The sequence below is a fragment of the Chlorocebus sabaeus genome, chromosome 12, assembly GCF_047675955.1.
Source record: "Chlorocebus sabaeus isolate Y175 chromosome 12, mChlSab1.0.hap1, whole genome shotgun sequence".
Classification (NCBI taxonomy): domain Eukaryota; kingdom Metazoa; phylum Chordata; class Mammalia; order Primates; family Cercopithecidae; genus Chlorocebus; species Chlorocebus sabaeus.
In genome coordinates, this window is record NC_132915.1 from 24,223,501 (window position 1) to 24,295,589 (window position 72,089).

Sequence of the window (72,089 nt, forward strand, 5' to 3'; positions counted from 1 at the left end):
CTAACAATTGTAATCCTGGATCTTTACCCAAGAAAATGAAGACATCTGTTTACACAAAAACTTACACACAAATGTTCATAGCAGGTTTGTTCGTTATAGCCCAAAATTGAAAGTAACACAATTATCCATCAATAGTATATCCATAAATTGGACTACTATCAACAAAAAGAGCAAACTACTGTTATATACAACAACATGGATGAATCTCAAAAACATTATGGTGAGCAAAAGAAGCTGACAGAGAAGAGTACAAACTGTATGAATTCATTTATATGAAACTCTAGACAAAGCCAAATCTAATTAACTAGAACAGAAAGTAGGTCTTGGGTTATCTAGGGCTGGTGGCGGGGTAGAAATTGCTCGCAAAGGGGAATGAAGAAACTTTTTGGAGTGATGAAGATGTCCAAGATCATGTTTGTGGTTGCAGTTTAATAGCTGTATACATTTATCAAAACTCAGGTAAGTACTATCTTCCTGAACCACTTTGTGGGGGAGCAGGGGGGAGAGATTTTGCCTACCTTAGTCATCAGTAAAAACTATATATTGTATGCTTTCTCTGTGTAGTTGAAGTTTTTAACTTGTGGCTCTGCATGAGTGCTAAAGAATCTATGAGCCCTCTGAAATTACATGCTAAATTTTGTGTGTATCCATATATAAATATTTATTTTTGCCAGACCTCCAGACCTCCCAAAAGGTTAAAAAATAAATTCTCTGTATTTAAAAAATCCTGGCTACTTTATATTTTATGTTTAACCACATATTATTAGAAAGTCTCTCCCCCTGTTAAAAGTGTCACAGAGTAGAATGACCTATTTTTCCTTGTCACTTAACCTAAAAAATGTCTACCATCAACACTCGATATGTTTTTGTGCATAAATAAGAATACCGAACAAGATAAAGTCATAATTTTTTGCTTCAGAATAGTTGTGTAATATTCTGTCACATATTTTTCCTCTCAATACCTCGTTTTTTTCATTTGTATATTTCCAAATCATCTTCAAATACCGGTGAATCTATTTTTTCTTTTTGTTTTGTAACACAACATAAAACATTAACATAAACACATATACATCTTGGCTTCTATATTGACTAACATAGCAACTGTTACTCTTGCATCTTGTAAGAAACCATCTTGATCTCCATAGTCACAAAATGTTTTCATTTTGTGTTTTCATCTGCTGTTACCTTATCACTAATAACCGTGTAGTGGGTGCTGCCAACATATGTACCTGTAAAGCGATTAGACACTTTTCCAAGTAGGAGTTATAGCAAAATTTATATTTCAAATAATAAAAAAGAAAAAAGTTTTCCATTTCTATTTTGATTTTTCTTTTCCTTCTATTTCCCCGATGTACTACTTAGTGCCTTATTATCAGAAAAACAAAACAAAACAAAACATTTGGAGCATATGTTTATGTGTTAAGAAAAGTAAGATAGGATTCAACATTTTAACTTTTTAAGAAAAATCATGAAATGCACTTGCATGTATTGATCTTGGATACAACAATGTGAGATGGTCTGATTACACATGAGGAGAACCATTTTCATTTTGTGTGAGGAAAAGTGGACACATACTTTTCCTATCCAGAGATATTTTAGTTTTGTTTATAAGAAAATACGATATTTGTATTTTGTTCTAAATTATATAAAACAGTATGCAGGGGTTTTTTGGAAGAAAAAATATAGATTAAGACAGGATTGATACAAAAAGTAATAGTCTGGCAAAGATGGTCTCTGTTGGAGGGTCAGGTGTTCATCAACTCTGTGCCATTTAATGAAGAAATTGCAGCACCTCTTGAAAGAAAAAGATGACCAAGAAACTTACAAAAATAAACTGAAAGGATGAGTGAAGAATTAAGGAATTAGTAATAACTTATTTTCTTTTAATTTCTTGGGAGATTTCAATCCAAGACATATGTTTTTCAAATGCATACATTGAGTCACACTGGCTGTAGCATAACAAAATTGAAGGTCAAATTCTGGAAATTCTAGTGACTGTTGAGTTAACAGACGAGGGGCATCCCCCAGTGCAAAAAACAAGAGCATTTAGCTGTCAGCACAATCTGTATGAAATATCACTCAACATTCTCATTTTATTTGATCTGATTCCATACTTATAGCAAAACATTTTATTAGCATCTCAGAAATGCTGTTGTTGTGATGGTGCTACCATGGATGAATTACAGCTACCAGGGTAAATATACCTCTTATATTAGTGCATTAGTTGAGTAGTTTATAATCTGGGGGCTCTTGTGAATTGATCTACCTAAGTACGCCTCTTCCAGGCTTTGAGACATTCATCAGTCTAAGGCACCTGGTCATATACAACTACACAGTGTTTGGGCTACATTTTGTTTCCCATTATCTAGTTTTGTGCTCTTTACTCAATCCTCTAGATAATAAACAGTATATGAGCTAAGAAAATATTTGGCTGAGGTTTAGAATTTACATATACAGTGATGCATCACTTAACAATGGGATTATGTTCTGAGAAATGCATCATTAAGCAATTTTGCCATTGTGCCAATATCATAGAGTGTATTTACAAAACCTAGATGGTCTAGCCTACTACAAACATAGGCTATATGGTATAGTCTATTGCTCCTAGGCTATAAACCTATACAGCATGTTACTGTTCTGAATACTGCAGGTAACTGTAACACAATGGTAAATATTTGTGTATCTAAACATATCTAAACATGGAACATGGATAGTAAAAATACTGTATAAAAGATAAAAATGGTACACCTATATAAAGCACTGAAAATTAAATGAAGCTTGAAGGAATGGAAGTTGCTCTAGGTTAATCAGTGAGTAACGTGAAGGTCTAGGTCATAGGTCATTACTGTGCACTACTGTAGACTCTGTAAGCACTGTACACTTAGGCTACACTAAATTTATAAATTTTCCTTTCTTCAATAATAAATTAACCTTAGCTTACTATAACTTTTTTATGCTATAAACTTTTAAATTTTTTAACTCTTTGACTCTTTTGTAATAACTCTGCTTAAAACACACATTGTATAACTGTACAAAAATATTTTTTCTTTATATCCTTATTTTATAAGCTTTTTTTCTAATTTTTAAATTTATTTTTTTAAACTTTTTAAACTGTTTTTATTAAAAACTAAGACACAAACATACACATTACCTTGGCGTACACAGGGTCAGAATCATCAATATCACCGTCTTTTACCTCCACATCTTGACCCACTGGAAAGTCTTCAGGGGCAATAACACGCATGGAACCATCATCTCCTAGGATAACAATGCTTTCTTCTGGAATATGTCCTGAAGGACCTGCTAGAAGTTGTTTTACAGTTAACTTTTTTTAAAATATATAAGTAGAAAGAGTATACTCTAAAATAATGAAAAGTATAGTACAGTGAATACATAAACCAGTAACATAATTGTTTATTGTCATTATAAAATATTGTGTGTTGTACATAATTGTGTGTGCATAATTCTATGTACATAATTGTATATGCTCCACTTTTATACAACTGGCAGTGCAGATACTTGTTTACATCAGCATCACCACAAACACATGAGTAACACACTGCACTACAACATTCAGATGGTCATGACTGCCATGATGGCTATGACAGCCATGATGTCATTAAACAATAGGAATTTTTCAGCTCCATTATAATCTTATGTGACCACTGCCACATACTGTCCTTTGACTGAAATGTTGTGTAGTACATGACTGCATATGACAATGTTCTCTAACTATGGTTTAATTCATTCTACTTATATAATATTTTATAAATACATGTATTTCCAAAAAACTGGAAATTGTATGAGCTATTCTTGTTTAAATTTAAAAATTAATATTTATGTCTTTAGGATTTACATTATTTTCCCAGCCATACAGAAAAATATATAGAGACATTTAATTATTATTTATTTCTTTGGTGACCTAACTAGGAGGACCAGGACCCAATTTTTAAGATACAATTCATCTACTGCAGAAATGTTTCCTGGAATACGACCCTTGCTGCAGTGCTTCAACAAACCACAGGTTTTCTTTTCTTTTCTTTTCTTTTCTTTTTTTTTTTTATGGCTGAGTTATAGACTCTCGGAAAAGGAATTTATAGTGGAAATGCTGACACAACTTGAGTTCCTGTATGGTGGTGTGAACTCACAGCTATAATAATTAAGCAATTAGGCATGACAGAAAGTGTGAGTTGCCTGAGATAATCACACCCCTGGGGCATTGCAAGTCATGATCCAAAGATAAGTGTTTTTAACCTCCCAAGGGTGTGATTACCAGATGATAACCACACCCCCTGGAGAAGACTTATGACTCATAAAAAGTCTTTAGTATAAGCAAAACGTGATTATGCTGCTGTATGCAGATGAAGCTGGCTGTGGAGACTAGTATGTGTATGCCACAAATTAATTAAGAATTGTAAGATGCATACCACTAATGGTATTGGGCACTGATCCCAGAGATCAATTTGTTTTCTTATCATTGTTGAAATATAAAGATGGGAGAAGGAATCTCCTCTTCTCAACTTCAGAAAGAAGTGAATGATTGTTTAAAGAAATCATAAAGGTTATATTATCAAGTCATTTTATTGACTAGATTTTATCAAGTAATTCTATGACAGTCTCTCATTATCTGAACTACTCATGTTCGAGCAATTTGATCACTTTAGAATAATTACATCTTTAAGAGCATTTAGTACTAGAGTCCCATTCATTCATTCATTCGTCCATTTTATTCCATTACCTAATGAGCACACATGAAACAATTATGCTGGTGGTATAAAGAAGCTTAAGTCCCAAATTCTGGTTATGGAACACAGGCACATAAATAATTATAATGCAGTGAGACAAGTGCCAGCATGGTGGTGACTAAAGTGTGGTATAGAAAGCAAGGAAGAAAGTAAGTAATTCTAGCTGGGAAAGAATAAGAAAGCTTCATAGAGGAGAAAATATTTGATCTGGATAATAATTATAGTAGTTCCTACTTGCTGAGCATTTATTTTAGGTTAGACATTGTGCTGAGCATCTTACTTTCATAATCTTATTTTAATCTTCATAAGATCTGTGTTGAGGTGGGTGGTATTTTTCTTGTGTCACAGATGCAAAAGTAAGATGGAGTGATTATGTGCCAAGCTCAAGGTGAGATAACTAGTTGGAGACATGTTAGAACTAGAAAAAGAGAGTTGTTTTCAGAACAAGTACTTTTAACCACTAGGTTCTATTTTGAAATAAAAGTGAGTTGCATCCTTGTTTATCTTAGTGTCTTATGAGAAGTGAAGTATTAAAGGAAGATAAATTTGGCAATATAAAACGGAGAGACTCAAAAGGCACAGCAGATTCCTTGACCATCCTTTGCAACTGGAGTCTTTGATGCATGGGTAGATACAGCAATAGAAGGGAGCCTAGAATAGTCAAGTTTGAATTACTTTTGGTCAAGTCACAGAGATTCAGTACTTTGCTTAACAGTTTGCAAGTTTGTTTTAAATGAATCTGCCTCTCTGATTTCAAGGTTAGTCACACGGGTCAGCAAGCAGTAAAGATTTCTTCTTTCATTTTTATTTACCAGTTCAGAAACATTTCCTATGAATCTACATGATTATGCCAGCTATTGTAAAAGTTGTGTATATAAAAGATATGTAAAAATAATTGCTAATTATAGTTTTGGAAATCCCAAGTTCAATATCTTCAATGATAAAGACAGTGGAAAAACAAAGCTAATTTTGATTTGAAAACTAAACATAAGTTGCGTCACACATTAGGGAAGTAATGCTTTAGAACCTAATTTTAATGAAAATCCTGTGAAAAGCAGGATTGTAGCTATGCTGAGAACTTTGGGACATGGCTAGAAAAAAATATTCATATCAATAAGCAAGGCCTAGTCCTTTCAAAGTGCTGGAGTCTCTGAGAGATACATAACAGTATAACACATGGTATCTGCTTCTGATGAGTCTGTGCTCTGGTTGGGAGACAAAACATAAACAGTGTTTTCACAATCAATAAGTGAAATGACAGAGCTACATATTATTAACAATTACCTGGGTTTAGATGTCAAACTACTGGTCTTTGGAATAGTAAAAATGTAACAGTAAATACAGTAGAAATCATTTATTTGACGTCTAAAATGGGATTTTACTTTGATAACTTGGATAGTGCAGACCTCTGAGTCAGTGAAGCTTGATTTTTAATTCTGTTTCAGGTTACCTATATGACCTTCTACCTGTTAGTTGATTCTTGTGTTTTATTGTTCATCTTATATAAAATATAGTCAATAATTCCCAATTCACAGGAAGGGGAACATCACACACCAGGGTCTCTTGTGGGGTGGGGAGAGAGGGGAGGGATAGCATTAGGAGATATACCAAATGTAAATGACAAGTTAATGGGTGCAGCACACCAACATGGCACATGTATACATATGTAACAAACCTACACGTTGTGCACATGTACCCTAGAACTTAAAGTATAATAAAAAACAATAAAAATTTAAAAATAAAAAGTAAAAATTGAGCCTGTAATCCCAGCACTTTGGGAGCCAAGGCGGATGGATCACAAGGTCAGGAGATCAAGACCATCCTGGCTAACATGGTGAAACCGTCTCTATTAAAAATACCAAAAAAATAAATTAGCCAGGCGTGGTGGCGGGCACCCATAGTCCCAGCTACTTGGAAGGCTGAGGCAGGAGAATGGCGTGAGCCCGGAGGCGGAGTTTGCAGTGAGCCCAGATCGACTGTACCACTGCAATCCAGCCTGGGTGACAGGGCAAGACTTCATCTCAAAAAAAAAAAGAAAACTGAAAAGCTAGCTTTCTCAAAATATAGCTTCACTTAATTTGGGGACAATGGAAATATTTTACGTATTATAAAATTAAAGAAAACAAAAATCCTTAAGAATAAAAATTTTAAAATGAACCTAAAAAAAAGAAAAATAGTTCCCAATTCACAGTGGCTAAGAACATTTTAAATGATATGTGTAGAGTTTAGCTTAGTGGCCAGGATATGGGAAGCATTTATTAAATGACAGCAATTATAATGATGATCACAGTAGCAATCATGTGATGGTAACTCTGCTAGACACTAATGTAAATATGAGTGAGAAATAATCCCTCTGAATTTGGCAATGACTTCCCCACTATTTACAGTTCCTGGGTGTTTCACCATCCCTTGTTCTATACCCATTTCTATAAACAGTATCTTCATTAATTTTTTGATTAAATACTTCAGAGTATGATATAGTTTGACTGTGTCCCCACTCAAATCTCACCTTGAGTTGTAAAAATCCCCACATGTCATAGTCTCCACATAGGGTCATGTGGAGATAATTGGATCATGAGGGCAGTTTCCCCTATACTGTGCTTTGGTAGTGAATAAGTCTCACGAGACCTGATGGTTTTATAAATGGGAGTTCCCTTGCACAAGCTCTCTTTTGACTGCTGCCATGTAAGACGTGACTTTGCTCCTCCTTTGCCTTGTGCCATGATTGTGAGGCCTCCCCAGCCATGTGGAACTGTGAGTCAATTAAACCTCTTTCCTTTATAAATTACCCAGTCTCAGATGTAGCTTTATTAGCAACATGAGAACAGACTAATACAGAGTATAATAGCTCTTTCCGACAGGACCCTGATGTTGTATTTTTTAAAGTGATTCAATACACACGCTCCTTTAAGACATTAATATATCTTAATATAAAGATAGTGTTCTAAATTGCTTACAGTTGGTAAAACTGCTACTTTAGGATGATGTATGATGCTTATCCTGGGGAGTTTATTACCTGGCACACAAATTTGGACCTCAGGAGATTCCCTATTCCCTGGTTATGAGGCTCCACAGGTGGTCCAAAGTGAGCTGAATGGATATGGTTCTCCTGTGGGAGTTTCAAAGAATGACTCTCACTATGGTGAGCACAACCTGCAGGACCTGTTTTGCTTCTTGTTCATTCTTCATTACCTTCTCCATTTTTAGAAATAAATATAGAATTAAAATTTTGAATGAGATACCTTTAGTTTAGACCTTAAGAACCCTAACATTGGCCCTGTGACAAATTTTTAAAAACATAAGTTCTTGCTTCCTGAAGTGAATTTTATATGATTGTTTTTCTGGTTTTAACATGCTTGCTACACTTGGTCCTACAGTGGTCTCCTAAATTTTGCTAAAAAGAAGATATGACAAGACCAAATCATAGGACCAAAATCTGAGATCACATTAAGAATGAGACTTTAGAAACACCAGAAAGTTTATTTATTTGGGCTTTTGGAATTCTTGAAGTCACTAGGATTCACTTCAACAGGGGAATTTTTGGAAAACAAGTAATGTGAAGAATGTCCAAGCCATGTGCAGGTTACTGAGCCAGTCGGAAAGATAGCTTATTCATTGGTAAAATGAAAATACTACTCAACTTACAGGGTTGTTGGGAAATCAAAAGAAAACAAGGAAAGAACATATCAACATGCTCAGCACCGAACAGCTGTACAACAATTTAGAGCTATTATTGCAATCACAATATTAATGATGTAGCCTTCTTTCATTAACTTTTGGTGTGGGGTCGGTTTAAATGTATTTTAATTAAACGCTGCTGTCTCAATAATTGAGTTCGTGAGGTAAGGAAGGATAGCCAGTGAACCCTTGGAATATATTGCTCACAATTTTAAGCACTTTACTCTTCTCTTATTAATTCATACACTGATAACAAATTTTCTAGGTAAGTTATATAATTCCCATTTTATATATAAGAAAACTGAGACACAAAGAAGTTAAATGACTTACCTGTGTTCATACGACTAATAAGAATAGAGGTAGGATTTGAATTCAAGCTGTCTGATTCAAGAGAGAGTTCTTAGTCATGAGGCTTTCTTCTTCCCAAGACCTACGAAGTTTGTTTGGAAAGCAGGAGCTGATATGCTGTCTGAGAACAGTGGAGATTCAAGTTAAAAATTACTAAATTTAAAAACACAGCTACTTAAAATCTTTTGTAGAATAGACAGGAGAAAACAATAATTATTACTTGATAAGTATATATGGGTAAATGGACATATTATGTCATACTTCTTAACTGCATATTTATCCAAAGCTTGCAATAAAATATTTTTATTTCAGATGTGGCCTTAAAAAGATCATGAGAAATAGTGTATATTCAAAAAAAATCCAAATTACTTCAAGTTGTTTAATTAAAGATGAGACTTTCCTTATCTACTTTAGGTCAAGGAAGTGTGGGATTGGAAGCTGGAAAAAACCCAAATGACTATATGGGAGGTTATTGAATATGACTTTTCATATCCTTTCAATCTGTTGTCATTTTTCATTTGCCTAGAATCAGATAAAATTTAATCATAATGTTATACAATTTCTCAAGCTCAGAAATAAATTAATAATTTTAAAAGGAGAATTAAGGAAGTCTGAAAATAATATGGGATTGGATTAAATGTTTTGTAGTATTTTCTCTCTTTCAATTGCTATTAGGAAAACATGTCTTGATTTTTTTGTCAGTGGATAAAAGTAGAGAATGCCTAAGCATTTAATATAAGTTGAAGAAATAAAAGAACAATTGTCTTATAAAAAAGGAATACTGTTAAGATATTTAAACAGTGAAACTGGATTGAAAATAAATTACTGATTTCCAGAGGCTGGGGGAAAAAGAGAATGGAAGGTGGCTGTCAATGGGAATAGGGTATTTTTTTTTCAGTTATTAAAATATTCTGGAATTAGATAGTTATGATGGTTGCAGAACATTGTGAATATACTCTACTAAAAACACTGAATTGTACATTTTTAAAGTAATAAACATTATGCAAAGGTATGTGAATTGCATCTCAATTTAAAAATCTAATGCAAAAATATCCAATGATTGCAGAATCTTTGCATATAAAGGGAAAGACTGCAGTACAGGTCACAGGAACAGAATTTTAGAGTTGAAATCATTAAGGATATTTAACAAATAAATGAATAAATAAGTAAAGGTCACAAAGCCCAATAAGTTGGAAGAACATAATTAATCTCCACCTACTGATGATTCAAAGGTAATGTACTCAAAGTGGCCACATTTTCCAACATAATAATTCAAAGGGGGCAAGTAGGCTAACAAAGTACAGTGATTGCCTGGTACTTTATGTATAACATGACATGGGAATTACAATTTTAAGATCTCGTTGTCGAAATTGGAATATCCAGATTTCAAGTAATTAGGGAAACAGCAGGATGTAATGTTTATACCACGATTATTCTGGAATATTAAAAATTACAGATTAATGTTTCTCATTAGAATTCTTCATTGGATGAAAGAAATTCTAACTAAGTGAAGCAAAAAACAAGAGAGAGAATAAAATATTAGAGCATGCAACACTAAAGAGAAGCTGGAAAATTAGGCATAAATAAAGCATATCCAAGAAACCCTTTGAAGGATATGGACTGGGAACTCATGGAAGGCTTTCCTCAAAGACCACCATGGAAATACCTCAGATTCAACCACTTCCCTTTCTTATGTAAGTCTGCTTAAGATTTATGTTCCTGGAAGAAAGAACACTTGACCGTCATTTATTCTTAGAGAAGGCAGAAAAATATATAGCTTGACAGTTTTAACTTGATTGCATTCAGTGGAGGAGTCATTTCCCAAGGAACTCTTGCCAAATGATGGGGAACAGGAAGGAGAGCATTCAAAACAACATATGTCAACAAAAGCCACCATTTTTAAGGACTTTAGTTTCCTCATTTGTTAAATCAGGTAATAATGTTACTCACCTCACAGGCTCGATACTTACTCCAATGTCGGGTACATAATAAGAAATATATATTTATTAGTTATTATTACTAATATATATGAATAACATATAAAAATATATAATATTAATGCCTATTACAAAATATTTAAACATTAAGAAGATTGTGGAATAGCTATTTCTTACAAATAGATGACAATAAGTCAAAGCAATATGATTATATTCACTTAAAAATTCAGTAATTTTTGTTGCTCTGCCTATGGAGTAGCCATTCTTTTAGAGATCCTTTACTTTTTTAATAAACTTGCATTCACTTAAAAATAATTAAACAATTTTGCTGTATTTCCAATTGTGCTCCTCAGTTTATGCAAATTAGTCAGCTTTTCTCATAGTTCTACAAAAAATATTTAAATTATTCTTCTTTTATGGAGAAGGGCCTTAAATAAATTCAAAATATTCACCTTACTTATACATATTTTTAGCACTGATGTTGATTTAGGCAGAAGGTAAACTACATAGCATCAGCATTTAAACAATCATTTCTACACCAAAGAATGCCACACATAAATGTATCATACATTATAAGATTTAGCTGGTTCTTACAATATTAGTCTAGTAACAATAGGAATCCATAATTTCACTATAGTCATTAATCATTCCTGCTCTTTTAACAATAAACTCAACAGAATGGACTGTCATACAGGGGTCAATTTTCAAATAAACATGATCAAATAACCTCCAAAAAATAAGAGAAACACAGTAGACAACCTGTATTCTTCAGTAAGTTTTCTTTGCTGACTTATCTTTGGTGAGCAAATTCAGTGGAATCCTTACTTCTGCTCTTGAAAAAGTAACCTCCTTCAGTAACCTCCAAATTCTTAGCTGCAGCTGAAGGTTTTATTTCCTGGCAGAGATAAAATCAATGATGTATCACTAGATTTAGAGCTCTAACAAAAATATGTCCATGTTTCCACTTTCTGACTCCTCCCCACCACATCCACAGACAGGGACAACACCTCCAGCTATCCTCTCCAATTCAGAAAGCGAATTGGGGGAGTGGCAAGGGGTGATTTTCATTCAACTACCTGCATCAATTAGAAACTTATAACAAGCATTGGGCCTTAAATAATTGTAGGAGGAGCTGAGAGAAATAAATGTCCAAAAAGGTCAAAGAAAAGTTTCCTAACCAGGCCCAGCACTGGAGAACAAATGGAACAAAATAAACCCACAGAGAGAAGTGAATTTTCCCAAATAGTGTATACGAAAATAAAGTTTCAATTGTTGAAAACAAATAAGTTATCCAAAAGTAATGTTTTATTTTAAAATAGAAGCTAGTAGCTCAAAAAAAAAAAAAAAACCTAATGATAATTTAAAAATTATTGTTTGAAAGAAAACAGAAGACAGTGATTAAAATTCAAATAACAATATTCCTTCTTACTTTGACCACTGAAGAGTAAATCTGGGGACTCTGATTTTTTCCAAGTTTCCCTAGTTCATAGGTACCTATGGAGTGACATAATGGCAATAGGAATTTGGCTCTTCATACTATCTTCCCAAATTGTTTCTGCAGCCCACCATGAAGTTTGAAGTCTTCTGTGGGCTCTCATGTGTATGCACAAAGTCAGCTTCCACCAGGCATTGCTGCTATTTTGCCTGTGACACAGTGCCCTAAAGATAACTTTAGGATATCTGATTACCATTGTTCATCTTCCTCGAGGCTTCTGAGGGGACCATCACATTCAATAGCCTCCCCTAGTTGCAGCGTGGAAGAATATCTGAAAGAAGCCACAGAAGGTGCGCAAGATGTTTAATGGCCTAATGCGCAGCGAGAAAAATAAAAACCTCTTCAGGTTCATTTATTTTGTATTCTATGGGAGTGGCCCCCAAGCAGAGATGATTATATCCTCAAAGTTCCTCATGAAAATTCTTTGTTTTGTTTTGCTTTTTTTTCTCCTATTTGTAGCTCTCTATATTGTTCAGATACCAGAATAAAGGGATGCATTTGGACACAAACCCATATTGTCCTCTTCATTCTATTCTCTTCTTTCTCCTGTGATTCTGTTGTCAACAATGTTTAATTCTCCAAAGCAGAATAATTTAATAGAAATATACTGAGTTGGATGTGCAATTTAAAATTTTAATTTTTCCTTGAGCATATGAAGAGAAACACATGAAATTATAATACATTTTATTTAACCCGTTGTATCTAAATAATTATTTTAAGATGATATCAATATAGAAATTATTAATAAGATATTTTACATTTCTTTGGTATTAAGTCTTTGAAATACAGTTGTCTATTTTACACTGATAGCAAATTGCCATTCAGACTGGTCACATTTCAAGTGCTTAATAGTCATGTACAGCTACTGGTACTATACTGGACAATGCAGCTCTAAAAAGCTAAAAACCCCATTTGACCTAAGTAGTTGCTGAAATAATCTTTTTCCATCAAGACTATAACTTATATAAATTGAAAATAGCTGAACAATTTCTTGGAAAATAACAGTAAATTACTACCACTTAATGTAACTTTCATTCTTCAGATAAATGGATATTTCACTTTTTTGCCCTTGTGTAATTACTTTTGATATCTATAATTAATGTAAACATATTAAAGACAAGGCTTCCAGAACCATCGAACAGAGAAAGCTTTACCTAGGAGTAACCTGATCCTTCTGCAATTTTCTTTAAAGGATAGAATCCTTTAACAGATTTTTATACCCCAAATTTCTCATCAAGTGTTTCAAAAATGGTAATATTTACCAGTGCCAAAACATTATTTTATGATAAGTGGCTCCATGAACCCATCTCAAAATGTGGATACCTACGCTTTATTTTTAGTCATTCATATCTTCCTCTTTATGAGCTAAATAACGTGTCTAAATTCTGAATCATGTGAAAACTAACTTTCTTTTGGGGAGAATCTGAAGATGAGAAAGATACGATAAAATGAAGTAAGGTTATGAAGGCTCACTTATATGTGATTAAAAATCACACTTTGGGGGCTGCTTTACCTGGAGTCAATAGTTCATGCTGAAAGTTAGTGATTTGTTGGCTCCAAAAGTAATGACCATCTTCTTTTGCACAAGTTGCAAACAGTAGAATGAAGAGAAGGTATCAATTAAAAAACAGAACTCCAGACTCTACTTTAAATGATTATTAAAGTGACACGTATTGGGGCTTTATTTCCTCTCATACTTTTTAAAGAAACATGAAATTTCTTCCTTTAGCGACTTAGCACTTATTTGGAAAATTACGTAGAACCATTAGTGTGGTAAGCTACAGAGATGCCTTCCCTGGCCATATGATCTAAACGTTTAAATACAATCTTGAGAAACAAATATCCAGAAAAATCTAATTCATTTCCTTCTCATGTGTGAGTTTTACTTGCATCATGCAAAAATAGATGACTTATACTGCCACCTCCTTTTGCAAAGGAGCCAGGTATTTGCATCTTTGTGGGGTGATTTAACGGTCACTAAGCAGCAGGAAATAGTGCTCACCCCAGCAGAAGATGGGATTGCTAAAACTAGGTAACATTGTCAGAGCACAGCTGGGTGGTCAGGACACTGGACGGTAATTACTAGCCAGTGAAAAAGAATGAGCTCTAAATGAGGAGATGAAAAGACCAAGGCCTTGGGGACTGGGTTTTTAGGTATAATTAACATAAATCGAGAAAGAGATTTCGTTTGGCCAAAATACAAGAGGAGATCTATTTCTAAGCTTCTGCTGTGTGAACCTTAAAATGTCTGCAAAAGCACTTGGATGCACCTTCTCCTATTTCTTTCACAGTTGTGGTGTGCTATTATTTCTATTGTTAATAATAACTACAGTAGTATTTTCCATAGTACCTTCCTCCTGAAGTCTATAGGATATCAGGCAAAAGCTTCCAAATTCTGTGAATAACGTTTATCTAGTAAGCATTGCAAAATGTCAAATTAGTGAAAACAGAATGAGATGTTAGCTTGTGACAGGAAACAAGGAAGAGATGATTTAGAATAAAATAGAATGGAAAAATCAAAAGAAATTATCTGTTAACAGCTAGTGAACACAGCAGACAAATCCATGCTCCTTGGCCAAACTTTTCTAGAAAAATCTTGACACATTATGGAGCAGTCATATTTGAAAGCCATTACCCAGGACCTTTTAAAATTACAAGTAAAAGATATAACTGACTTTATTTTTTCTTATTTCACGCTCTGTACTTAGGCCAAGTGTTGAAGGCATCAAAACCATAAGGTAAACTAGGAGACAACTGAGTACTACAAATTTCACATGAAGAGGAAACAGACACCTGAAAGAAGGTAGAACAGAAAGAAAGAAGAGTTATTTGACGTTGTTCCCATTTGTGTCAGGAATGCCCTGGCCATCTGAGATTGATAATTGAGGTGCTACCTGCCTTTGTCTTTGTATTAATATTTAGTTGTATCAGTCTGTGCTGGATAGTGATAGACAGCATTTATTGAATGGCTGCTCATTAGCAGGCAATGTTCTAAGCATTTTACATGGGCAATTAATTCAATATCACAATCTTATGAGATCAATAGCATTATTACCACCATAATTTTCAGATGAGAAAACCAAGGCACAGAGAAGTTAAGTGATTTATCCAACAGCACATGGTTAGCAAGTGGTACAGTTGGAATTTGAGTATAAGCAGCCTGCCTCTAGAGCCCATCCTTTTTACCACACACTATATTGATGAAAGTTGTAAATGCACTTGTCAACTGAGGAAGAAATAGATGGCTTATAGGAGCTTAGCAGAAATGCTGTGTTAGAGGGAGCAAAACAAAATATCTCTGCTAGTCTCTGTCTCAAAGAGGTAAAACCCTATGTACTTATTGGAACCAGGTGACATCCCATTTCTATTCCTGTGTATGCTCCTTTTTGCCAATGCCTACTTACTCTTTCCCATTTACCTTAGGTCCTGCTTCACATCACTTTATGTCTACATTTGTACAAACTCTAGGTATCACTCTGAACTATACTGAGTTACATTAAGTTCTTACAGTAACTGAACATATCATACTTTAAAAAAAATTAAAGCAATGATTTCCATGACTAATTAAAAGTTAAGAATGCAAAGTCTTACAGAAATATCTATATTGGGAAGATTTCATGCTCTGATATCAAATGAGAATGAGAACTCAGACAAGGCTTGCCCAAGTATTGGGCAGTTTGACCCAGTCTGCATAGCCTCCATCTATTTATTTTCACAACTCTAAATCATCTTACTGTTGGGCTGAAATAATTATCAACTAAGTGACAGTAGAATCTAATAGAAGTTTGAAACTCTCACAATCAATACTAGTTGGCATAAAGTCCCACTGGGGAACAATGAAAAATGTACTTGCTAGATTTCTAACAATAGGTCAGGTTACTGCTATGGCATTTCTGACTAATGCAGGTGCTTCTGAATTGTACATTGAAATATATGCTGTTCTTTCTGTAGGGCAGTTGTTTTTGTTTCTCTGTTTTCTCAACATAATTTGGAAAGGAGAATAGGAATTAAAATTTACGGCTTGCAGACCTTGTTTTGATTTCCTTCTTTTAGATAAGCTTCTTTATTAACAATACTGAAAATGAATGGGTTCCCTTCTTATCGAATTATAGTCTTATGTCTGGTCCAGCTATATAGAAATATAATACAAGAAATCAAGGAAAGAAAGAGTTGGGGTAATTAAATACATTTCTAAATTTAGTCAAAGCTACCTAGAAGTTATGGTTAAACATTAATATTAAGAATGTTTGTAAGAATGTTTGTTAGGATGTCTGTACTATGTATATATTAAATACAAAGTTTTGAGAGTTAACTCTTGGCTCTTTGAGTAACGTTCACAGGTCAAAAGAAAACGGAGCAGTGAGGCAATAAATGGCTTAAGGCCATTTGGACAATGGCTTTAGGCCATGTGGAGTCACTGACAGGTTTTAAACAGGAGAGTTCGAGCCATAAGTTAATTTCGAAAAATTAACTTTTGTGGAAGATGGATTGGAAAAAATTGAAGCTGAAAATGCAGGAACAAGAGAGTAAGCAATAGTATTATAATATTTTAGTTATTCTCAGTAAAGGGTGATTTTGCCCCTCAGGAGTCAATTATCAACATCTAGAGATATTTTTTATTTTCACAACTGAGAAAGATGGCGGTGCTGCTGACATCGATTGAGTAGAGGTCAGGAAGACTATAAACATACTACAATGCACAGGACAGCCTGCTACCACAGGGAATTATCCAGCCCAAATGTCAATATTGCTGAGGTCAAGAAATCCTATCTTAGTCAACACACAAAAATATAAGGGACTGACTCAAACATATAAAAAGTAGAAACAGAAACATTTTAGGATATATAGTTTATCAAAACTCAGTGACTAATTAAATGTGGTCAGTAACAGACATTAAAGGGTCTTATGTCTATTAAATAGGGTTTTGTAAAATCGTACTTATGCGCAAAAGAACAAGGAAGGGACTACAGACAGCAGAGACAGTTTCAATAGAAAGTGAGAGGGTGGGAACAGGACGTTGAGCTTGAGGTGTCTGTGAGACATCTGCTTCCCATTAAATTATACAAGTCTGAAATAGAAGTCTATTTTGAAGATACAGATTAGGAAGATATCAACAGATGGCGGTTGGAACTGTAAGAATAGATAAGATGCCAATGAGAAAGGGTGTGGGAGTGGAAAGATAAATAATATTGGGGGAGGGTGAATGGACAGGCGTGGTTAGAGACTCAGAGACACATTTGAAAATGTGGAAGGAGAACTTGTTCAGTTAGTACAAGTGTGTTAGCCGAGCTGTGAATAACCTCAGCTTTGAGAATTCACTGCTCTCCTAAGTCTTTGTACTCTTAGAAATTATTAATTACACAGGAATCCACTTTATGCAAAAAGGGAAGCAGAGAGGTATTGAACTGCTGTTAGACGAACATTTTAAAATAAATATTCAAGAGAAACGAATGTGTACATCCTTTAATAAATGGAAATACTTACTACAAAACTTCTAGTTAGTGGCAAAGTGGTTTGATTAATTGTAACTTGTAAAACTATGATAAAATTTCAAGATTGAATGTTAGGTTTTAGTAACAAAAGAAAAGCTAGCCCTTGTTTTTAAGAATGCTAATTTGCTCTCTCGAAAGAAAATCTCCATAAAATTATTGCATAAAAGATATAAAGTCTGGTAGAGTATTTCAATACTATTCTGTAACTCTGACCCAAAATTATTTCCCAGTTACTTTAACAAAACAGGAAGTAATTAAGGCTATGACAACATATTTTGAAGGAGTATATTTTGAAATAATATATTTCACGGTAAAAGATTGATCTCAACCATTAAGAAATAAATACAAGTTGCATTTTTCTTCTATTGTACATATTATTCTCTACTTCTTGGTAAAATTTATCTTACCTAAATTTATTCTCTAATTATTCTTACAGTGATACTTAACCACAAATAGGTTAAGCATTGTTATATATAACTTAGAAAAAAAAATAATTAGCCTCAAAATTTGTTATTTTGGATATCACATTCTATCACATAATTTGCTTGCCTGCTCTTGCTTCCAAATGCCCAAATTTGAGTTTAAACAAGTAAGTCAGATATTTAGTGGTAAAAGCAGAAAATAACCAATGTCAAAGTATATTTATAAACATATCAAGTAGGAAATGAGTATGGCCTGTGAGTATTGTTTCAAAGTTTTAAATAATCATGAGTATTTTGACCCAGCTAGGTTTTTATGAAAACCACGCCTTGACCTTTATGAAATGGATGGGGTTGGAGAAGCTGTTAGGATAACAATTTAATAGACAGAAGGTGCCCTCGAAGGTCAGAAGAGTCTTGTTCTATTATTACTTCACATTTTCCTCAAATTGTGTTTTCCAGATACTCTAATACTGCTGTATTAGGAATATGTTAAGGCATAGATAGTAACTGGTTTCATGGGCTTAGATTTTCATTACTGGTTCTTGCCACTTACTGGAGAAACTAGAAATAGCCACTTTTCATGTTTCTGTTTCACTTCCCTCCAGTGGCTAGGTAGCTCACATTACCTACCTTATTGGTAAGCTTGGAGGAGTAATGGGAATAATTGTAAATCAATTTTAGAAATTTGACAGGCATGCTATACACTATCATTATTAAAGAAAAGTCATTCTTGTGAATTACTACAGAGATAAGAAAAATCTTTATGGTCAGTGTACTCAAGTTTACATAATAAATCACGTGATGTAAAGAGAAAGTTGTAATTTCAAGAGAAGCAGTGTTAACATATAGTCTACTAGTTTAAATATACTTAACAGGATACATTATTATTGCTATTGGACAATATTCCTAAGCATTCTATGAAATCAGAATCTACTAATTCTATATTCTTTTTCCCAAAATAGAATTAACTTTTTTTTTCACTTTAAAGGAAAAAATAACCCACAAAAGCAGCTTTTCGTAAATCAAAGTTTTAATAAAATTGAGATGTATCATTTGAGAATATATCATGTTAGCTAAGCAATGTATTCATTGAACAGCACTGAAAATAGTAATGAAATAGCATCTTATATCAAATAGAAAACTAGTTAGCTTTAAAGTTAAATGAAGACAAGCTCCTCTGGAAAGGTAAAAAGACAGTGTTTCCTAATAGAAAGAAAAATAATACAGTATCTCAATATAAAGTTAAAAATACCATTCCTTAGAATACACCATAATTCAAAAGAATCTAGATTTTTCCTCCTTGGTTGAATAGGTCAGTTACTGAAATCTGCATTCCTTACTTCCAATATCACGTTGCTTTTAGGAACTAAAACTGTGTAACCTTGATGCTGAATAATTAGGTGGAACTTTGTTTATTACGTCCATGTCTCACATACTGAGTCTAAGGTGTACACATTTATTTCCAAATATGTATTCCACAATGTTTTTCTCCCCCAGAAAAGGTAGGGATGAAGACACCACCAATTTAAAAAAAAAATCTGTGTGTATGACTATTTCAAAATTTCTTTAGTAAGGCTACACTAAAGCATATTGAAATAAAGCAAGAAAGTCAATATTTAAAAAAAAAAAAACAAACGAAAAGAAAAAAAACAAAACAGGCAAACAACAACAACAACAAAACAAACCAGAACAAAACAAGACCAGTTTGAATGTTGTGGTGCTGCTGCAATCCACCTTCAAACTCACCAGTTGTATTTCTGTCAGGTCTACCACTTTTCCTTTAGATGGCTGTTAAATGTTAATATCTTATTTGGAAACTACAGTAGAAATTTAAAGAAATCAATACTTTAACAAACTGAAGAATCAATTTGCGTCCTGTGACATGAAAATGACAGATAATTGGGATGTTGGGCCAAAAAAAAAATGCCATTTTATATCACAAGTGTAGATCAGTTGTCTGTTCTTCTTTTCCTCCTTTCTTATTTCCTTTATTCCTGTTTTCCCCCTCCCTGCCTTATTTTCTCGGAATTAAGAACTATCAAAACAATCATAAAGCCTGAAAAGCATAGTAGCAGTGAACATGAATTCTGAAGTCAGGCTCAATGAATTCAATTTCTGGCTCTACCAGTTAGAGATGTGCAATCTTAAGCAAGTTACTTAGCTTTTCTAGCTAAATTTCCTTACTTGTTAAAGGAAAATATCAGTACACATCCCATAGTAATGTTTAAAGGTTAAAGTAGTTAATATTCATAAAATCATTACATCACTAACTTCCATATGAGCTTTTGCTTTTATAATTCTCAGTTTTAAAAACAAAATTTGACCAAAGAGTGTAGAACAGCAATATACAAAGGCCATAAAGTAGGAAATAAAGAGGAAACTAAGAAAGAAGAATAGCACTTAAGGAAATATGATGAGTGAGCTTAAAAACATCACAAAAGGTAGCTTCCAAGGAAATCCCTGAAATTATTTTAAAATGAAGATAATAAATCTACTTCTATCTGCTTTCTCTTTCAGAATATTTGCACCAAGGGTTTTAATAATAGAGAAATGCTCACTATTTCTCCTCCACAATCACATCTAGGATCATTTAATATTCTCTGGTGTGGCATTCTCTATTAGTTCACCTTCTTGAGCCACTTACCTGGAAATATAAAAGAGGAGTGACATTACTTTTTAACGCAGCAGTTAAGAAGTCAACAAATTATAGTATTGTGAAGAAATACATATAAAATAAAAATCAATCAATTTGTCTTTCAATACCCAAACTAGCCTTTCTTGGATGACATTCTTTAGAAGATTATCTCTTATCAATCACTTTCTGTAGTGTTATAAATTTTATGGATCATATTTAGAAAGATTTAGCAATGAAGTGACCTTCATAAGGGAATTTTTCTAATGTGTGAGTAACTTGCACAAAAGTGAACTATAAAGTCAGCAGCAAAGAAAGGTAATGCTATTTGTACAAAGGGAAACTACACTTAAGGTAGCTACTAGCATTCATGGAAGAAGTGACATTCCTTAGACAGAACAGTGACACAAACATGTGCTCCCTGGGGCCCGTCCATATGTTTTGAAAAGCCACTTTATAACATATGAAAAGCAGATGAAAAACTGTCTTAAAACTGAATCCAGGGGTGGAGCCCACCACAGCTCAAGGAGACCGGTCTGCCTCTGTAGACTCCTCCTCTGGGAATAGGGCATAGCTAAACAAAAAGCAGCAGAAACCTCGGCAGAGGTAATTGCCCGTCTGACAGCTTTGAAAAGAGCAGTGGATTTCCCAGCATGGAGGCTGAGATCTGAGAATGGACAGACTACCTGCTCAAGTGGGTCCCTGATCCCTGAGTAGCCTAACTGGGAGACAACCCCCACTAGGTGCAGACCAACACCTCACACTTCACATGGTGGGGTACACCCCGAGACGAAGCTTCCACAGCAAGAATCAGACAGCAACACTCGCTGTTCAGCAATATTCTATCTTCTGCAGCCTCCGCTGCTGATACCCAGGCAAACAAGGTCTGGGGTGGATGTCAAGCAATCTCCAACAGACCTACAGCTGAGGGTCCTGCCTGTTAGAAGGAAAACTAACAAACAGAAAGGATACCCACACCAAAACCCCATCAGTACGTCACCATCATCAAAGACCACAGACAGATAAAACCACAAAGATGGGGAAAAAGCAGTGCAGAAAAGCTGGAAATTCAAAAAATCAGAGCACATCTCCCCCTCTAAAGGAATGCAGCTCATTGCCAGAAACGGAACAAAGCTGGATGGAGAATGACTTTGACGAGTTGAGAGAAGAAGGCTTCAGTCAATCAAACTTCCAAGAGCTAAAGGAGGAACTACGTAATCAGCACAAAGAAACTAAAAACCTTGAAAAAAGAACGGAAGAATGGATAACTAGAATAATCAATGCAGAGAAGACCTTAAAAGAACTGATAGAGATGAAAACCAGGCCGGGCATGGTGGCTCAAGCCTGTAATCCCAGCACTTTGGGAGGCCGAGACGGGCGGATCACGAGGTCAGGAGATCGAGACCATCCTGGCTAACACGGTGAAACCCCGTCTCTACTAAAAAATACAAAAAACTAGCCGGGCGAGGTGGCGGGTGCCTGTAGTCCCAGCTACTCGGGAGGCTGAGGCAGGAGAATGGCATGAACCCGGGTGTCGGAGCTTGCAGTGAGCTGAGATCCAGCCACTGCACTCTAGCCTGGGCGACAGAGCAAGACTCTGTCTCAAAAAAAAAAAAAAAAAAGAAAAGAGATGAAAACCATAACACGAGAACTATGTGAGAAATGCACAAGCTTCAGTAACCGACTCGATCAACTGGAAGAAAGAGTATCAGTGATTAAAGATCAAATGAATGAAATGAAGCGAGAAGAGAAGTGTAGAGAAAAAAGAGTAAAAAGAAATGAACAAAGCCTCCAAAAATATGGGATTATGTGAAAAGACCAAATCTGTGTTTGATTGGTGTGCCTGAAAGTGACAGGGAAAATGGAACCAAGTTGGAAAACATTCTGCAGGATATCATCCAGGAGCACTTCCCCAACCTAGTAAGGCACGCCAACAATCCAATTCAGGAAATAAAGAGAATGCCACAAAGATACTCCTCGAGAAGAGCAACTACAAGACTCATAGTTGTCAGATTCACCAAAGTTGAAATGAAGGAAAAAATGTTAAGGGCAGCCAGAGAGAAAGGTCGGGTTACACACAAAGGGAAGTCCATCAGACTAACATCAGATCTCTCAGCAGAAACTCTCCAAGCCAGAAGAGAGTGGGGGCCAATATTCAACATTCTTAAAGAAAAGAATTTTCAACCCAGAATTTCATATCCAGCCAAACTAAATATCATAAGTGAAGGAGAAATAAAATCCTTCACAGACAAGCAAATGCTTAGAGATTTTGTCACCACCAGGCCTGCCCTACAAGAGATCCCGAAGGTAGCACTAAATATGGAAAGGAACAACAGGTACCAACCATTGCAGAAACATGTCAAAATGTAAAGTCCATCAATGCTAGGAAGAAACTGAATCAACTAGCGAGCAAAATAACCAGCTAATATCATAATGACAGGATCAAATTCACACATAACAATATTAACCTTAAATGTAAATGGACTAAATGCTCCAATTAAACGACACAGACTGGTAAATTGGATAAAGAGTCAAGACCCATCAGTCTGCTGTATTCAGGAGACCCATCTCACATGCAGAGACACACATAGGCTCAAAATAAAGGGATGGAGGAACATCTGCAAAGCAAATGGAAAACAAAAAAAAGGCAGGGGTTGCAATCCTAGTCTCTGACAAAATAGACTTTAAACCATCAAAGATCAAAGGAAACAAAGAAGGCCATTACCTAATGGTAAAGGGATCAATTCATCAGGAAGAGCTAACTATCCTAAATATATATGCACCCAATACAGGAGCACCCAGATTCATAAAGCAAGTCCTTAGAGACTTACAAAGAGACTTAGACTCCCATACAATAATAATGGGAGACTTTAACACCCCACTGTCAACATTAGACAGATCAACGAGACAGAAAGTTAACAAGGATATCCAGGAATTAAACTCAACTCTGCACCTAGTGGACTTAATAGACATTTACAGAACTCTCCACCCCAAATCAACAGAATATACATTCTTCTCAGCACCACATCACACTTATTCCAAAATTGACCACATAGTTGGAAGTAAAGCACTCTTCAGCAAATGTAAAAGAACAGAAATTATAACAAACTGTCTCTCAGACCACAGTGCAATCAAACTAGAACTCAGGACTAAGAAGCTCAATCAAAACTGCTCAACTACATGGAAACTGAACAACCTGCTCCTGAATGGCTACTGGGTACATAACGAAATGAAGGCAGAAATAAAGATGTTCTTTGAAACCAATGAGAACAAAGATACAACATACCAGAATCTCTGGGACACATTTAAAGCAGAGTATAGAGGGAAATTTATAGCACTAAATGCCCACAAGTGAAAGCAGGAAAGATCTAAAATTGACACCCAAACATCACAATTAAAAGAATTAGAGAAACAAGAGCAAACACATTCAAAAGCTTGCAAAAGGCAAGAAATAACTAAGATCAGAGCAGAACTGAAGGAGATAGAGACACAAAAAACCCTCCAAAAAATCAATGAATCCAGGAGCTGGTTTTTTGAAAAGATCAACAAAATTGATAGACCACTAGCAAGACTAATAAAGAAGAGAAGAGAGAAGAATCAAACAGACGCAATAAAAAATGATAAAGGGGATATCACCACTGACCCCACAGAAACACAAACTACCATCATGGAATACTATAAACACCTCTACACAAATAAATTAGAAAACCTAGAAGAAATGGATAATTTCCTGGTCACTTACACTATCCCAAGACTAAACTAGGAAGAAGTTGAATCCCTGAACAGACCAATAGCAGGCTCTGAAATTGAGGCAATAATTAATAGCCTACCAACCAAAAAAAGTCCAGGATCAGACAGATTCACAGCTGAATTCTACCAGAGGTATAAGGAGGAGTTGGTACCATTCCTTCTGAAACTATTCCAATCAATAGAAAAAGAGGGAATCCTCTCTAAGTCATTTTACGAGGCCAACATCATCCTGATACCAAAGCCTGGCAGAGATACAACAAAAAAAAGAGAATTTTAGACCAATATCCCTGATGAACATTCATGCAAAAATCCTCAATAAAATACTGGCAAACCGAATCCAGCAGCACATCAAAAAGCTTATCCACCATGATCAAGTGGGCTTCATCCCTGGGATGCAAGGCTGGTTCAACATATGCAAATCAATAAATGTAATCCAGCATACAAACAGAACCAAAGACAAAAACCACATGATTATCTCAATAGTTGCAGAAAAGGCCTTTGACAAAATTCAACAGCCCTTCATGCTAAAAACTCTCAATAAATTCGGTACTGATGGAACGTATCTCAAAATAATAAGAGCTATTTATGACAAACCCACAGGAAATATCATACGGAATGGACAAAAACTGGAAGCATCCCCTTTGAAAACTGGCACAAGACAGGGATGCCCTCTCTCACCACTCCTATTCAACACAGTGTTGGAAGTTCTGGCTAGGGCAATCAGGCAAGAGAAAGAAATAAAGGGTATTCAGTTAGGAAAAGAAGAAGTTGAATTGTCCCTGTTTGCAGATGACCTGATTGTATATTTAGAAAACCCGACTGTCTCAGTCCAAAATCTCCTTAAGCTGATAAGCAAATTCAGCAGTCTCAGGATACAAAATTACTGTGCAAAAATCAAAAGCATTCTTATACACCAGTAACAGACAAACAGAGAGCCAAATCATGAATGAACTCCCATTCACAATAGCTTCAAAGAGAATAAAATACCTAGGAATCCAACTTACAAGGGATGTAAAGGACCTCTTCAAGGAGAACTACAAACCACTGCTCAGTGAAATAAAAGAGGACACAAACAAATAGAAGAACATACCATGCTCATGGATAGGAAGAATCAATATCATGAAAATGGCCATACTGCCCAAGGTACTTTATAGATTCAATGCCATTCCCATTAAACTACCAATGACTTTCTTCACAGAATTGGAAAAAAAACTGCTTTAAAGTTCATATGGAACCAAAAAAGACCCCGCATTGCCAAGACAATCCTAAGTCAAAAGAACAAAGCTGGAGGCATCATGCTACCTGACTTCAAACTATACTACAAGGCCACAGTAACCAAAACAGCATGGTACTGGTACCAAAACAGAGATATAGACCAGTGGAACAGAACAGAGTCCTCAGAAATAATACCACACATCTACAGCCATCTGATCTTTGACAAACCTGAGAAAAACAAGAAATGGGGAAAGGATTCCCTAGTTAATAAATAGTGCTGGGAAAACTGGCTAGCCATAAGTAGAAAGCTGAAACTGGATCCTTTCCTTACTCCTTATATGAAAATTAATTCAAGACGGATTAGAGACTTAAATGTTAGACCTAAAACCATAAAAATCCTAGAAGAAAACCTAGGCAATATCATTTAGGACATAGGCATGGACAAGGACTTCATGTCTAAAACACCAAAAGCAACGGGAACAAAAGCCAAAACTGACAAATGGGATCTATAAACTAAAGAGCTTCTGCACAGAAAAAGAAACTACCATCAGAGTGAACAGGCAACCTACAGAATGGGAGAAAATTTTCGCAATCTATTCATCTGACAAAGGGCTAATATCCAGAACCTACAAAGAACTCAAACAAAACTCAAACAAATTTACAAGAAAAAAACATACAACCCCATCAGAAAGTGGGCAAAGGATATGAACAGACATTTCTCAAAAGAAGACATTCATACAGCCAACAGACACATGAAAAAATGTTCATCATCACTGGCCATCAGAGAAATGCAAATCAAAACCACAATGAGATACCATCTCACACCAGTTAGAATGGCAATCACTAAAAAATCGGGAAGCAACAGGTTCTGGAGAGGATGTGGAGAAACGGGAACACTTTTACACTGTTGGTGGGACTGTAAACTACTTCAACCATTGTGGAAAACAGTGTAGCAATTCCTTAAGGATCTAGAACTAGAAATACCATTTGACCCAGCCATCCCATTACTGGGGATATACCCAAAGGATTATAAATCATGCTGCTATAAAGACACATGCACGTGTATATTTATTTCGGTACTATTTACAAGACTTGGAATCAACCCACATGTCCATCAGTGACAGACTGGATTAAGAAAATGTGGCACATATACACCATGGAATACTATGCAGCCATAAAAAAGGATGAGTTCATGTCCTTTGTAGGGACATGGATACAGCTGGAATCCACCATTCTCAGCATACTATCGCAAGAACAGAAAACCAAACACTGCATGTTCTCACTCATAGGTGGGAATTAAACAATGAGATCACTTGGACATAGGAAGGTGAACGTCACACACCAGGGCCTATTGTGGGGAGGGGGGAGGGAGGAGGGGGAAGGTATAGCATTAGGAGATATATCTAATGTAAATGACGAGTTAATGGGTGCAGCACACCAACATGGCACATGTATACATATGTAACAAACCTGCACATTATGCACATGTACCCCAGAACTTAAATTTAAAAAAAAAAAAAGAAAAGCAAAAACAAAAATAGAAATACCATTCAACCCAGCAATCTCATTACTGGCTATAAACACAGAGGAATATAAATCATTCTGCCATAAAGACACATGCACACAGATGTTCATTGCAACACTATTCCAAATAGCAAAGACATAGAATCAACCTAAATGCCCATCAATGACAGGTTGGATAAACTGCGGTAGATATACAGCATAGAATGCTATGCAGCCAAAAAAAAGAATTAGATTATGTCTTTTGCAGGAACATGGATGAAGCTGGAGGCAATTATCCTTAGCAAATGAATGCAGGAACAGAAAACCAAATACATCATGTTCTCACCTATAACTGCAAGCTAAATGATGAGAACTCATGACAAAAAGAAGGGAACAACAGACATTGGGGTCTACTTGAGGGTTAAGGGTGGGAAGAAGGAGAGGAGCAGAAAAGATAACTATTGGGTACTGGGCTTAATACTTGAGTGATGAAATAATCTGTACAATAAACCCCCATGACATGAGTTTACTTACGTAACAAACCTTCACATGTACCCCGAACCTAAAATAAAAGTTTTAAAAAAACAACAGAAAATAAAATTAAAATTAAAAAGGAAAAAAAAAAACTGAATCCAGTAGGTCCTACTTAAGAAATACAAAAAGGGCATAACCTAAATCGCAAATAATGATTCAATAAGTATTTATAATAACAAAATTTTGAATAAATTACTAATGAAGGGAGAATGGCAGGTAAATTATGGATGGTCATCATATTTTCCTAAATTGTGCATGTTCCAAATAAATTATAAGTAATATGATTTATATATTACTATTTAATTTGTGTATAATTCTTTTAAAAAGAAAAAAAGTAATACGAGTAAAGCAGATTCTCATGGGGATAAACATTGTGAAGCATTTTTAGAAATAATAAAGACAAATAAAAATTGGCCCCAAACTAGTTGATTCTGACACAGTGTCTAAAACAATGAGGTGCTTGAAAGCATTCTAATATTTTTTAACAACAGAGATGATTTCTGTGAATCAAGGAATCATTTTATAACAATCCAACCATTTGCATGGCATATGTGACATTTTAAGTATATTTTTCATGTTTATTTTCACCTTCAGCTTTCTTTGCTTTTTTTGATTCTAAATTCACAATTATAAATAACTATTCAGCTTCTTGCTTTCAGTGGAATATATAAAATATATTTTCTAAAAATTCAGTTTTAAATGCTATTTAACATACCAAGTTTTCTATACATTGGAATACTTTTAACTAGATTTTTTTTTAATATAGAATACAATTTTCTAAGAAATTTTGGTTTTTAATCTGCTTTGATTCTTTAAAAATCCTTTCATGGCTTCAATGTCTATAATTTGGTATAGACTTTTTGTGTAATAAGGCACCAATTAGACATTTTATTGTCTGTTTTTAACTAATTATTTTGTGTGGTGACTAGGAATATTTACGTTTGACCAAGCTGTATTTTGAAAAGATATTATAAACCAATTTCTCAAGAAATATTTTTAAAATTTATTTTAATTTCTGTATTACCTATATTTTTATCATAAAGACCCATTAGTATATTAGCCTAACAAAACTTTGTTTTAGATTAAAATGAAGTGAATGGATAGAAAATTCATGTCAATAGTTAACAACAGACAATAAGATTCTTTGAAAAAGTCTCCCTGTTGAAACTACAATTTTATAATGTGTTACTCTCAAATTCAGAATAGAAAATGTAAATTAACGATAGAAGATAAGTTACAAAAAAAGAAGTGGGATTTTTTTTTTTAATATGATTTTTTTTTTTTTTCGGGGGGAAGGAATTTCCACTTTCAGCCTAAGAAAGCCACAGGGACTGGATATACACTTCCACCCAAAACTACTACAAAAAAGAAAGAGAGTGAGAGAGAGAAATAAAAAATATAAAACAACAGTGTTTAAGACAATGCCTATCAGGCAACCAAGTATGGCAATCTCAGAGATGAGAAATAAAGGAGGTGAGCCTGCAGTTGCCCCAGCATACCACCTTAACTTTTTGCCACAGGGTTTATAGTCTGTGGCAAACGGAGGAAATTCCCACAAGGAGCCTAGCCTTCTCTGTGAGTTGAAAAGATAAAGTTGGGAGTTCAGAAAGGCAGAGACAGCTAAAGTTCGCAGAGCAGATACCTGACAGGAGACAGTTGTGCAGAGGGAGAGTGTCTCAGAGATCTGCAGAGGGTTCCTCTAGAGTCTTCAGCTGAACACACAAATGTGAGGGAACTAGCCAAGCCTGAGGATAAAACCACCTGAAGGGTTAAAGAGATCAAGCTCTGAAACTCACACTTGAAATAGTTCCCTTCATCATCACCCACACCAGCTAACCTGATAATTCAAAAGGCATTGGAGAGCGTTCCCAAAAGAGATTTACCTCATTAATGGGGCAAAATTAGCTCCGGATTGAACAGGTCTGTTTCCACCTAACAGCCAAAAAATAAACTGTTTTTAAGCATTCAGGAACAGAGCTAAATGATATTTAACTAATACCAAGGCACCAAGAATACATGAGGAAAGGAAAGTCTCTTCAATAAATGGTTTTGAGGCAACTGGATATCCACAGGCAAAAGAAAAGAATTGAAACTTTGTCTTATACCATATAAAAGAAACGTAAGGTCTGAAACTGTAAAACTCTTATAAGACAACATAGGGGAAAAGCCCTTTGCCTTTGGCCTTGGCAATGATGTTTTGGATATGACAAAAAAGAAGCAGAGGCAACAGAAGCCAAAACAAACAAGTAGGACTAAATCAAACTAAAACAGTTTCCACACAGCAAAGGAAACTATCAACAAAATAAAAAGGCATCAATTAAATCAGAGAAAATATTTGCAAATCATATGTCCTAAGAGGGTTTAATATCCAAAATATATGAAGAAGTCATACAACTCAATAGTGAAAAACAAAAAACCAAAAAAAAAAAAAAAAAAACCCAAAACCCAAAATTCAATTAAAATGTGGGCAAATAACTTGAGTAGACACACTTCCAAAGACATAAAAATGGACAAAAGGTATATGAAAAGTTTCTCAATATCACTAATCATCAGAGGAATGCAAATCAAAATCACAGTGAGATATTACCCCACACCTATTAGGCTGGCTATTATGAAAAAGGCAAGTTTTGATCAGATTGTGGAAGAAAGGGAACTTTTCTATTCTGTTGGTAGGAAGGTAAATTGGTACAACCATTTTGGAAAACAGTGTGGAGGTTTTCCTCAAAAAAATAAAATAAAAATAGTACTACAATACGGTCCAGAACCCTCACTTCTGGGTATGTATTCACAGAAAATGAAATCAGGATCTCAAAGAGATGTATGCACCCTGATGTTTACTGCAGCATTATTCATAATAGCCAAAATGTAGAAACAACCTAATTTTCCATCCAAAGATAAAGATTGATGGTACAGTGGATAAAGAAATTGTGGTACATATTCATAATGGAGTATCATTCAATAATGAAAAAGAAGTATATCCTAACCATTTGTAACACATGTCTGAACCCGGCAGACACTATACTTAGTGAAATAAGCCAGACATAGAAAGATAAATCCTGTGTGATTATCACTTATACGTGACTCTGAAAATGTTGAACTCATAGAAGCAGACAGTAGAAGGGTGATTGCCAGGGAATGGGAGGAAAAGAACATGGGGAGATGTTGGTCAAAAAGTACAAACATTCAGGTGTAAGATGAACAAGTTCTGGGGAATTTAAAGTAAGGCATAAGTGGTGATGAATGTATTAATTTGATTGTGGTAATCCTTACACACATATATATATATGTATACCTTATCATCACATTGTACACTTTGAATATATTTAATCTTTGTCAATTACATATTTTAAAATTAAAAAAAAATACAAAAGCATCCAACAACCAATAGGGTAAAATTCACAATGTCTGCCATCCAATCAAGGTATGAGAGGAAACAAAATAATATGACCTACAACGAGGAGGAAAAAAAATACTCAATTGAAACTAACCAAGTAAAGATATATGATAAAATTAATATATCAGAATATTAAAATGATAATTATAACTGTATTCCATATATTCAAGGAAAGATTGGAGAGTTAAGGAGATACATGGAAAATACTTAAAAGACTCAAAACATCAGTATATGAAAACTACGACATTTGAAATGATAAGTACAATCGATGAGATGAACAGAAGATTAAGCATTATAGAAGAAAAAGTAGTGGACTCACATAGCCTTAGAAACTACCAAAATGAAAAGCAGCAAGAAAAAATGATGAAAGTAATGATAACATCATCAGTAAGCTGTGGGACCATTTCAAACATTCAGTTGAAGTCTCCAAGGTGGGATGGTGAGAGGATGTAAAGAATATTAGGAAATAATTTGATTTTTTTAAAAAAATTAGATACTGCATTTGTAAGCTCTAGAATTTTCATTTTGCTTTTTATATTTTTTATCTCTGCATTATTTTTTATATTTTCAAATTCTTGAGCATATTTATAATAACTAGGTTAAAATTGTCTGCTAATATTATGACTGTTGTTAAGTCTCTTTTTATTGTTGAATTTTTCTCCTGGTAAATAGGGCATATTCTTCTTGCTTCTTTAGATCTTAATTAATAATTTATTGGATGCTAGATATTGTAAAATTACATATTTGCATGTTAAAAATATGTTGCCTTCTTTGAAATAATATTGCAATTTACTTTGAAGTCAGTTAAGTAATTTGTGGCTCAGTCTCATATTTTTGAGGCCTTTTATTTATTTATTTTTGCTTTGTGGTGGTTGTTCTAGAGATGTCTTTCCTCTAGTGTTACTTCATTCCAATTCTAAAGAATTCTCCTTCAGGAATCTATGTTGAATGCCCTGAGGTATGCCTACAAACTGTCTCCAATCTGGCTTGTTATAACTTGTATATCCCCCATTCCTGTGTGATCTCTGATAGGTGTTCAGCTTATACATGCTTGGTAATTCTTCACCAGTCTGATGAAATTTTGTGCTAGCCAGTGCAAATTAATATTCAGCAATAGACTCAAGGTGACTCCTACACAGATCCACGAAGCTCCTTTACTGTGTTTCTCTCTCCTCTTGTCATATTCTGTCCTACAAACACCAGCTACCTTAGCCTCTCCAAGCTCTTAACTGCTGTTATCCCATTTTAGCAAGACTGATGTGCTCTGCTTGGGAGCCCCCTTTCTGGGTCATGGTCCAGACTACGTCTCCAGGGAGAAATCTGGGAATATCATATTGCCCATCATATTCCTTTTTTAAAAATCATGGATAACAGCCCTAAACTGTTTCCAATGTTTGAGAATGGTTCTTTCTTCTATTTTACAGTTTTCTAGTGGTTTGTGGTAGGAGGGCATGTTCAGGATTCTCATGTCCAAAAATAGAATTCTGAATTGCTTTTTAAGAACTTACTTTTGAACAGAAAAAAATTAAAACTGCAATTTTCTGATAAATAGTGGCAGCTATAAAAATATGTTAATAGCTTATGAATAATCTTTTGAAAAATAAAATATACAATGGCATATTCAAGTTTACCTATGTCACTGTATTCCACATAATGAAATGCTCTGCTGACAGGGAGAAATGATAGTACTATTTTGCTTTTACTCTAAACAACCTTTTGTGATATCCTGATATTTCTAGGTCTGTTTCCCTCTCGTTTGGTGCTTTTAAGAATATATGCAATACAATATTCTCTTATTTCATATGTAGGTAAGAAAGGCGCATGGAGAAACAGCCAATAAGGTAAAAACATAAATAAATAAAAGTCTTTGACAACCTGTTAACAACTAAATTTGAGGAAAACAAATGGGTCATAGCACCAGGACCATGGACAGCAATTCAAGTCCTTGATTCACTGGCACAAATATTAAGGCTCTGCCCCTAGACATCTGCCCTATTACTCACCTACCAATGATACATAAAAGAGGATTATGATAACTATAGTTTAACGTTTGCAGTTTTTCAAACACACACACACACAAACATACATACACACACACAAATGTAGGTGCCTGAATCCTGGAATCTGGACTTAAGGTAGAGAAGAACTCACAGAAATTTTTACTTGGCATAAAAATATGCATTTAGGCAGCCTAAGCTTTCTTTGCCTACAACTGGAGTTTAAGTGGCATGAGTTTTGTAAGTCTGGTAACTAAAAAAAGGGAAATTTTAGTTTTCTTTCTCACTTGCATTTTCATTTAGGACACTGGTTTTGAACCCTGGTTACACATGGAATCACTGTGAATTTAGAATCACCTGAGAATCACTTTAAATATCTTATGTCCTCTTAAAGATTCTGATTTAATTGAACTGTATATATATATGTACACACACACACACACACACACACACACACACACACATATATATATAAGTCCCAAGGTTATTCTAAAAGCCATATAGACGAGAGGCACTCAAATTGTGTTTCACAGATGAACAACACTGGCATCAACTGGGAGCTTTTCTGAAATGCAGACTCTCAGTCCCTGCCCCAGACCTACAGAATGAGAACCTACATTTTAACACCATTCCCAGGTGACTCATATGCACAATTAAGTTTTAAGACATTCTTTAGTTGACAAAGACATATTTCTCACCTTCAAAGAATTCTGAAAGTAAACAGTAGAGCATTTACACCTGTGACAACCCCAAATTGGCCCTGGCATCAGAATCACAGGCTGTTTGTTATAAATACAGACTCCCAGGGTTCATTCCAACTGTGGCCAATCAACTCCTCCAAGCATGAAGTGTGGGCATTTGTATGTTTATTACATCTTCCAGGTGGACATGTAATAGACAATTAGAGAAGTTTAAGAAATACAGTGAAATAAGGACAGTTTTCAACATTTGCCTCTAAGAAAAGTCCTAATCAACCAAAAGAATAAGTGATGTCATGAAGTCATAATGGTAGCTATATCATTCCCTTATGCAGAAATAAGGGGGAGTATGATTTTAAAATGACGTAAATTTCATAGTCTTTTGTTAAAATAATCTTTATGCTTTGGATATTTTCGCTATGGATGTAATAATGACAAATATATGTGCCTGACCATTTAAAGGTTCTGTCAATTTAGAATTTTAGGCCATTTGTGTGCAGTGCAGGCTTGGGGTGGGGAGAGTCTAACAGAGGCTGTTGAGGGAAATGGCAGTTTGACAAGAAACTGCGGAAGAAAACTGACCAATGTAGCAAGTGTCAGGATGGTGTAGTGCTGAGTAGGCTGTTTTGTAACAGAACAAAGAAAACATCTCAAAACTAGTTAAGTTAGTTATAAGACTTAACTAGGCCAAAAACTTATGAGTATTTATGAATACTTTTAACACTGTAGAGAGTGTCAAAAATTTATCACATGAGTAAATTTTAGGTGTCTGAGTCATGGAGTCTGAGAACATTCCTGGCTAAGTAAATAGAGGTAGATGAAAATACACCAAAATGGGTGACTTTTCTCTATACAAATATAACTTTATATAAAAGTTTTTAATGTTTCTTATTAAGCTATAAATTTTTACATGGCCAGAAATTATAAAAATCCTATTTAGTTATGTCTTCATATTCAGTGTATACAGACACAAAACATGAGATTTGGAATTAAGGACTCGTAAGATTGAATTCCAGCAAAGTCACTTAATATGTCACATTTTCAGCCTGCTTACCAATTCTGAGGTCCAGTCTTCATCTCTAAAACTGAAATAACACTACTTCTCTAGTTAGGACAACCATATGTCTGATATCTTCTCTCACTTGTGGGCGACGATCTGCGGTTTATGGTTAAAACTTTAGCTAGAATCTCAAAACAAATGTAAAGGCCTCACAGCTTACTGGAGTTACACATCAGAGATAAATGTTATTGCCTTGATCCCTAAAACAATAAAAAATTTAGATCCTACAGTCTGGTATGACAACACTCAAGTGAGGTAACAAAACATTAATTCCATGACACGTGGCATACTGTGAAAGACATGTAATTTTTGGTACATTACAGAAATATACAAAAAGAGCCAGGTTGTTTGATTTTAAGCTGCTAAGGCTTTATAGGTATTTTTTCATTTGTAGCATATTTTATGCTTGGTATTATTAATTGACTCACTCAATCATTAGTTCAACAAATGCTTTTTGAGCCCATACTATATAGTGTCGGACACTATACAGCATGTGAAAGATTCAATAGTCAGAAAGAGATTTAGGTGAGGAGCACAAACATCAAATGAACAAATAATCTAACACAATATGATGTCATATAATAAAGACAATTTGATCTGTCATATGCTGTTACAGATTGTGGTATGTGTTGTGAAAAAAATAAATAGGTTACTAGCTTGAATAACCAGTAGTGTCACTTAAGGTAGGACTGTTCCAGAAGATATTTCTGAGCCAGTAGCATCTGAATTCCCCTAATGTGAAGGGTGTAATATGTCAGTCATGAAAATAGGTGCTGAGAAAAGTATTTGCTGGGACTAGCAAATGCAAAACTCTAAAGACAGATAAATCTTGGGTGTATCTGACAAATGGAAAGAAGTGTAGAGAAGTTAGAATATAAAGAATAATGAGACAGAAAATGGTGAGTCGAGGTTGAAGAATTCAGAGAAACCCAATATGCAGGACCGTGTAAGCCATGGAAAGTTGTTTGAATTTTTATTTAGAACAACAGGGAGCCATAGAAGGTTTTCAAGTGGGAAGAGAGCAATATTTATAAAGCAGAAGACTAGACACATCCCAAAGATCCATAAATAGGTGACTGGTTTAATTAATTATGTCATATACATAAAAGAGAGTGCTATGTAGCTATAAAAAGGAATGAGAAACAGCTCTGTAACGGCTATTAAGTGATACATAGTATATACCATCAAGTAAACTAGGAAGGTGGCAAAAAAGTGTATACTGTATACTATCTTTAAAAAGGGCATAAATCACAAAAGCACACCCCTGCACACAAATATTCTTATATTGAAAATAGAAAATAAACCAAAACCTAATTTAAGGATTAGGTAACCTAGAAGGAGAAGAGAAGACTAGAGGGAATGGGATGGGTTGGAAGGGACACTTCCATGACTGCGCCTGATTTTATACTTTTGATTTTGGAATCACGTAAATGCTCCTATAATCATACAAAAAAACTATATGAAATGTAAGCAGAAATAAATCTTTAAGAAAAGCCAAAAAGAAAAAAGAAAGAAATTGCTATTGGGGGGCTAAACCACACAAAACAGGCATTATATCAAGTAATTTTAAAATGCAGTAATTCTTACGTATCCAGTAGGATATAAGGTAAGGACAAAAACACTGTAGAGATCTCAAACTGTTTTTTCTAATCATGTTGTTATTCTGTAGCTAGTGTGTATGTACGTGTGTCTGTATTTGGCAAGCAAACCATTTGTACACACACACACTGGATGCGTAAAAAGTACTTATACTACTGTTATTAGGATCCAAGGTTCTCACCCTAGAATATATGGAAATGTAATATTTATGAAGTCAAATTAATATTGGAATCAAATTTGAATATCAACTCATGGTATATTTTTATCTTCACTTTTTTTCCAAGCTCTGTCCAATGAAAAAGTCTGGAAACACTGACCAACACAGTAGACATAAGCATCTCTAGTCTTAAAATAAGGTCTTTAAAAATCACATTCTTCTTAAAGAAGCCAGAGTGTTTGGAAAACTAGCTGCTTCCAGGTGTTGGACAAGAAATACATAAGAAGAGCATAGATCTTAACAGAGAAAGTTGGAAGGCTCTGAGTTACATCGACAAAGCCAATTTGAAGCTCAGTATCGACAAAGCCAATTTGGAGGAGCTCAGTGGCTAAAAGAAAAAAGAAAAAAGAAATAAAAAATATTTTGAACAGCTGTAATAATAACTGCAATGAATAAGTGTTTAAAATACATATCTTAAAATCTATGATTTCATAGTTATACCCAATAATAAAAAATATAATCACCATGAAAGGTGTTAAAAAACCAATTTGTTCTTCTAAAATCTGTAAATAAGGGGAAACATTTCTCATTTATCCTGAATTCCCTGTACAAACTCATCTCAGTATTAACAACTAGATGATGAAAGTGTTTCCCTTTGGACATTTTCGAGAAAGTAGGTGAAGAAAGAATGTAGAGTTAGAATATAAGCATTTGCAACCTTCAACAACAACAACGAAAAAAAAAAAACAGATTCAGGCTACAAATATGAACAGTAACTACAATTCCTAATTGATTTATGGATGGAAACATTATGATGAGTGCATCAAACTGATAACAATACCTTAACCTACTAACAGGTTTTAATGTCTCAAAAAGAATGATGCAATCAGAAATTACGTTCCTTTTGAAGTGTTACACTAGGAAATACAAACATCACCTATGAACTATTATTGCCACAATATAAGTGTGAAGGTTATCTAGTCCCTAATGTAACCACTAGGCTTCAGAAAATCACTAGGTCAGAGTAAAAGTGGTAAAAGGCACCATGTTGGGAGGCATGCAATTAGGACAATTCAGAAAGAGGTCTGCAGATTGAAGGACAGAAGCAAACTGAACAACAGATTGCAGATTGAACGGCAGCTCTCTTCAACGGATAAGTTGGAAGATAAAAGAAGAGAGAGGAAAGGGGAATATATAAATTAAAAAGAGATTTAAGAAGTAAGCAGCCAAATACCTGTGTGAAACTTGCTTGAAACTATAAAATAATATTTGAAGGTTTTCACAGAAAATTGAACATAATAGATATTTGTAGTTATAAACTTGTTAAGGAGTTTTTATCTTTCATCAATATATACTGAAGTATTTACCAATAAAGTAATATGATGTCTGGAATTCATCTGAGAGTATTTAAGGGTATGTTTGGGGAGAAAGGCACATGAAGATACAGTTAGAGCAAATAATTATTCAGTCCAAATGATGGGTACATAGGGATTCATTGTACTAGTCTATCTTTAAACTTCTGAATGTTTAAAAATGTTTATAATTACATTGTGAAAGACAAAAAGACATAAGGAGTCTGGGAAGACCCTGCTTACCTTTGGAAAATTTTGAAGAGGGGCACAGGTGAAAGCAGGAAGACTGGTTAGGTTACTGCAGTGATGCAGGAGAGCGAGCATGGAGGTTTAGACTACTGGGTGAGTGGCAGTGAAGAGTTAAACTGAAGGGATTCGATCTATTTAGAGAAGGTAGAATCAACTGTACCTCTAATTGATTGGATTGGGGTTGAAGAAAAAAGAGTCATCTAGAATAGATGATGTCTAGAATTTCTGATGTCTAGGTCGATAGTGGTGCCTTCTACTGACACTGAGAAGACTGGGGAGTGAGGGATAGTCACATGAAAATTTGGGTTTAGAGGTAATCGGAAGTTCTGTTTGATCTTCTTTTTTATTTCCCCTATTATTTTCAGTTTGAGACATTTATTACACATCCAGATGAAGATAGAACACAAGGGAGAGATCAGTCCTAGATATACACATTAAGGAACCCCATCAACATATAGATAGTGTCTAAAGGTATACAAGTAGATAAGGACACCTAACAGAGAAGATAGAGACAAAGACACCCCAGGCAAAGCCCTAGAGGGACAGAAACTTTAGATGTCACCTGGAGCAGAAGGAGCAAAAAAACCCAGCCACCTGGGGTATGGAATGAAAGGCAGAGATGCAACCCAGTTTTCTGGTTTTAATTGTGTTATATTTTACAACTCATTTACCGAAGGTATTCTAATAACTAAGTAAATGAGTCCTGCCCTTTCACAACCCACCTGCAAAAGCAGTGCACCACAAAAGGTATCTACTTAATGATGCGAACATAAAACTCCAGATTACAAATGAAAACAAATCAAAATCAAAACAAAGAGCCTCCTGGAATACGACCAGGCAATATTCATGCTTTGATAACTTGATAGAAAGGCTGAACATGACAGAAGTAGTTCTCATTGGGGTATGTATTTATTTATATCCAGCTTACTTAAAGTCTAAGCCAACATATCTAAACACATTGAGCATTGAATTTCCCTTATATTTCCCTGAATTCAGTGAGAACTGATTAACCCATTTAGAAAGAGCTAAACCTATCTTTACATGTAGCTAATTATGTTCTAATGCATACATTCAGTAATGCCATGAGGCTGTCCATCTGCAAACTGCCAGAAATAAGCTGCCCAAATTCAGAGAACAATTTATTTTAAGGCTAAAAAATGACACTGATTTAAAGCTTGCATTTGCTGATTTGATAAACTGTAAGTTGAAACAATTACATTAATGTAGCACATCTTAATGCCTATGATTATTCTAAAAAGAAAACAAAAAGAAACAGAGAAAGTAATTGCCTTTAACTTTATGTGTTAACAGAAAAACGACGATTTAAAAGTCAGTTGTGTTTCTTTTTTTCTTTTTCTTAAACTACCTAAAAGTGCTGCCCTAGAATAAAGTGGGTGGAAAAGGATGTGTTAACCGTTAATCTCACCTAAGTGAATGACAGTTTCCAGAACACTGTTTAAGGGTAAGAGGTTTCAAGGATTGGGAACCAAAAGCCATTTTTTTAAGTGGTCCACTGCAGGCACCCTTTTACCAAAAAGTAGTAAAAATAGCAAATGAATAGGGTGATAGTTCAAAAGTTAAGAGAGTCAATTGGTACAAATCATCCAAGTAGAAGGGAAGACTGCACTGAATTTAGGAGAGAATCATCAATGCAGAGTCTAGGAAACAGAGAGAGGCAAAAGACCATGAAGCAAGGCAGAGAACTAACTTTGAGAATTCTGAGCCTTTTCCAGGGGAATTCTTTGTCAGGAGGCCTACCTTGGTCCCTCAAGGGGCTGTGGAGAATCAGGTACTAATGATAAATCCATTGCCTCACAGCCAGGTTGGATCAATAGTTTCCTAATGCTCTTCCTTTTTATTCCCCCGTTATCTCCTTCAGTACCAACCCTTTAGTATTTCCCTAATGTTTCCAAAGTGAAAGAATATATAGATGGCTTCATTTATCTCAATCTATACCACGATTTCGATCTTGACTTCATTAGAACATCCTTTTATTTGATACCACCACAATCAGCAGAAATGAGAGACACACTGTCTGTCCATAATTCATACAATAGCAAATCCTTGCTTAAAGTATTGGTTTTTGAAAACATGCTTGATTTTCTAAAAATAAATTTTAAATGAAATTTTTTGACAATAGGTTAGATCCAATCTGAATCTGTTGGGTTCTATATTTTTAAATAATTCTGATAATTTTCTTTCTTTCTTTTCACAGAACTGCTGAGTGAGAATGAATCTGGGCCAGTCCTAAAATACAGGAGAGGGCAACCCTCAAAATTTCAAAAGCAGCACGTTTGTGCCATTTCAGTTGGAGCAATGTTTCTAATAGGATGAATACAAAACACAAAGGCTATTTTTAACAAATAAATGAAAATAAGACAAGTTTCTGGCTTCAATTTAAGACAACAAAAATTTATCAGCATAAAACGACTCACCTTAAAATTCCCAAAAGAGAACACAATAATCAACAATAATTGTTCTTTGAAAAAAAAACCTCATGAGTTATAACAGTTCACAGTAAAAAAATAAATGACAGGTCCAAGGTACAAAATTACTTCACTTCGAATTTTCTGGCTCTAGTCAAGTTATTCTTGATATTTAATTATATCTTAATTACTGTAGCCTAGAATATTTTTAGATTGTGCAATAAATAATAATCCACGTCCTTGAGTGTTATCTGGCAAGAAGACATATCAGATATTCATAAATCAGAGCCACCATAGAGTTTCAAAAAAATAGGAAGGGAAATTTTCTTCTATTTTTAAGTATATTAATATTGTTAGGAGCTTCTTTGATGGTTGCCAAAGGGGTGCTGTATTTCCAGAACTTTCAGCCTTGAATAGAAGACCACTGGGTTACCTGGACTGATAGACTAAAGCTAAAACAATTCTTTTTAAAAAGCCGTCATGAACCTCATATGGAAGCTAAAAGCCCCTCAGAGTGCAGCTCCACAAACAGCCTGGTATTGTCAAATTGCAGGTAACCTGGCAAGGTTTTTAGTCCTCTAATGCTCTTTCCATACAAGGAACTGTGAAAGCAGAAGTTCTTGGATGCATTAGAGGAGACCTTTCTCCTTTCGCTGAGTAACAATTTATTTTGCTTCATACAGTGGTCCAAGCATTGCCACTTTACTCCCATTGCAGCTTTTTCTATGCAACACTATTGCTTTTCAGAGGCATCAATCTAAACAGTTCAAATCTCTACATTTCTGAGCAACAACTCTGGGAGGATATTCCCCCTGATCTTTCATTTCCCTGACACAATCTCCATTACAGTTTCCATTTCCAGGTTTGTTTTCGATATCATAGGAGAAGATGCTGCTGCGTTGGCCAACAGCTTTGCCTTTGGGGTTCTCTTCATAACTCTAAAAATCATTGCCCTTCTAACAATTACGGAGTGGAAAGCCTGTGAGAACACAGGCTTCGATGCACTGCAATTTTTTTTTTCTGCTCTTTGTGTTGCACGAGTACCGAAAGACCAAAATGTAATTTTATCTGCAAATCTATATTGGCTAAAAATCTGCATTGCCTACAAAATTCTAGTTTTCCTTTTCTACTTTCATTTTACACTTACCTCAAAATTATACACATATATCAATTTAAAGTTCATTAAGAAGTATTTCTCCATAAAATTTCTTTAATTCAACAGCACACAGTTAAGGGAAAAAAAAAAAAAAAAAAAAACCTCAGGGGAAAAAAGGGGAAACAACTGAAATACCCATTCACAGGGGACTGGGTAAATAAACTCTGTCACACTCTTACATAAAAGAGTAGGCAATATGAAAATATAATGTGCTATATTTTCTTGTAATAAAAGGTTTTCAAGATATATCATCGAGAATAAACCCAGGTACAGGATAAACTATATATTACGCCACATATTATAGAAGTAATTCTGTAGGTATCTATATACACATATGGTCTGGCATATGAATTAGAAGTATCTAAAAAGATAGTTAAGTTCAGTTATCTTTAAGAAATACATACGGGGAACATCAGTTACAGACAAATGGACATTTTTAATTTTTATTCATTCTGCCTGCCCTCTTTGATTTTGTTTGCCTTATTGACGCATTGCTCCTATCAGCAATATACATTATTAAGAGAGTTTACCTGGGTCTTCTGAGCATTCTGACACTCAGTTCAATTCCATGATTATTGAAAAATGGTGGTACATGCAGGATAGAATATGAGATGGTAGAAAGAGACTCCAGAATATTATATTTTAGTGAATATGTCACTTTATGACCTCATGTAAGTCACTCCTCTGCTCATTCCTCACTTGCCTCATCTATAAAGTGTGAGAAAATAGCTCCACCCACATTATATTTCAATTACCACTCAATGTTGTGATGGAAATAAAACAATCAGTGAAACTTCCTTGTGAATCTTGCAGGACTACAGTATACAGGTGTGAAGTACTCTGACGGAGACCATGTTCACTTTCACAGTACATACTAACTGAAAGTGGCCTTCTTCCAGAAATTTTGCTTTTGTTCTTACTTGATATATTTCATTGGAAAATTGTAAATTGTATTCCAGTAACATCTGAGTAGTAAGATGATCATGATCACAACAGTATATGCCTACTTTATAAAAATATTTTAAATTGCAAATTTTAGTAACAGGTACATAAATGAATAGTATCTCTCTCTATATATATACACATAGATATATATAGATATGAGGCATGAGGTGATATCTCATTTGTATTTATGATATATAATCGATATATATACTTATATAAATACACACACACATTTTTTATTCATTCTCAAATATATATATTTGAGACGGAGTCTCACTCTGTCATCCAGGCTGGAGTGCAGTGGCACAATCTCAGCTCATTGCAACCTCCACCTCCCACGTTCAAGTGATTCTCTTGTCTCAGCCTCCTGAGTAGCTGGGATTATAGGCACCTACCACCACAGTACAGCTAATTTTTGTATTTTTAGCAAAGACAGGGTTTCACCATGTAGGCCAGGCTGGTCTCAAACTCCCGCCCTCAAGTGATCCCCCCGCCTTGGCGTCTCAAAATGTTAGGATTACAGGTGTGAGCCACTGCCGCCAGCCTTGAATAGATTTAATATAGACTTTAACATTTTTAAATTAATATTTTTTAACATTGTAGTTAATAGATACATGACACTGTAATAAGTTCAGTCCTCATAAATTTTTCCACTTACCTATTACAATAATAATAAATTTTGTCTTCTACTAAACACAAAGCATGGTCCAGGAACTGAATGGTGTTATGTTTGCTACTTATTTCTCACAATCACATTTTAGGTAATTATTATTAGAATCATTGTTTGAGTAAATATAAGGAAGCTAAAAGATGTTTATTTTCTTATCCTGAGTTACACAGTCAATAACTGAAGTCTGATTATAGCTCAAGTTTTTCTAAATGCGAAAGCTAATCAATTTTTTTTACCCTACACTATCAGCCACTGTTTATAGTTTAAACCAAAACTCAATCTACCTATCCACTATTATCTGTTAAGCAACATCACCTACAATAATGTTCACTCTAACATCACTGATCTACACACTACAAATTGCTGTCACCTTTATGGAAACAGCTTGGAAATCTTTCTCAGAAATATTATTTGTACTTTTTGAACCAGATTCCTATGACTTTATCACATATTCATACTAAACATTTAAAGATGGGGACTTTATACTCAGAGATGCTTATTGTTCCAGCATGTACTACAGCATGTACAAAGGAAAAAAAGCCAGAAGCATCTCATATGTCCAACATGTAACAAAGTGCAAACTACAATTTGGTGTTGAAATATATATTGAAAAACAAGCAGCTCTTAAAATTCTTCATTTGAAAAACATTTAATGATATTGGAAAAAGGTCATGATGATGATGCAGTCAATGTTAAGTGGAAAAGTATACAAATGTATCTGTGATGTGAGACGTAATTACACTGTGTATATAAAATAGAAGAAAAAAGAGGGCTGCTAGGAAAATGGCCAAATTATGAGCATACGAGGTTGTTTTCTTCTTAATATAATGTGCATTTGATATTTAAAATAAAACTACACGTTATTAAAGCTTTTTTCTAAAAAAATATATATATTTAATTATATCAAAGCCTTTATCATTCTTGTTTTGCTTCATGCACTTTGTGCTTGAGATTAAGCATACAACTATGCCATGATCTCTAATAGACAAAATGAGACCCACGTCAAGTTTAATGTGTAAAATCTTTATCTTATGTTGCTTAACAGTTGACAGCTTTGGTTGTTGGAGACTAGAAATTTCTGCTGCTACATTTCTTTCTTTCATTTTTTTTTTTTTTTTTTTTTTTTTTGAGACGGAGTCTCCCTCTGTCACCCAGGCTGGAGTGCAGTGGCCGGATCTCCGCTCACTACAAGCTCCGCCTCCCGGGTTTATGTCATTCTCCTGCCTCAGCCTCCCGAGTAGCTGGGACTACAGGTGCCCGCCACCTTGCCTGGCTAATTTCTTGTATTTTTAGTAGAGATGGGGTTTCACCGTGTAAGCCAGGATGATTTCCATCTCCTGACCTCGTGATTCGCCCGCCTCGGCCTCCCAAAATGCTGGGATTACAGGCTTGAGCCACCATGCCTGGCTACATTTCTTTCATAAATATTTATAAGACACTTAATTCTAAGTGTATACTGGAATAACATCTCTAAGTGCCTAAGGCAGTTTCCATTTTTTAAAACCAAACTACATTAGTTCACTTTGTTAAATTGGAGTTTATTTTCAGACTTTGGCTATGCTGCAATCAACTCACATTTCTGTGAGTTTTTATGCACATAGGCAGACAAACTTTAAAAACGTAAATATCTTGACCTGTCATTGTTGTGCCAAAAGCTATGGGTCACTGTAATTTTTTCAAAGACACAGCTAAGGTATCATCTAGAAATATCGCACCAGTTTATTCTCTCATCTGTAATGCATAAAGGTTTCCTCAAACCTTGTTAGTATTTGGTATCAACTTTGTTGATATTTCTCAATACAAAGGAATGAAAAACTGTATCTCTTTTTATTTTTTAATTTTGCTATAAATTCTGGGAGACAGGTGCAGAACGTGCAGGATCGTTACATAGGTATACATGTGCTAGGTGGTGTGCTGCACCCATCAACCCTTCATCTAGGTTTAAAGCCCTGCATGCATTAGGTATTTGTCCTAATGCTCTCCCTCTACTTGCCCCCACCCCCGACAGGCCCTGGTATGTGATGTTCCCTTCCCTGTGTCCCTGTGTTCTCACTGCTCAGCTCCCATTTATAAGCAAGAACATGTGGTGTTTGTTCTCGGCAAACATCATTCTCAGCAAACTAACACAGGAACTAAGAATGATAGTCTGCTGAGACTGATGGTTTCCAGCTTCATCCATGTCCCCACAAAGGACATGAGCTCATTCCTTTTCATGGCCGCAGAGTATTCCACAGTGTGTATATGCCACATTTTCTTTATCCAGAGAATCACTGATGGGCATTTGGATTGGTTCCAAGTCCCTGTCATTGTAAATAGTGCTGCAGTAAACATACGTGTGCATGTGTCTTTATAGTAGAATGATTTATATTCCTTTGGGTATAAGCCCAGTAATGGGATTGCTGGGTCAAATGGTATTTCTAGTTCCAGATCCTTGAGGAATTGCCACACTGTCTTCCACAATGGTTGAACTAATTTACACTCCCATCAACAGTGTAAAAGCGTTCCTGTTTCTCCACAGCCTCTCCAGCGCCTGTTGTTTCCTAACTTTTTAATGATTGCCATTCTAACTGGCATGAGATGGTATCTTATTTGTATTTATTTATGAATGGATGTGGTTTATTATTGTTTTACTGATTTTTATGTGAATACTGCCTTTATCCTTTTGCTCCTCTTTTCCTACTAGATTGTTGGTCTAGAAATAATTACAATAATTTGTAATAATTTGTGAAGTTGCTGAAGGCAATGGTGGATGTGGAGTGTGAAGTAAGTAACCTTCTAAGTCTTCTCCACAAATGATAAGAAATAACTTCAGTTATGGAATTTCTTGGCAAACCCCCAACCTCCGCATCCCTAGGCCTCAAGCAATGCCCAGACCAAGAAATAACTGTGAGTTCCTCGCACTCCCGCTGTCCTGTACTGCTGGGAACTGAGGCAGATGGAAAAACTGCAGGGTAGACTGGGGAGGATGGCTGACCAGGGGTCCTGGGGAAGAGGTGGAGCAACCACCAGAAAGGTTAATCCATCCTGAATCTGAACCACTTAAGAAGTAACCAGGCAAATGGAGCAGCAGACTGAAAAGGATTTAAAAGTTTGAGCCACTTAAAGGGAAAAGTTCAGCACTGGAAAAAACAGACTTTGTTTAAATGCAGCAGCATGATCTTAAAGGGACAGTCGTTTACACAAACATGCAGCTTCTGGCAGAGAAAAAGGGGGGAAAGGAAGGAAGATGGCTCCGTGTGCAACTGGGTGGTAAAAAGAATAAAAGAAAAGAGAGAATGTTTTAAGGTCCTGACACATCAAAGAAAATTTTATAAATGGCCTTGTGCCCCTTCCAAATCAAACAAACCTGCTAAAAGTACTGGATTTTATTAGGCTGACAGAAAAGCATGTCATTAAACTAGGAATCTTGGAAAACACCACACAATCATAATGATGAACAAGCAGAAATTAAATCTACACAGAACAATGGCAGAAAAAGAGTAAATGAACTTTCGCACAAATTGACTGAGGAATCTCCTACCCCCACAAAATAAACAGCTATGAAGCACGAGAAATCTATAAATCTACACCCCTAGCCAAATTAAACATTCTCAAATATCCGAGACTATAACAAGAACACTTTAAATCAGAAGCTTGAAAACCAATAACTGAAATGGAGAAAAAACAGGAAGAAATGAAAGTAGTTCATTTAAATCAGAAAATAAATGGAAGAAAAGAAAATCATTTCAGAAAAGAAGAGTAAGTTACAAGGGGGAATAAACTCAAGTAAAAATTTAGTAAGTAGCAACTAAAGGCAGGTAAAAATCCAAGAGAATGAAAACAACATTAACAAAAAATAAGTCAGAGAGAAAGCAGTGGAGATGGAAGACAGGCTGTACAATAGTTAGCAAAGTGTTTCTCACAAGAAAACAGCCCAGCAACTTTGAAATTACTTTATGTGTTTACTAGGTTTGAGAAAATTAGTAACTGAATTGTAGATAATAGGAGAGGGGATTGTCACAGTTGGAGAAAAACTATATAAATCAGAGAAAGTTAGCAGGCTAAAATGTATTCCATGGTATCAGTTTGGACTCGGAAGTATGAGTATAAACTCACAGTTTTTCGTGTGTGTGTGTGTGTGTGTGTGTACAGATAAATAGGAAATAATAAATAGCCCTGGTGCAGTGGCTCATGCTAGTAATCCCAGCTCTTTGAGAGGCCCAGGAGGGTGGATCACTTGAACTCAGTAGTTCACAGCCAGCCTGGGCAACATGACGAAACCCCATCTCTACAAAAAATACAAAAATTAGCTGGATGTGGTGGCTCACGCCTGAAGTCCCAGCTACTTGAAGGGGCTGAGGCAAGAGGACTGCTTGAGCCCAGGAGGCGGAGGTTGCAGTGAGCCTAGATAGCATCACTGCACTCCAGCCTGGGCGACAGAGTGATACCCTGTCTCAAAATAATGATAATAATAATAAATTTAGACTTTGTGAGTTACGTATTATTTCTGATGTATATATGTGTATATGCACATACGTGTATATATATTGATATGTATATATCATATATTAATTATATAATATATTAATTATGTCTAAGAAATTTTTTCAACCTTTTGAAAAGGTTAAAATTCTCGGCCTGGCACGGTGGCTCACGCCTGTAATCCCACCACTTTGGGAGGCCAAGGCGGACATGATTACCTGAGGTCAGGAGTTCAAGACCAGCTGGGCCAACATGGTGAAACCCCGTCTCTACTAAAAATATAAAAATTAGCGAAGCATGATGGCACACACCTGTAATCCCAGCTACTAGGGAGGCTGAGGCAGGAGAATTGCTTGAGCCTGGGAGGAGGAGGTTGCAGTGAGCCGAGATCATGCCATTGTACTCCAACCTGGGCGGTGACAGAGTGAGACTCTGTCTCCAAAAAAAAAAAAAAAAAAAAAAGAGTCTCAGCTCACTGACCATATACAATAGAAAACATTCTCAGCTTACGCAATAGACTTTGGGCAGACCCTTGCTCTAGGCCCAGAAGTAACACTTCACATCTGCTCTCAATTAGTGAGAACTTGTCTCATTACTTCTACTAGATGAAGGAAGACTGGGAGATGGGGCTGACTGTGTGCTCACTGACAGAATGGAGTTGGCCCCTGTCTCATCAGTCCGGCTATCCACCCACTTCTCTGTTCTGGAAGAGATTTTTCTTCAGCTTTAATTGTTTTTGGCCTTGTTTTAGGATAGAATCCCTGGTTAGTGGCATGGTATCTGAGGGCTCTGACGTCCATGATACTTTTTTTCTATCATTAATTAGTGAGTAAGAAAAATGATTTACTGGCAACCTAGAAGGAATTACTACAATCCAAAAAGTTAATTAAAACTCATGTTTAATTTCTTGGTTATTTGAGTGATAGAAAAAAATGAGTAAACAAATAAATAATTTAAATAATTCACAGTTCTTAACTCATGTCTAAGAGGGCAATAGCAATATATCCTCCTAGAAGTGAGGGACACAAGTCTAAGTGCTAGTGAATCAGGCTGATTAGTTGACTTTGAACTTTTATTCTGTTTTTGCATCTAAGCACTTGAAGGAAATAATCAAATTTTGTATTATTATGTCAAACAGATCCTTACCTACTTCTGAATTCAGCAAATGTCAAAGCTAAGTAAAAAATAGAAAAATTCTAAACCACCATTTCAATATATATGAAGGAATAGATAGATTTGTGTAATTAAAAAATTAGTTGAGCCGCACATTTTTATAAATATATAATTATTTTAATCAGTAAAAAAGTAAATGCCTAGTTATTTCTCTATGGTTCACATTTTAGTAATTTTGAAGATGAGAACAATTTTATAGAACAGTATTGAAAGAGTTGCCAGAGATGAAAATATCTGGGGAAACTGACAGTCACTATGCGCTTGTTCTTTTAAAAAAAAAAAAAAAAAAAAAAAAAAAAAAAAAAAGGTGTCACTTTTCTCCCAGGGGAAAAATTTTTTTCTGTTTCTTTTTCTGGGCCGTTACAAGGTACTTTGTACTTAGTCTGCTATCCCCAATTAATGCCAACAATATGATCTCCAAGGGAGATGACTTTAATTCCACCTCTATTTCTAATTTCCTCACCAGCCAATTCTTCATAGATAGAAAGTCTGAGCTTTAATAATACAGGGCAATAGAGACAGGAACATTACACAGACTTCAGCTGAGAACTTAGAAGGGGAGAAAAAAAAACTTTAAAAAACCTAGTGTAGTTTCTTAGGCATGGATCTTTCCCTCTCTTTGACTGCTCTCAAACTTTGAGACTGTAAGCTTAAATCAACTTTACTTTCTGAGAAGGTCTTAGATCCCTAAATCCATATTTCTCCATACAGCTTGTCTTCTGTCATTCTTTAATCCTTTTTGTTTTTAATTTGACTGTATCCTCTAAGAACCTTAAGAATTAAAAAAATATATTTGAGATGAAACATTTATTGGGGTCAAAAGTTACAATAAAAGATGCTGTTTGAGGGCATGAATTGAGTCTTGCATGTATTTATAGTGCTTACATTTTCTAGTGCAATAGTTTGCACATAATAAAGGTGTGTAATAAAATGAAGAGAATTTCTTTCATTGTACAAGATGATTTAAATGGAACCAGTGCACACAGTCATTGTGCACTATAATAAATTTCCTTCCCATTCAAACATTCTTATCTTTGCTGCTACCATTCACTTCACTGGGAATATAGCACAAGTTCACTTACCCATCCAGTCAAATGAAAACCATACTTCTCTTTTGAGTAAAGTATTTAAATGTATAAATTAAAATTTCTAAGAGTTTTCTATTTCTCTGAATTCACATTGTCTCAAATTATATATGCTTTTGTGAACTTTTATATCGTATATTGGATTGTTGAGGCCCTGTCTTCTTCCAATTGAAATTAAGTTCCCTAAGAGAGTAAGCATTATTCACAATGTACCTTCCCCAGAGTACCCAGCAGGAAACTCTGCACATCATAAATATTCAATGAGTGTGTTAAATAAATTCATTCTTTAAAAAACATGACAAACATTTCTCCTTTATTTCTCAAACTAGAGATTCAAATATTTGAATGACTACTTTAGGAATGTTCAAAGGCATTATAAAAAATAGTAAACGGTCTTCTTTTTGGTTTGTTTGCTTTTTGCTTGCATATGGCCACATTAGGTATAACCACTGTGATTAAAAATTAAAGAGCTAAAGACTAGACAATATATTGTTTCTTATTCTAACATCTGAGGCCTTGGTAGAATACTTTTAATGAAAATGTTGTGTGGTCTATCGACAGACTATTTGTGTCTCCCAAAATTCATAGGTGGAAGTCTAAATACCCAATGTGATCGTATTTGGAGGTGGGGCTTTTGGGAAGTAACTAGGTCTTAAGGGCAGAGGTCTCATAAATGGAATGGGTGCTCTTATTAGAAAAGACACAAGATTAATGGATTAATCTCATAAATTGATTATAGTATCCAATCTAAAAACGTACAGTGGCTGGCTGCTTTAAAAAACAAGATCCAGCTAAGTCCTGCTTTAAAAAGACTCACTTCATCTTTAAGGACACATTGAAGACTGACAGTGAAGGGATGGAAAAAGATGTGCCATGAAATTGGTAACCAAAAGACAGCAGAAGTGGCTAAACATATTAGACGAAATACATTTTAAGTTAAAACTTGTAAACATAGACAATGAATCTCATGATATAATGATAAGAGGGTCAATTCATCAAGGAAATATAACAGTTGGTAATATATATGCACCTAATATCAAAGCATTTAAATATATAAAGCATATATGAAGAGATCTGAAGGGAGAAATACACAATAATAGTAGAGAACTTTAATACTCCACTTTGATACCATTATTGTAGCAATACAATAATAGTACAGGACTTTAATGTCCCCAATTTCAGCAATGGATAGATCATCCAGGCAGAAAATCAAGAAGAAAATATAGGTCTTTTTTTTTTTTTTTTTTTTTTCAAATTTTGGCTGCTGAGCAGGAACTATTTATTTATTTATTTATTTTATTTTTTATTTTTTTTAAATTTATTTATTATTATTAAACTTCAAGTTGTAGGGTACATGTGCACAACGTGCAGGTTTGCTACATATGTATACTTGTGCCATGTTGGTGTGCTGCACCCATCAACTCGTCATTTACATCAGGTATAACTCCCAATGCAATCCCTCCCCCCTCCCCCCTCCCCATGATAGGCCCCGGTGTGTGATGTTCCCCTTCCCGAGTCCAAGTGATCTCATTGTTCAGTTCCCACCTACGAGTGAGAACATGCGGTGTTTGGTTTTCTGTTCTTGTGATAGTTTGCTAAGAATGATGGTTTCCAGCTGCATCCATGTCCCTACAAAGGACACAAACTCATCCTTTTTTATGGCTGCATAGTATTCCATGGTGTATATGTGCCACATTTTCTTAATCCAATCTGTCACTGATGGACATTTGGGTTGATTCCAAGTCTTTGCTATTGTGAATAGTGCTGCAATAAACATACGTGTGCATGTGTCCTTATAGCAGCATAATTTATAATCCTTTGGGTATATACCCAGTAATGGGATGGCTGGGTCATATGGTACATCTAGTTCTAGATCCTTGAGGAATCGCCATACTGTTTTCCATAATGGTTGAACTAGTTTACAATCCCACCAACAGTGTAAAAGTGTTCCTATTTCTCCACATCCTCTCCAGCACCTGTTGTTTCCTGACTTTTTGTACCAAAACAGAGATATAGACCAATGGAACAGAACAGAGTCCTCAGAAATAATACCACACATCTACAGCCATCTGATCTTTGACAAACCTGAGAGAAACAAGAAATGGGGAAAGGATTCCCTATTTAATAAATGGTGCTGGGAAAACTGGCTAGCCATAAGTAGAAAGCTGAAACTGGATCCTTTCCTTACTCCTTATACGAAAATTAATTCAAGATGGATTAGAGACTTAAATGTTAGACCTAATACCATTAAAATCCTAGAGGAAAACCTAGGTAGTACCATTCAGGACATAGGCATGGGCAAAGACTTCATGTCTAAAACACCAAAAGCAACGGCAACAAAAGCCAAAATTGACAAATGGGATCTCATCAAACTAAAGAGCTTCTGCACAGCAAAAGAAACTGCCATCAGAGTGAGCAGGCAACCTACAGAATGGGAGAAAATTTTTGCAATCTACTCATCTGACAAAGGGCTAATATCCAGAACCTACAAAGAACTCAAACAAATTTACAAGAAAAAAACAAACAACCCCATCCAAAAGTGGGCAAAGGATATGAACAGACATTTCTCAAAAGAAGACATTCATACAGCCAACAGACACATGAAAAAATGCTCATCATCACTGGCCATCAGAGAAATGCAAATCAAAACCACAATGAGATACCATCTCACACCAGTTAGAATGGCGATCATTAGAAAATATAGGTCTTAAAATATACTTCATGTCAAGGGAACTTAACAGACACATACAGAACATTCCATCCAAAAGCAGCAAAATGGACATTATTTACAAGTGCATATGGAAATTCTCCAGATTAGATAATATGTTAGGCCACAAAATAGCCTTAATAAACATAAGAAAATTAAAATGGTATCAAGCATATTTTTCAACCACAATGGTATGAAATCAGAAATAAAAGAATTTTGGAAAAATTATGTGGAAATTAAACAACACACTCCTGGGACAACCAACGAGTCAAAGAAGAAATTGAAAGGGAAATGAAAATATCTTGAAACAAATGAAAATGTAAATACACATACCAAAACTTTTAAGATGCAGCAAAGGCAGTTCTAGGAGGGAAGTTTATAGTAATAAATACCTACTTCTTTAAAAAAATTAAAAAGATCTCAAATAAACAACTTCACTTTACACATCGAAGAATGGGGAGGGGGGGAAGAGGGAGAGAGAAAACCAAGCCTAAAGTTAGTAGAAGAAAGGAAAATAACAAAGATCACAGCAGAAATAAATGACATACACACTAGAAACACAATTAGAAGATTAATGAAACTAAGAGTTGGTTTTGAAAAGATAAACAAACTTAACAAACCTTTGATTAGACAAAGAGAATAAAACTCAAGTAAATAAAACTATAAATGAAACAGAAGACCTGACAACTGATACCAGATAAATATAAAGGATCATAAGAGACAACTATGAACGACTATATTCTAACAAATTGAATAGCCTAGAAGAAACGTATTCTTAAAAACAAAACAACAACAAAAAAACCACTTTCCAAAACTGAATCATGCAGAAATGGAAAATCTGAACAGATCAATAAGGAGTAAGGAGATTGAATCATTAATAAAAAGTCTCTCATCAAAGAAAAGCTGAGGGCTTAATGGCTGCACTGCTGAATTCTACCAAACATTTAAATAACAGACATCAATTTTTAAACTCTTCCAAAAAGTAGAAAAACATGGAAAAATTTCAGACTGATTTTGCAAGGTCAACATTACCCTGATGCTTTTACCAAACAAGACACTACAAGAAAAGAAAATTACAGTTCATCTATGATAACCATAGATGTAAACATCCTCAACAACACTAGCAAATCAAATTCAACAACACATTAAAAACTTACACACCATGCTCAAATGAGATTTATGATTCAACATGTGCAAATAAATAAATGTGATACATCACATTAACAGAACGAAGGACAAAAAGTGTATGATCATCTCATTAGATGTAGAAAATCATTTGATGAAATCCAGTATCCTTTCATAATTAAAACTCTCAACAAATTAAGTACAGAAAGGTACCTCAGCACAATAAAGGCCACAGACGACAAGCCCACAACTAACATCCAACACAGCACTAGAAGTTCTAGGCAGATAAATCAGGTAAGAAACAGAAACAAAAGGCATACAAATTGAAAAATAAGTAAAATTGTCTCTTTTGCAGATGGCATAATCTAGAAAACCATAAAGACTTCACCAGAAATCTTTCTGGACTAATAGTTGAATTAAGTAAAATTCAGGATACAAGATCAACATATAGAAATCAGTGGCATTTCTATACACTAATAACCAATTATAGAAAAAATAAATTAAGAAAATGATTTCATTTACAAATAACATCAAAATGAATAAAATCCTTAGTAATCAATTTAACCAAGGAGGTGAAAGATATGTACATGGAAAACTATAAAACACTGATGAAAAACATTGAAGGAGACACTAACAAATGGAAAGACATCCCCTGTTCATGGAGTAGTAAAACTAACATTGTTAAAATGTCCATACTGCCTAAACCTATCTACAGATTTAATGCAATCCCTATCAAAATGTCAGTATTTTTCACAGAAATAGAAAACAATCCTAAAATTTATATGGCACCATAGATAACCCCAAAAAGCTAAAGTAATTTTGAGCAAGAAGAACAAAACTGGAGGCATCATACTTCCTGGTATCAAATTATATCAGAAGGCTATAATAATTAAAACAGTACGCTACTGGCATAAAAACAGACATGAAGACAAAGGAAACAGAATAGAAATTACTGAAACAAACTCATACATATATAATCAACACGTTTTTGACAAAACTGTCAAGAATACACAATCAGGAAAAAAAATCCTCTCTTCAATAAATTGTTAGGAAAACTGGATATTCACATGCAAAAAAAGGAAAGAAAGAAATTGTATCTTTATCTTAAACCATATACAAAAATCAACTCAAGGTGGATTCAAGACTTACATGTAGACCTGAAACCAATAAAACTCCCCCCCAGCAAAACAGAAGAAAAACTCCTTGCCACTGGTCTATGGTTTTTGGATACTACACCAAAGCACAGGCAATAAAATTGTAAACAAACAAGTAGGATTATACCGAACTGAACAGTTCCAGCAAAGCAAAGTAAATAGTATCATGAAACCATATATCCAATAAGGGGTTAATATCCCAAATACCTAAGAAACTCAGTATCAAAAAAACAAACACACATACACACAGACAAATAACCCAATTAAAAAATAAGTAAAGAACCTAAAGAAACATTTTTCCCAAGTAGACTTACAAATAGCCAACTAGTATATGAAAAAATGCTCAACATTACTAATCATCAGGGAAATACAAATCAAAACAATGAGTTATCACCCCACACCTGTTAGATGACCATTAACAAAAAGCCTAATAACAGAAAGTGTTGGCAAAGACGTAGAGAAAAGGGAATCCTTGAAAACTGTTAGTGGGAATGTCAATTGGTTATGATTATTATAGAAAACAATATGGAGCTTCCTCAAAAAATTAAAAATAGAACTACCATATGACCCAGAAATCCCACTTCTGGGTGTATATCCAAAGAAATCACTATCTGTAAGAGATATCTGCACTACCATGTTCACTGCAGCATTACTAACAATAGACAAATTGTAGAAACAATATAAGGATCCTTCAATGGATGAATGAATAAAGAAAATGTCATACATATACAATGGAATATTGTTCAGCCTTAGAAGAAAAACCTGCCACTTGCAACAACATGGATGAACCTCGAGGACATTGTGTTATGTATAATAAGCCAGACACACAAAAGCAAATATTGCAAGATCTCACTTACGCTTGGTATCTAAAAAACTTGAACTCATAGAAACAGAGAGTAGAAGGGTGGTTACCAGGTATTAAAGGAACAGTGGCAAAAGAGTACAGATTTTCAGTTATAAGATGCATTAAAAGTAAATAAAGTTGATACATGAGAGAGGTGATGGCTCTCTACTCTCTGCCATAAGAGGATATAATAAGCAGACAGCTGACTTCAAACCAGGGGGAGTGCCCTTCCCTGACATCAGATGTGTAGGCACCTTGATCTTGGACTTCCCAGCCTCCAGAGCTGCGAGAATAAATGTTCATCATTTAAACCAGTTTGTCTAACATTATTTGTTATAGCAACCTAAGCTAAATAAAAAAAATATACTCTATCTCCTGTGATTGGTAAACTTTTCACTCCATATTTTCCACAAATATTTGTAGAATTTTTAAAAAATGGATAAACATCATTGAAAAACTATCTTCTAGTCACTCTTCACCTCAGGGAGCTTGATCATTAACTGTAATGCCAGCTCTGCTTTCATGTGTACAGATGCCTGACTGGTTCGATGGCTGAGAAAGCACATTGAGTTCCTTGTCCTCAGAAGGTACATTTGTCAAAACCCCTATGTAAACAGAACACAAAGTCACTAAAAGATGAGGATGTCATCATAGGAGAAAACAGTAAAACTTTCTCTTTTCGGTTCAATAGTCCATTGTCAAACAGCCTCACAAGGTTTCACATCTCACTGCTTGGGAGGCACTGGGAACTCAAAGATACCAAAAATGTGACAAAATATAAAAAGAAAACATAATAATATCTGAAATAAAAGCAGAACTGAATTAGTAGGAACATCCTGGATGGGTCAGTGAGTTTCAAACTTTCTCTGCATTTATTTGCTGAGGAATGTAGAGAAATGCTTATTTAGGTCCTTTGCTTAGTTTTTAACCAAATTGTTGACACTTCAGATGTTTTTGGTTTTTGTTTTTGCTTTAGATTTTCAGGCATGAGAAATAACAAGCAGAACACTTTTGCTAATTATTATCACTGAAATTAAAGCATATTATGCTTCATGATTTTAAATGGACTAGAATTGAATTCTAAGAACACCTTAGTTCCTTAAAATACAGCATTTATAGTTTTTGTTTAAAACATTTATTTAAAAGATTTGTGGCAAAACAAGAGTTGTAAAAAGGTAAATTAGGACTAAGACTTAATAAGTCTTATCATTATATTTACATTCTGTGCCAAATTTATTAGTTTGAAAACTTTGTGCAGGTATCATTGTAATTATCATTTTTGTGAATTAATTTGTATCTATATAATGCATAGTACTGGTTAATACATATTATTTGTATTTTCAGATTTTTTCAATAAACTGTTACTTTCTGAAATGTCTAAAGAATAGAGTGTTACAGGTCTTACTTAAGTAGAAAATTCTACCCATAGATAAATGTAAAAATACTGAAGGAAGATGCAGAAAATAGTTTCTAAATGGTCAGGGTTTGACTGCATACATTTTCAAGTGAGTACTTATTCTTATGAATCTTGTAATTCCTATATCTATATAGAATAAAGACCTTCATCGTATTATCAGAGGTACAAACTCCTTCCACCTTTTTAAACTCCTGTAGCATATGAAGTTTTCTGTTCAAGGCTTCTATTTAAAGTCTTTTCTTTATTATGTTCCTACAGGGATTTCAAGGGCTGCTTCTAGATCTCTTGCTTTCTACTTCAGTTTCAAAAAACCCTACTGGGGTTTCTATTTTTGTATTACTTCACCAGATGTCCAAACCATTTAAGACATGGCCTCTAAATCCTTGACAGCTATTTGAGGGTGTCAGTATGTTCTCAATTCATTTCATTTTTGCCTGATCTTGTCTTGCATTTTCCTACGCAAAGAATAAAACAAACATCTAAGAAGTGCCAACTGGGTGCAAGTCACTGTGCTAAGCATCAGGGGGACAATATAATACTTGTTTTCCCCTCTTAAAGAACTCAGACAAATAAAGGAGAATAGAATTTGTCAACATTTCTTATAGAGTCTACGAAATTGACCGCTACAATTTAGATTAACTCTCTTGTACCCTTTCTGAATTTCTGCTCCTCCATTTAGTACTAATTATTTAATTCTAGAATTATAAATTCACTATTTTTATCTTAGGGTGAATAAGTCTGTGTGACTCCTTTAACCTACTTCCCTCTTACTAGGCTTGCTGCCATATTTGGTGCCCTGTCTTGTACCCAGTATTCCAACTAAGCAAAGCCATCAACCCCATCTACTCCAATACTTAGCAAAGAGGCTGCTGAGCTCTTCCTACCAAATTTAATGCCATTTTCCTAACAAATGTAATGTCGACAGTAACTCATCTAATCTTGGTCTACATGAGGTAATTGGTTCAAACTGATGAGAATAGAACTGTAAAAACATTTTTATTGTGAAAACAGTTTTTGGTCACAAGGATTCAAAACAAACGATTTTGTTTTTGCCTTGAGGGTTAGTCTACATATCATGAAAAAGCAATGCAGTTGTTTTGAATTGGATTTTTCCAGTCAACCTATGTTCAAGAAGTAAGTTTATCCATATGGAACTTTGGTGCATCATTTGAGTATGCAATTAAAATAGCTGACAACACTAAAATAGCTATAAACAAAGGGTATTCATGAGAAAGAGAATGTTTTGTAAATAGGAATAATTAATACCACTACTACTAATAATAATAACTACAATCGTTATTGAGTCTTTATTATATGTCATAATCTAAGGTGAGTGCTTGGTCTAACTAAAACCTTTTAGCTCTGTTTGACAGAAGACCTGAAATAACAGAGCTTTAAACAGAGTCTGAAATGTAAAAGTCTGAGAGAGCAACTAGAATCAGTGCCAGCCAGCTTGATGGGCATGTGGCCTGGGCAGTCACACAAGGTCCTGCTTAGTTTCACACTCTTTAGGAGCCATATTAAAATTCATATTATGTGTACCGAATATAAATTCCTTGAATTTATGTTTGGTACATGAAGTCCAAGGGGAAAATGGCAGACGTGGATAAGAAGAGGAGATCCATGCACTGCCTGCCATTCCTTGTGTCATTTGTGTATAACCTTCATGTATCTAATAAGCACAGAATCCAAGCAAATCTATACTGTATGTTTAAGTTCAGTGAAACTCAAAGCAAGTACAACATAAGAGTGTTATCTCTAAGACTTGGTGGGGTACTTAACATATCAGAGGTCATGCTTTCTGCTCAAAGCAGAACTTGCTTCAAATGTGGGGAAAAAAAAAAGGCAAGGACATTCTAAAATATGCAAACTACCAAGGAACCCTATTGAATTCTTTTTTACACAGGTTACTTACCTGTATTAGCTATCACTTACACTGATAAGGATGGTATAGAAGAAAAGGAAAGACATGGCAAGCTAGAGTTCCTTTTCCTTTCAGTTGCTCCTTACTCATCAGTAAGCCAATGTGGATAGTGTTGGCACAGTGTGAACTTACCTGGAAGTGAAATAAAAATTATTGTGTTAGTTATATTTGACATTTTCACTATTTTGGCATGAGGATGCATAAGACATTAAATACAAATTATGTAATTTCAGTAATTATGCATATAAGTTAAATTCTCTTATATTTTCATTTAAAACTGGCATTCTAAACAATACAATAATAAACACTAAAATTCATGCAAATAATTTACTAAGTTTTTTTTTTTTTTTTTTACTTAGAATCACATTAAATAATAAGTAGAAAACATCATAACAAGTCTAGAGAGAGACGAAGGAAGAAAGGAAAAAGTTTTGTATTTATTTTACGTCTAATGACATTTTCCCTATTTTCCCTTGCTTTATAACAAGAGGATCCCACGTTTTCATTTTGCACATGGCCCACAAGTTGCAAAGACAGCCTTGCCAGCACTAATATGGTGCCCCACAGTGTCAGAAACTCAAGTTTCTTCTATCCTGTTGCTGCATTATCTGTGGCCTTACTGTAATGGTGCAGTATCAACTTCACAGGAAACACAATGCCAAAACAGATTAAGGTAAGGAACACACAATGCTTTCTCTTTTGGTGAGTTTAAGACAAATGTGACAAGATTCTTCTGCTTTCTATGGTAAATCAGAATTTTGTTATATAAAGACAACCAATGCAAGCAAAGCTGGGATATAACATCTTTAATGACCAGTTAAATTTTATAGGTTCCTTTATCAAAGAAAAAAGTGGATACTGGGACATAACTTGCTGTATCTGCCATGCAAATTAAAAACGAAAGGCTGGGAGGAATCAAAGAATGGCAAGGTGGCACAAAACTGGACATACTGGGAAAGATTTCTCCCTGAGGAAAGGTGTATATCAAAAAAGAGAGAGAAACAAGTGGAGAGGGTATCTGCATTAGTGAGGAGATCTGTTAGGTAAAAAAATAGAAGAAAAAGTGATATTACTTGAAGAATATTTTAAAGAATGAGCCTAGGCTGGATTCACAAAGATCAAAAAAGTTGGCCTGTATCACTAGCTATGTGACTTGGGGCAAATTACTTTATTTAAATTATAAATTCCTACTTCACAGCATACTTTTCTAAGAATTACAAGTAATATGTTTAAACTGCCTAACACAGTGTCTGACATATAATAAATACTAGTTCAATCATCATTTTAATTTTCATTTTTAAGATGAAAAACACTTTTATTAATTCTACTGTGTTTTGTATCTATGGTAGACATTTTATTTCAAGGTAGTATTTTAAAGTGAAACAAGTATAAACATTTATCAATGTATCACTATTAGTTATTAATATATTAGTTTTAATAAATATTGTAATATATGAAAACTATACCAATATACATGTAAAACATGTAAATGTTAAAGCAAAGCATTTTAGCTAAACTTAAACTGTATCAAGGAAAGGATAATCTTGAAGTATTTTCATATTTAAATCCTCATATCTAGCAACTTGGAATAATCTATTATGTACTATGTTAATAAAAACTTACACTCTATTGCTAGCCTGCAATAGACAGACATCTTGAACTCATTTTATCTTTGTCCTCTGTGTTCAGTTTGGTGTCTGTATAATTGGTTGGTCATACAGCACAAAATCATATAAATACATTTAATAATAGACTGAACTTGAAGTACCTTTTATTTAATTAACTTGAATAAAGTGTATCAGCATTTTGGAGAACTGAATAATTAAATAGGTCCACATTATTATCCCCATTTTATAGATGGAATCATAGATACAGAGATATTAAATAATTTGCTGAAGAACATGGATTCAGTCAATAGCAAAGATAAATTGGGAGTCATACTCAAATTTTGCATTAGGAGAAAAAGTTCAGCAGAAATTTCTGCTACATCTGTATTCTACATAGAACACTAAATTGAAATTATTACAGTTCTCATTATTAATATTCATTCAGTATCAAAAATATGCTAGGTACTATAATATACACAGAATGAGATAAAACCCCCTAATCCCAGTTCAACTATCTATCTAATCCTCCCAACTTATTACTAGTACATCCAAATGGGTGTTTTATCACCTTAATTATTTTCAAGGAATGATGCCAATAGCAAAGAATCTTGTAAATCTAATTGCTAAAGATAATACATCTCATGTTCACCCAAGTAATACTAAACTTTTCTATTATAAAACTGAAGGCAGTGTTTGAAAATGCACGCTATGCCTAAAAAAAGAACCATGGGCACCCACCATAAATTGGACAGCCCTATTAGTGAACTTACTAATTTGGGTTGTGTCCATATACCAATAGTAAATTTTAGTCATAATCTTATAGAGATATTCTTATTCTATTGATATATGAATGAGATACTGTGCTAGCTACATTACATTCTCTGCAAACAATCATCCCAAATACCCATGAAGTATCTATTATGCTTAGTGTACATGCAGGAAGAGAAGGCTCTAAAAAGTGATGGAATATGTCTAAGGACACATAGTAAGATGACGAATGCACAGCTGGGCTTTAAGTAACTCTAGTTCTTTCCATTCCAACACAATTACTCTCTATTGCTGTATAACATTTGGCTAGTCTTAAAACATACCACTAGGTTCAAACCTTAAAACATACCACTAGGTATGTGTTACAACTTTTGGAGAACTGAATAATTAAATAGGCCTGTATTATTATCCCCATTTTACAGATGGAATCATAGGTATAAAGATATTAAATAATTTGCTGAAGAACATAGATTCAGTCAATAGCAAAGATAAATTGGGAGTGATATTCAAAATGTGCACTAGGAGAAAAAGTTCAGCAGAAATTTCTGCTACATCTGTATTCTACATAGAACACTAAATTGAAATTATTACAACTCCAAAAGTTACACAACAATAGAGAGTAATTATGTTGGAATGGAAAGAACAAGGAGCAAACTATCGCAAGGACAGAAAAAACAAACACTGCCTGTTCTCACTCATGGGTGGGAGTTGAACAATGAGAACACTTGGATGCAGGGTAGGGAACATTACACACCCGGGCCTGTCATGGGGTGGAGAGAAGCGGGAGGGCTAGCACTGGGAGAAATACCTGATGTAAATGACAAATTAATGGGTGCAGCACACCAACATGGCACATGTATACATATATAACAAACCTGCACGTTGTGCACATGTATCCTAGAACTTAAAGTATAATAATAAAAATAAAGACAAAAGAGAAAACTAAAATACAAATGTATTTGTACATTGTCCATTTTTATTTTGATCGTTAACATTAAAATTACTGATATATTTGAATTTATTTTGACAATATTAGTTTGTATTTTAAAAAAGAGGAAGAAAACTTCCTGTCTTTCTTGCCTCTTGCGGAATGATTTCTTTTCTTCCCTTTTCTTGCCACCGGTTTGGAAATCTGACATTCTTTTTCTATTTTTAGTGGTTATCCCTAAAATGTTTAGATATACATATTAGGGTTAAGTTAAAAGCTAATCAGTTTCTCTTAGTATTCTACTATGTGAACATACCAACATTTACTTCATAGTCCTCTATTAACTTTAGATTATTTCAGTATTCAGTACATTTTCAGTATTAAAAGAATTCTATAATGAGTATCTGAATATTTATCTACATATTTGCAAACCTGTGTGACTATTTCTATAGTAATGACCTTTAACAATGTAATGATTATGTCAGAAGTTATATACGTTTAACATTTTGATAGATATTTCTAAATACTGTCCAAGAAAGATATATGCAATTGTACTGACACTAAGAGTGTGTGGGCATACCTGTTATCCTTTACCATCACCACTTCTTGTCCTCCTGTTTCTCCTTCTCCATTTTTTCTCCTTAATTTTTAATCTAATGGGCAAATAGAAAGTATCTCATTGTTGGATACGTTGTTTGGAACTTTTTTATTATGGTAAAATTTATACAATACTTGTTTTGACCACTCCTGAGTGTGCCTTAACCATTTGCTAGTGGCATTAGATATAGCCACAGTGTTGTGTTACCATCACTACCATTTGTACCTAAAACTTATCTCCAACAGTAACTCCATACCCATTAAGCAATAACCTCAGTCCTACCCACTCCCCCTAGTAACTTCTCTTCTACTTTCTGTCTCTATGAATTTGCCTATCTATGTACTTTATTTGAGTGGAATTATACAATATTTTTCCTTTAGTGTATGCCTTATTTGCGTAAGCATATATTTTCTAGGTCCATCCCTCTTACATTATATTTAAAAATTTCATTCCTTCTTTTAAGGCTCAGTCATATTCTACTTTAGATATATACCTTTCATCTGTTAATTGACACTTGATTGTTTCCATGTTCTAGCTACTAGGAATAAGCCTTCTGTGAGCATGGATATAAAAATAACTGTTTTGAGTCCTTACTTTCACTTTGGAGAGTATATATCTGGATGTATAATTGCTTATCATATGGTAATACTATTATTAAGTTTTCCAAGAACTGTATTACTTTTTCTATAGTGGCTGTACCATTTTATGTTCCTACCAGCAAGACATAATTCTAATTTCACCACATCCTCTCAAAAAGTTATTTCCTTTTTATTTTCTTAATAATAGCTATCTTACTTAATGAAAAGAAGTAAATGTAATTTCCACTTTCCTTTTTTTTTTTTCCCGAAATGGAGTCTCGTTCTGTCGCCTGGACTGGAGTGCAGTGGTGCAATCTCAGCTCACTAAAACCTCCGCCTCCTGGGTTCAAGAGATTCTCCTGCCTTAGCCTCCTGGGTAGCTAGAATTACAGGCGTGTGCCACCATGTCCAGCTAATTTTTTGTATTTTTAGTAGAGATGGGGTTTCATCATGTTGGCCAGGCTGATCTTGAACTCCTGACTTCAGGTGATCCACCCGCTTCCACTTTTCTAATGATTAGTGATGTTGAACATCTTTCCATGTACTTACTAGCCATTTATACATTTTCTTTAGAGAAATGGTGTGAAGTGGTATACACTGTCCATTTTCAGAAGGGGCCTTTCAAAAATACATTTGGCCAGGTGCAGTGGCTCACGCCTGTAATCCCAGCACTTTGGGAGGCTGAGGAATGCAGATCATGAGGTCAGGAGATCAAGACCACACTGAAATTCCGTCTCTACTCAAAATACAAAAAATTAACCAGGCCTGGTGGCGGACGCCTGTAGTCCCAGCTACTCGGGAGGCTGAGGCAGGAGAATGGCATGAACCCGGGAGGCAGAGGTTGCAGTAAGCCATGATCACGCCACTACACTCCAGCCTGGGCGACAGAGCAAGACTCCATCTCAAAAAAAAAAAAAAAAAAACTTTTTTAGGCAAATATAAAGTATTCTTGCAATTGACAAAGTTTTAACAATAGAATAACCTATAATATTAAATCTGAGATAACAATTACTATTTTTCTTCATCCAATATTTTACCATACCGGATATAAATTTATATACACATACACACACACAGACACATACACACATACACACACACACACACACATATATATATGCATTTGTGTGTATAATGTTGGGCTCAAAACAATACCCCGAAATACGACACTTTGACCTACTGAATGAAAGCAGCAACCTCAAGGTCTCCCTCTGACCCTCTCCCACCTCCCTGTTTCTGAGACATTCTTTCTTTCCTGAAGCTCTGGGAGTGACTCTCTCTGAAATTTCCTTATTTGACTAAGACTGACTGACTGACTTCCTTCCTTCCTTCCTTCCTTCCTTCCTCCCTCCCTCCCTCTTTCTCTTTCTTTCCTTCCTTTCTTCTTTTTCCTTTCCCTTTCTTTCCCTTTCTTTCTCTTTCTTTCTTTCCTTCTTTTTTCTTCCCCTTTCTTCTTTTTTTTTTTGAGAGACAGGGTCTTGCGCTGTTGCCCAGGTTGGAGTGCAGTGTTGTAATCACAGCTCAATGCAGCCCCAAATTCCTGGGTTCAAGCAATCATTCCACCTCAGTCTTCCAACAAGCTGGGACTACAGGTGCACACCACTACACCATGCTATTTTTTTTTTTTTTAATCTTTAATTTTTGTAGTGATGGGAATGTAGCTATGTTACCTAAGCTGGTTTCAAGCTCCTGGTCTTAAGCAGTCCTACAGCTTTCCAAACAGCTGGGATTACAGTCACGAGCCACCATGCCTGGTAGAAAATTTCTTTTCAAAACAAATGGAAATGTCTTAACTCCCCATCCCTGGAATCTCATCAAATAAACAGGAAAGATTAGTCACTCAAGAAGAGATTGGAGGACTTCACCAAGCCCCAACAAACTTTTATCTATTCTTTTGAGAACAGCTCCAGGAGATTACCTGGGGCATTTTATCTGTATGATAAAATAATCTTTGTTCACAGTAAACTTCCACCCCTAACCTTACCACCATCTCCCCAAAGTTCAGAGAAACTTCATCCCAGACCATCATTCCCTGGGATCATCCATTTCCACTAGAAATAATTTACTTCCACATCACTACTTCCTTCCCCCATTAAGAGGGTTTTTAAAGCTCAACCATCTGGTCTTTCTTTGAGTATTTCTATTTCTTGCATGGCTCCCATGCTTACGCACATTAATGCATTTGTTGGTTTTTCTCTTGTTAACCTGTCTTCTGTTATAGTAGTGTTGCCTGTGACCCTTAAGATGGGGAAGAAAAAAATCACCACCTTTCCATTTCTGCAATATCTATAAACCATTAAAATGTTTATTTAAAAGTGATAAAAGATCTGCAAGGCAAGGTGGCTCATGCCTGTAATACCAGCACTTTGGGAGGCTGAGGCTAATGGATCACATGAAGTCGGGAGTTTGAGACCAGCCAGACCAACGTGGAGAAACCCCGTCTCTACTAAAAATACAAAATTAGCCAGGCATGGTGGCGCATGCCTGTAATCCCAGCTCCTCAAGAGGATGAGGCAGGAGAATCGCTTGAACCCAGGAGGCAGACGTTGCAGTGAGCCAAGATCATGCCATTGAACTCCAGCCTGGGCAACAAGAGTGAAACTCTGTTTCTACACACATATATATATATAAAATTTTAAAAAGTAAAAGTGATAAAAGATCTTTGTCAAAAGTAAAATATTTTGCTCCCTGGGAGGCACTGTTAAAGAAACTGAAAATGATACCAACTGGGAGAAAATGTTTGTAAAACATATACTGGATAACTTGTATCCAGAATATATAAAAAGTTCTCAGAAATAAACTCAAATCAACTCAAATGTTAACAAATAAGTGAAAGATTGAAACAGACACTTAACTCAAGAAGAGATATTTATGGCAAATAAGAACAAGAAAAAGTGTTCATTATCACTAAACATTAAGGAAATGCAAACTAAAAGCACAGTGGAATTCCACTTTACACCACTAAAATGGCTAAAGTTAAAAAGACAGATAAAATCAAGTACTGATGAGGATGTGGAGCAGCTCAAACTCTCATACATTTCAGACAGGAATGCAAAATTGTACATTTACGTTAAAAACTATTCCAGTTCCTTATACAGTGAAACATTCAATCAAGTGACCAATAGCTTAACAATTTCACTCCTAGATATTTACCCAAGAGAAACTAACATATTTCTACATAAAGACCTATGTGCAGTCTTTCACGGTTGTTTTATTCTTAACAGTCGAAAACTGGAAACAACCCAAACACTCATTATCTGATGAATTAATGAACAAATTATTGTGTAATCATAGAGTGGCATGCTAGTCTTCAAACAATCATACTATTGAAATACACTGTAAATATGGATGCTGCTCAAAATAATAATAAGGGAAAGAATGCAGACAGATGAAAACATAGTTCAAGATTCCATTTATATAATCAAAAAAAAGACAAAACAATAGTAACGGAACGCAAATCAGTGATTGTTAGAGTTAGGGTCTGCAAGAGAAGATTAACTGTAAAAGGACAGGAAGGAACTTTTAGGGTGATGGAAATGTTATGCATACTTTTTTTTGACATAAGAATACATACATTTTTTAAAATTTGGAGTATACATTTTAAAAGAGTGAATTTTATTGTTTGCACACTATAGTTCAATAAAGCTGATAAAAACAATACCAGTACATCTTCATATTTTTCTCCTGAAAAGTAAGTATATATTATGTAGACATGGGAATAGTAAGAAAATTAATTATTTTATTATTTACCATATTATTTACCAAAAATTTTACTCATTCACTATGTCAAATGTTGTAATCTCAAACTTTGCAGAAAGTTCTATTAATGGAAGAACAATTCCACTGTACTATTTAATAGTGGTCTCAAGAAAGTAAATCATAAAAAGTAACTGTCATCCTCACAAAGTATGCCTCCCCAAATTCTGCAGAGCTTATTCAGTGCTGCCTAGAAGACATCCTTAGATGTCTGATAAAGGAGCTAGTCATCCTCAAATTTTTTCAATCATGCTTACAAAGTCATGGTCGAGAGAGTTGCCTTTTTTTTTTTTTTTTGGCCAACTTTTTTTTTATAATTTAGTCAATATTTTAAAAACAAGAAGCTTTACATAAAATTTTATCTTTTCTTGAAAGAAACTAGAATAATATTTTATTTAAATAATGTCATATGAGACCACACATATTATTGCATGATTGCTTTTTCTTTTCCAAATTGCTTATTGATATTTGTATTCAATGAAATTTGCTCTTTACTTATCGATGGCTAAGATTTCTTATAATCAGAATTTTCTTAGCCATCTAGTCCTTTGCTTCATGAATATTTTTCCAATTTGTTCTTTAAATTTTGCCTTCTTTCATTGTTTAATTAAGGTTTTAATTTATGATACAGTTTGGCTCTGTGTCCCCACACAAATCTTATCTTGTAGCTTCCATAATTCCCACCTGTTCTGGGAGGGAATCGGTGGGAGATAACTGAATCATGGGAGCAGGTCTTTCCTGTGCTGTTCTTCTGATAGTGAATAAATCTCATGAGACCTGATAATTTTATAAGAAGCAGTTTTCATGCACAAGTTCTCTCTTTGCCTGCTGCCATCCATGTAAGATGTGACTTGCTCCTCCTTGCCTTCCACCAGGATTGTGAAACCTCCCCAGTCATGTGGAACCGTTAAGTCCACATGACTTAAAACTTAAAATAATAAGTTTTAAGAATAAACTTATTATTCTTCCCAGTCTTGGGTGTGTCTTTACCAGTAGTGTGAAAACAGACTAATGCAGTAAATTGGTACCAGTAGAGTAGGGCACTGCTGAAAAGATACCCAAAAATGTGGAAGCAACTTTGGAATTGGGTAACAAGAAAGGTTGGAATAGTTTGGAGGGCTCGGAAGATAGGAAAATATGGGAAAGTCTGGAACTTCCTAGAGAATTGTTGAATGGTTTTGCCCAAAATTCTGATAATTATATGGACAACAAAGTCCAGGCTGAAGCAGTCTCAGATAGAAATGAGGAACAGGTTGGGAACTGGAGCAAAGGTGGTTCTTGTTATATTTTAGCAAAAAGACTGATGGCATTTTCCCCCTGCCCTAGCAGGAGGGTGCATGTGTCCAGGAATTTATCCATTTACCCATTTCTTCTAGTTTATTTGTGTGGAGGTGTTTATAGTAATCTCTGATGGTAGTTTGTATTCATTGGTTCAGTGGCAATATCCCCTTTATCATTTTTCATTGTGTCTATTTGATTGTTCTCTTTTTCTTCTTTATTAGTCTCGCTAGCAGTCTACTTCGTTGATCTTTTCAAAAAATCTGCTCCTGGATTCACTGATTTTTTGAAGGTTTTTCCATGTTTCTATCTCCTTCAGTTCTTCTCTGATCTTAGTTATTTCTTGTCTTCTGCTAGCTTTGAATTTGTTTGCTCTTGTTCTCCAGTTCTTTTGTGATGTTAGGGTGTTGATTTTAGATCTATCCTGCCTTCTCCTGTGGCATTTAGTGCTATAAATTACCCTCTAAACATTGCTTTAGCTGTGTCCTAGAGATTCTGGTATGTTGCACCTTTGTTCTTACCGGTTTCAAAGAACTCATTTATTTCTGCCTTAATTGCATTATTTACCCAGTACTCATTCAGGAGCAAGTTGTTCAGTTTCCATGTAGTTGTGCAGTTTTGAGTGACTTTCTTAATCCTGAGTTCTAATTTGCCTGCACTGTGGTCTGACAGACTGTTATGATTTCCATTTTTTGTTTTTTTTGTTTTTTGTTTTTGCATTTTCTGAGGAGTGTTTTACTTCCAATTATGTGGTCAATTTGAGAATGAGTGTGATGTGGTGCTGAGAAGAATGTATATTCTGCTGATTTGGGGTGGAAAGTTCTGTAGATGCCTATTCGGTCTGCTTGGTCCAGAGCTGAGTTCAAATCCTGAATATCCTTGCTAATTTTCTATCTCACTGATCTGTCTAATGAGGAATGTTAAAGTCTCCCACTATTATTGTGTGCGAATGTAAGTCTCTTTGTAGGTCTCTAAGAACTTGTTTTATGAATCTAGGTGCTCCTGTACTGGGTGCATATATATTTAGGATAGTTAGCTCTTCTTGTTGCATTGGTCCATTTACCATTATGTAATGCCCTTGTCTTTTTTGACATTTGTTGGCTTAAAGTCTGTTTTATCAGGGAATAGGATTGCAACCCCTGCTTTTTTTTTTCTTTCCATTTGCTTGGTAAATATTCCTCGATCCCTTTATTTTGAGCCTATGTGTGTCTTCACATTTGAGATGGGTCTCCTGAGTACAGCACAATGATGAGTCTTGACTCTTTATCCAATTTGCAAGTCTGTGTTTTTTAATTGGGGCATTTAGCCCATTTACATTTAAGGTTAATATTTCTATGTGTGGATTTGATCCTGTCATTACAATACTAATTGGTTATTTTGCTTGTTAGTTGATGCAGTTTCTTCATAGTGTTGATGGTCTTTACAATTTGGTTTGTTTTTGCAGTGGCTGGTAGAGTTTTTCCTTTCCATATTTAGTGCTACCTTTGGGAGCTCTTATAAGTTAGGCCCTGTGGTGACAAAATCTCCCAGCATTTGCTTGTCTGTAAAGGATTTTATTTCTCCTTAGCTTATGAAGCTTAGTTTGGCTGGATATGAAATTCTAGATTGAAAATCCTTTTCTTTAAGAACGTTAAATATTGGCCCTCATTTTCTTCTTGCTTATAGGGTTTCTGCAGAGATATCTGCTGTTAGTCCTATGGGCTTCCCTTTGTGGGTAACCTGACCTTTCTCTCCGGCTGCCCTTAACATTTTTTCCTTCATTTCAACATTGATGAATCTCTGATTATGTGTCTTGGGGTTGCTCTTCTCGAGAAGCATCCTTGTGGTGTTCTCTGTATTTCCTGAATTTGAATGTTGGCCTGTCTTGCTAGGTTGGGGACGTTCTCCTGAATAATATCCTAAAGACTGTTTTCCAACTTGGTTCCATTCTCCTCATCACTTTCAGGTATACCAATCAAACATAGGTTTGGTCTTTGTTAACAGTATGTTTGCTTATAGAATTTCTCATTTTTCAGTATTCTGAAATTCTTTATTTTTATTCTCTAGGATCAACTGCATTTGTATCTGTGATTCCAGTGAATTTCCCCTAAAGTTGTGGTTCCCTTCACAGAGTACCTCTGTCTCAGAATTTAGCCAAGGGCCGCCTTTTTGGACCTCCTATCGCTACGTTTTCTTTCTCTGGAATCTTCCTACTCTCTTTGGGGATGGACTGTGAATTTTGGTTTGAGTGATGATAGTTTTGACTCCTAGCAGAGACAGATGAACACTGGAATTACATGTCATTCCAATGAAAGAGTCTTGTAGGAATTATGCATGTTTTGAATAAATTTCCTATAACTGACATATATGGTAACTTCTTCTTAAAACAATGCTTTAAAAAAACACCATAAAGACACTTACAGGTATATAACAAATATTATAAATTTTTCTTATATTGTATAAAGTTAGAAAAATTGTGGCTTTTCTGTTATAAAATATAAGCTCATCAGCAAAACGATAACTTTATGTTCCCATCCTAATTCCAATATAGAGTCAAATATTTAATTGCTACTATGATTATTCATTTTTGCTCAATGTCACTCTGTGTATTCTAGCCAAATTTCCTGATTTAAAATAATTACTGAACGAGATCGCCTAAAAAGCACTTTAAAATATTCAATTTGACACTGACCCATATGTTTCTTTGATCATGAAATATTTGCATTGCACTTTATACTATGAAGAATGTTCCTATCAAGATACGTTCTATGAAAGAAAATATACATTATATACCTTAAACATGTCACTAAACCTTTATAAGATTAAAATGAACATTTGTACATGAAAGTTCACTTCCCAAACTGGGTGACACTGAGGTGGCATTAAAAGTAATCATAAATGCCTGATTTAGAAAGAAAATCAACATTATTTTCTTGAGGAAGTGATGACTCAAGGGACTGATACTCAACTCTAGGTCTCAGGCTGAATCCAGGAGAGGTAGAAATTGATTGGAAGTTGCTGTCTTCTGACATGTATATAGTAATCTATGTGTATAAATTGCTGGTTATAATCCTAATAAAGAAGAGTCAACATCCTAAAAGTTGCCACTGCAATGAGAATTAATTGGTACCCTTCTTAGCAGCACTGGCAGCTACTATGCTAGAATGGCAACCTTTCCGTCTCCCAACCTAACTAGTTAAAGAAAAATGGGGAAACTGGCAAGTGCCATTTTCTATTCTTCAAGCAATAGAAA

The 72,089-nt window shown here is 34.9% G+C and overlaps 1 long non-coding RNA gene across 1 annotated transcript; it reads left to right on the forward strand.

Moving 5' to 3' along the window:
- Positions 1-355: 355 nt before the first annotated feature.
- LOC140713041 (uncharacterized) lies at positions 356-40,631 on the forward strand. Its single transcript, XR_012094924.1, has 3 exons — positions 356-459; positions 3,931-4,024; positions 40,473-40,631. It is a non-coding gene; the product is annotated as an uncharacterized lncRNA (long non-coding RNA).
- Positions 40,632-72,089: the final 31,458 nt, after the last annotated feature.